This window comes from Pelophylax lessonae (assembly GCF_965119305.1).
Source record: "Pelophylax lessonae genome assembly, chromosome: 13".
Classification (NCBI taxonomy): domain Eukaryota; kingdom Metazoa; phylum Chordata; class Amphibia; order Anura; family Ranidae; genus Pelophylax; species Pelophylax lessonae.
This window is the reverse complement of record NC_138780.1, coordinates 97055130-97127218: the sequence shown is the minus strand read 5'-3', so window position 1 is coordinate 97127218 and position 72089 is coordinate 97055130. Positions and strand designations below refer to the sequence as shown.

The 72089-nt window shown below is 45.1% G+C and overlaps 1 pseudogene across 1 annotated transcript; it reads left to right on the top strand.

Annotated features, from left to right (window-relative positions):
- Positions 1-20971: 20971 nt before the first annotated feature.
- On the top strand, positions 20972-50155 carry LOC309543379 (opsin-5-like; annotated as a pseudogene). The gene is made up of 6 exons (XR_014226133.1): positions 20972-21196; positions 37103-37308; positions 37913-38012; positions 39973-40077; positions 40291-40514; positions 49682-50155. The product of XR_014226133.1 is annotated as an opsin-5-like (transcript).
- Positions 50156-72089: the final 21934 nt, after the last annotated feature.

Sequence of the window (72089 nt, the reverse complement as noted above, 5' to 3'; positions counted from 1 at the left end):
TCAGACCACTGCAAATCTACAAAGACCTGGCCGTCCCTCTAAACTTTCAGCTCATACAAGGAGAAGACTGATCAGAGATGCAGCCAAGAGGCCCATGATCACTCTGGATGAACTGCAGAGATCTACAGCTGAGGTGGGAGACTCTGTCCATAGGACAACAATCAGTTGCATACTGCACAAATATGGCCTTTATGGAAGAGTGGCAAGAAGAAAGCCATTTCTTAAAGATATCCATAAAAAGTGTTGTTTAAAGTTTGCCACAAGCCACCTGGGAGAGACACCAAACGTGGAAGAAGGTGCTCTGGTCAGATGAAACCAAAATCAAACTATTTGGCAACAATGCAAAACGTTATGTTTGGCGTAAAAGCAACACAGCTCATCACCCTGAACACACCATCCCCACTGTCAAACATGGTGGTGGCAGCATCATGGTTTGGGCCTGCTTTTCTTCAGCAGGGACAGGGAAGATGGTTAAAATTGATGGGAAGATGGATAAAGCCAAATACAGGACCATTCTGGAAGAAAACCTGATGGAGTCTGCGAAATACCTGAGACTGGGACGGAGATTTGTCTTTCAACAAGACAATGATCCAAAACATAAAGCAAAATCTACAATGGAATGGTTCACAAATAAACATATCCAGGTGTTAGAATGGCCAAGTCAAAGTCCAGACTTGAATCCGTGGAAAGAACTGAAAACTGCTGTTCACAAACGCTCTCCATCTAACCTCACTGAGCTCGAGCTGTTTTGCAAGGAGGAATGGGCAAAAATGTCAGTCTCTCGATGTGCAAAACTGATAGAGACATACCCCAATCGACTTACAACTGTAATCGCAGCAAAAGGTGGCGCTACAAAGTATTAACTTAAGGGGGCTGAATAATTTTGCACGCCCAATTTTTCAGTTTTTTATTTGTTAAAAAAGTTTGAAATATCCAAGAAATTTCGTTCCACTTCATGATTGTGTCCCACTTGTTGATTCTTCACAAAAAATTACAGTTTTATATCTTTATGTTTGAAGCCTGAAATGTGGCAAAAGGTTGAAAAGTTCAAGGGGGCCGAATACTTTCGCAATGCACTGTACATTTATGTCTGGCGCAGCACTCTTTTGCTTTTGAATATTCTTTATGTAAGTGAATAACCCTTTTGGTGTTTGCTGCCGGAATAATTTTTTATATAATCTTGAGTAGGGTTGGTGATTGATTATTTTCACTTTTTGTTTATTGAATATAGCTGCACTGATATTTTTTTGCACATTTTAGACGGTGGTGCAGGCCTATTCTATTAGGGGTCAGGTTCCTCCTTTCCCTGTTAAGGCGCATTCTACGAGGGTACTTAGTGCTTCTTGGGCCTTATGTCATCAGGCGTCAGTGGTACAGGTTTGCAAGGCGGCCACCTGGTCGTCTTTGCACACATTCACAGTTTTACAAAGTGGATGTACTAGCATCTGCGAATACTGCGTACGGCCGCAAAGTTTTGCAGGCTGCTGTTGCAGAGGCTCCTGCCTCTTGAGGGTGTATTTTTTTCCTGGTAGGTGAGCTCCAGTTGTTCCTGGTTGAAAAATCCTTCTCTCTGATGTTCATTGACGGACACAGCACTCAAACCTCTGTGAGTGGGGTTATGTATTCTTCTGACACTAGCAGCAAGTGAGAGTATACCCCCTGGGACTGCCCTATAGGCGTAGTCAATTCCTTTTCTGCCTAGTCCTACTCCTATGGAGAGCAGAAAGAAGATATGGAGCTGTGTCCGTCAACGAACATCAGAGAACAGGATTTTACGGTAAGGCAAAAATCCAGTTTTCTCTTACGTCCTCTGACAGTCGCAGCCCGTTCAGATGTCCTTCACCATTGAGTAATGGTGCCCTCTGCAGGAGCAGGCTAGGCAGTGAAAAGACTTAGCAAAAAGCTTTACACAAAGATACACCTTTAGGGGGCTATCCCTCAGACATTACCCTTAGCCATTCAGTGCTGCTCTTCAGTTTTCTTGCTACCTAGCTTCAGGAGTTGGACTAGGTTTCCCAGCTGGGACTCCTGTCTCTGTTTTTTCTTTTTCTTTGAAAAAAATGTTGGTTTTATTTTCCTCACTATCGCTAGTTAGTCAGGGGGATCCTCCTGGAGAACTACAAGCGACAGCCAGGCTGGGCTTTGCGCTGGATAATCTAGATCCTTATGGTGTCCCAGCCTGACCAGCGAGTGCATGTGCATGTTTCTGGTCCGCCCAGGCCTCGCCACGACAGTGCCCCTGTGGATAGGGACGAGCCTGCCGAGAGCCTTTCTTCGCCAGGATGTCTCAACTCTGGAACGCCCTGTGTTGTAGCGTCCCCCCTTTGGCTGACGGCACCCCCACTCAGGGTAGGAGGTGGTCCGTATCGGAGCGGAGCCCACGTCTGTGGTATGGTGAGTGATACTACCCCCTGTGTCCCTGGGACAGTCATCTGAGGGGGGTTATGTGGGCCCACTCCATGGGGATGTCAGAACATGCGGTCTCTGTAATGTCCCCCCCTGGACGGTCCCTGCCCCCTTTTGAGGCGCTCTGCGGTAAACGCTACATGGTGAGGGGTGTGGGGGCTTTTTACCTTGTCCTGGGGGTCCTCCTGGTGGATTCCCACGGTGGCCAGGTCCTGGGTTCCTGAAAAATTGGCGCTGTTTGTTTCGGCCATCATTTTGGGTGAGGGCAGCCTGGCTGACTCCCTGTGAAGGCAGCAGCCATTTTTTGCTGTGTTTGGCTCCGGTTCCGGCGCCATCTTGGATGTGGGCACCCGCCTAGTAAGGGCAGCGACCATTTTGCTGGTGCTTTTTCTCCATTGACTTCAGTGGCATCCATTTTTTCAGTGGCGCTGTATCGGCCTCTAGTCGATGAGGTCACTTCCTTTTGGCTTCATCTCTTTTCCTGCAGCAGAACGTAAGAGCGGTCTGGTAACATTACACTCTGACACTGTGGAGGCTGTTTCTTCCAGCTTGTTAGGCATTTTTCCTCAAAACTGTGTTTTTCCTGTTTATGTATCTATTTAAAGGGGGACTCTGACGGTGGTGCAGGTTTGCGGTTCTGACCGCGGAAATCACTGATTTAAATGGCCAGTGTGCAAAATATTTATTTTACATAAATATGGAGTCCCAGGATAACAAATTCCCCACAGACCTGGTTTGTGCTTCGGGAACACCTGAAGCAACTTCCATAGCCTCTTTATCTGCTGCTCTTGCGACTTTGGCGTCCAAGGTTGATCTGTTAATGTCTCAAAGTACTGTTCGATAACGGCCGATGCCCTCTCAGTCTTCTGACTCAGAGCCTGATTTGGTTGCCACAGACAATGTCCCCCCTGAGGGGTCCCAGTCCTCACACTCGGAAGGGGAGGAGGAGGAGTCCTCCTCTGCCTTCGGCGCAGGAACGCGCTCTGGTTGAAGCGCTTATTCACTCCATCAAGGAGACCGCCCAGTCAGGTAAGCGGGTTTCCTTCGGGTCCCGCAAAGCCCAGAAGTCGGGTCAGGTTTTCCCCTGCCCCAAGGAGTTTCACAAAATCGTGAATGAACAGTGGCATTGCATTAAGCACATGCTGGCGGTGCCTAAGCGCTTTCAACGCCACTATCCCTTTGCAGACCCTGTCAACAATCGCTTGACGGTGTCACCTAAGGTGGACCACCCTGTTTCCATGTTGAATAAATCCATGGTGATGCCCGTGGAGGATTCCCCGGTGTTCAGAGACCCGACAGATAGGCGCGTGGAGACGCTTTCCCGCCCCATGTATTTAGTAGTGGGTTCTCTCCTCAAGCAGGTCTTCACCTCTGTGCTGGTTTCACAGACGGTTACGGAATGGTTCAAGGTGCTTAGACACAACTTGGTGGCGGAGTCGGTCCCTCCGACTGTTCTTGACCTGGTGGACCAAATAGCCTAGGCCTTGGTATACCTGTGTGAGGCGGCCTTGGACGAGGCTCCTCTGGTCGCAAGGTTATCTGCGGTTGGGGTCGCACTTCGCAGCATGGTTTGCTTGAAGAGCTGGTTGACTGACCATGCTTTCAAAAAGACAGTTTCTGATGTCCCTTATTTGGGGGATTGGCTTTCTGGGGATCCCTTGGATGAAATGGTCAAGGGTCTCACGGGGGGTAAGAGTACTTTTTTTCCCCAAACCGCTAAAGGCAAATCACCCCGCGCTCTGCGGGGTCCTTCTTTCAAGGCTCATCAGGGGGTCCTTTTGTGCACAGGACAAAGGTAAATCCTTCAAGGCCTCCAGCGGTAACAAGAAGTCATGGTCCAGGAAGCCAAATGCCGATCGGTCCGGTGCGGCGGCCCAGTCTTCCTCAGCCTGAAGGGATGCCCTCAACCGTTTTAGGGGTGGGGGGACGTCTGCGTTGCTTTCGGGAACCCTGGTTGTCCAGATCCAGAACAGATGGGTTCACGAACTGATTCGCTCAGGGTACAAGATCGAGTTTCGATCTCGCCCGGCAGACAGGTTCTTTCCATCAAATCTCCGTCTGTATCCCGATCGTTTACGAGATCTCAAGGGGGCTGTGCAAGATCTTCTTGCCCAAGGAGTTGTTATACCATTCCCTCAGCAGGACAGGTTTCGTGGGTTCTATTCCAACCTGTTCACGGTGCCCAGAAAGGAGGGCAAGGTGCGTTCGATTCTGAACCACTTTGTGCTGGTGCAGAAGTTCCAGATGGAATCCATCTGGTCGGTGGTGGCGTCTTTAAATCAAGGAGATTTTCTGGCCTCCATCGATCTAAAAGAATGCGTATCTGTACATCCCTATCTACGAGGGTCATCAACGGTTCCTCCGTTTCACGGTGGCAGAGGACCATTTTCAATTTGTGGCATTACCCTTTGGTCTAGCTTCGGCTCCCAGGGTATTTACCAAGGTTTTGGCCCCGGTGCTGGCTTTGCTATGCAAAAGGGGGATTGCGGTCCTTGGTTATCTGGACGACCTCCTTTTGAGGGCGAGCTCGTGTGCCACTCTGTCAAGTGATCTGACGGTCATGGTTCAGATGCTCCAGGAGTTCGGGTGGACTATGAATTTCCAGAAGTCAGCACTCACCCCGTCAGTCCGCCTGTGTTACCTGGAGATGGTCCTGGACTCCACTCAGGCAAAAGTTTTTCTCCCGGAGGACAAACTTCGGACTTTACAGGGCGAGATCATTTCCCTCAGGGTCAGCGATCTCTCCTCTCTATGGGCCTGCATGAGGTCCCTGGGGCTGATGGTCTCGGCCTTCGAAGCCATACCGTTTGCTCAGTTCCACACGAGAACTCTGCAAGCAGAGATTCTGCCAAGTGGAACATGGATCCTCAGTCGTTGGACAGGAGGATATGATTGAGCCACCTCACGAGGACGGAACTTTCGTGGTGGCTCCTGTCACCCACTCTGACCCAGGGCAAGTTCTTTCTGCCTCTGTTGTGGACGGTAATCACCACGGATGCTAGCCTGACTGGCTGGGGTGAGGTTCTTGACACCCTGTGTGCCCAGGGCACGTGGTCGGCGGAAGAATCCTCCTTGCCGATAAATGTCTTGGAGCTCCAAGCAATCAAACTATGCTTGTTACATTGGTCAAATCGGCTGCACGGTCGCCTGGTTCATGTTCAGACGGACAATGCCATGGCTGTGGCTTACATCAATCACCAAGGGGGCACCAAGAGTGCTCGGGCGGGCAAGGAGGTGGTTGAGATCCTGTGTTGGGCCGAGGCACACGTTCCAGCGATTTTCTGCTGTTCACATTCCGGGAGTGGAAAACTGGCAGGCGGACTATCTAAGTCGTCAGTCCTTGGATCAGGGGGGTCCCTGCATCCAGAGGTATTTTGCGTCCTGTGTACCCGGTGGGGGACTCCGGACATGGATCTGTTCGTGTCCCTTCTCAACAAAAAGGTGGGAAAGTTCGTGGCATTGGCCAGAAATCCTCTGGCGTACACCACAGATGCGTTGGTGCTGCCCTGGCACCGGTATCGGCTGATTTATGCCTTCCCTCCGATTCAACTGTTATCCAGGTTCCTTCGCAGGTTGGTGTCAGAACAGGTGCAGGTATTTCTGATGGCTCCAGACTAGCCTCGTCGGTCTTGGTACGCGGACCTCGTGCAGATGATCATCGAGCCTCCATGGCGGCTTACGGCCAGGGCCGATCTTCCATCCTGCTTTACAGTCTCTGGCTTTAACGGCGTGCCTGTTGAAAGCCAGGTGTTGAGAGACAGGGGGTCTCTCAGATACTGTCATTCCTACCTTGCTAAAGGCTCGGAAGGCTACCTCCAGGAAGATTTACCATCATACCTGGAAGGCGTATATTGCCTGGTGTGAGTCACGAGGGTTTCATCCTCGCTCCTTTTTGATGGCGAGGATTTTGGCCTTCCTGCAGGAACGTGTGGACCAGCATTTGGTGCTGGGCACGATCAAAGGTCAGTTGTCAGCCTTGGCTGTTTTCTTCCAGCGTCCCTTGACGACTCCATCGTCTGGCTCCATAGCGGAGGGCTCCTTTGCCTCCATGGGACCTGAATTTGGGCTTGTCCGTTTTGCAACGGCCCCCCTTTGATAACATCAGAGAAATCTCTCTGCCTGGTGGCTATCACTTCTGCTCGCAGTGTGTCTGAACTGGCGGCTCTGTCCTGCCATTCGCCTTATCTGGTGGTTCATCGGGATAAAGTGGTCCTGCGACCTAATCAGTCTTTTCTCCCCGAGGTGGTGTCAGATTTCCACCTCAACGAGGATATTGTATTGCCTTCGCTTTGCGCGAAGCCCAAGCATCCCATGGAATTTGCCTTGCATTCATTGGATGTGGTCTGGGCGATCAGGGTTTACCTGTCGGCCACGGAGTCTTTGCATAAGTCTGATTCCCTGTTTGTCCTTCCTGAGGGACCTCGGAAAGGGTTCGGCTGCGTCTGCTGCAACCATTTCCAAATGGATCAGACCGACTATTAGTCAGGCCTATTTACAAAAGGGGCAGCTGCCTCCTTTCCCTGTGAGGGCACATTCTACTAGAGCTGTGAGTGCCTCTTGGGCTTTTCACCATCAGGCTTCTGTGGCTCAGGTTTGCAAAGCAGAGACCTGGTCGTCTTGTGCACACTTTCACAAAATTCTACAAGATTGACGTGATGGCATCCTCGGATGCTTCCTTTGGCCACAAAGTTTTGAGCGCAGCAGTTTGTTGAAGAGACGTGTTGTTCTGTCTCTTCTTAGGGTGGATTTTGTTCTGGGTTGGCTCCTGTTGAGATTCTGTTTCCCTGTTGGCTCAGTTTTTTCTCTGGCCTTCTTGACACGTGGCCGTTCTTTGGTTGCGTCTTTCCCACCCCTCACACCTGCACGGCTTTGGGACATCCCAATGGTGAAGGACACCTGAACGGGCTGCGACTCTCAGAGGACGTAAGCAAAAATAGAGTTTTTGTAAGAACTTACCGTAAAACTCTTTTCCTCTGACAGTCGCAGCCCCGCCCCTCTATTTTGGGGTTGATTGTCTTCCTGTACTACTTGCTACGAGACTGAAGAGCAGCACTGAGTGGCTAGCCTGCTCCTGCAGAGGGCGTCATTACCCAATGGTGAAGGACATCTGAACGGCTGCGACTGTTAGAGGACTCAGAGAAAAGAGTTTTACGGTAAGTTCTTTCAAAAACTCTATTTTTCCAAAAAAGTGTGTTGTTTGTGGATGGCCTCATCTTGGCAATGTGCCACTACCGAATTTGCTTACAATAACATAAATCACTAGCTATTGCAGGAGAATGTGAAGCTATTTCATGTTGTACAGCTGAAGATTATTAGGCTTTGGAAAAAGAATATAGCTGCCAATTCCAGGTATTGTATATAACTGCTCCTGACATCTGTTTCCCCCACATATTAACAAATACTTATTTCTTACCTGGTTAACCTCTTCCCACATGCTGGGTTTATTACATTCAGTAATGTGTTCCATGTAAAATCATGGATGCTGGTAGAAGGTAAACCCTAGACACAAGTCTAGAACTAAATATGCGTGTTAATATATCCACAAGAAAATATCATAATGGGTTGCCATTTAATCCAGGTGGACATTTAAAATAAATCATTCAACGTACTAGTGTTTTAATAGAACTAATTGAAGTACTTGAGTTTGTCTTGATATACACCTTAAACAGCAAGTATGGGAAGTACCAGCACTCTGGGGCAAGAAGCCTCTACAAAATTGCACAGTGGTGTTATTATAACACAAGGTGCTTGATGGCAGGAGATGGCGAAGCAATTAACCCACTGGAGTAGTGTTGTGCTTCATTGTCCAAGCAGCAGGCTGGGGGTGGGTAAGTGAGAAAACCATAGTGCTTAAAAATAACCCATCAGGTTATAAATATGAAGGCTGACATTGTTGGCTTGTTTTTGAATGTCTGGTCCATATTCCAGGGTTGTCATGTTTATTCCTTGGTTCACTATTGCATAATTGAGTATTCTGAAACAAGCATGTGCATACCAGGTGTTGGGATCCCTGATATGCTTTTCTTTTGGTCAGCGACCAACTAGGTAGTGAAGGAAGTAATAAGTATGCCAGCTCTGGAGTCTGCACCTTCAGAGTGTCAGCAATAATATCTCCTATATGTCTATCTTGACATTGTACCTTTACTGTATTAGAGAAAATTGAGGCCAGTAAACTGGATGTGCTGTTTGGCAGGTTGATTGGATCACAAGACTGGATAGCCACAACTACAGATCTTTTGGCAGGAGAAACAGTTTACGTATGTATTTCAGCTGTGTTTTAGCTGCTTGCTTGGAGTTCAGCTTTAATGGGTGAACTTAAATCATTTTGTCTTTTTCATCTTAATGTATAAAAATGGTTTACAGAGAGTCTTGTTTGGCTTCTGGACAACACCATAAAATAGATATACTGTATGGTGGTAAAATAAATAATCTGTGATATCAAAACACTGCCGATGACTGCTCAAAGGAATGATTTTAAGATGAACAGACTTTACAGGTAAATTGCAAACCAACATCTGCTTGTCACTTCTCACCAATGGAATACCAAGCAGAATGCAGAAATACACTCCTCTTACATATTTTGTATGTTTCCTAATCAAGCACATGAAGTTGAATCCAGCTCTGGACTGTTTATCCAGCGAGATAGGAGCAACGAACACAATATGGTACAAATTCAACATTACCGGAAATGATCATTATTGCCTTAAAGATCTTTAGATCTTAACAACATGGGAGATTTTGTTAAGCAATAGACCGCATGGATTCACAAAAGACCAACGCTGTCAAATAAATCTGATTTATTTTTATGGGAAATTAAGCAAAAACGTCAATAAAATTGTAAAACAAATGGAAGCAGCGCCAGTAATGAATACACATATAAAAATATGTGCACATAAATAATGATCCTTAAATCAAAAGGCAAAAAATTTCCAAAGTCCTTAAAAAGGAGAAGAAGGGGAGACCAGTCCAAACCATCCAAGCACTGGTGTACACAGTAGGAAAAAGATGGAATCACCCAATAGTGACAGCCAAACTGCTTACCAGAAAGTCTGACTCTCCCGCGGACCGGGCACTCGAATGTTCAGCACGCTCTCCATACCGCGGTTTTTAACTCTGCATATATGCTTTCTTTTGTTGGTTACATGTAAGTGCAATACTGTTTCAATAAATCTGCCTATTTGTACATACTACACCATTGGCCTGCTTTATCATTCTGAGGTGGTTTCATTGCTACTCGAGAACAAGAGAGCTTCAGGCTTGGTCCCATCTGCATTTGTCCCCCGTTAAAGAGCCTGGGAGCCAGATCTGGTTGGAAGACATGAGAGGGATTCTCCTTATACACTGGCTACCTTGATTTTCTTGGCTTTGTCTGACCACTCTAGCAGGAGGGTCAGATTTTCTGGTAAGCGGGTTGGCTGTCACTATTGGGTGATTCCATCTGTTTCCTACTGTGTACACCGGTGCTTGGATGGTTTGGACTGGTCTCCCCTTCTTCTCCTTTTTAAGGACTTTGGGACTTTTTTTGCCTTTTGATTTAAGGATCATTATTTATATGCATATATTTTTATATGTGTATTGATTACTGGCGCTGCTTCCATTTCTTTTATTGTTGTTATTAGGATTATAATCTGCCTATTTAGCTGGCTGCCTTTATTGTTACCTTTTCTTTGCTGTTTTTTTAGATTCTGAGCGCAGGTATCTCTCTCCCTTTTTTTGTCAATAATATTGTTCCTGTGAACATAGTACAGGTGCATTTAAAAAAATGTGACTATCATCAAAAAGTTAATTTATTTCAGTAATTCAATTAACCTCCCTGGTGGTATTCCCAAGTGTGGCTCAGGGTTAACTTTCAGTACAAAAAGCGGTAACCCCGAGATTACCGGGATTACCCCAGAATGTTACTCCCCTTCCCTGCGTTCCCCCCCCCCCTCATCCTCCCCACCGTCCTCACACTCTCTCCCCGCTCTGTGCACGGCCTATTGCTGGCACTTGCCTTCCGGGTCCCTTCCCTGCGAGTGTTGCGACGCAGGGGGGTGGAACCGCCGGAAAATTCAAAAGTGTAAATTCACAAATGACATGATACAAAGCTGTGATCCTAACGGATTACACTGTATCATGCCATTTCAACACAGGATTGCACCTGGTGACTTTTCCAGTACCCTGCCTGTGCTTTTCCAGTGCTTTGTGCCTGGAAATTTTTGAATGACCATGGCGTCCAAAAAGCGTTCTTTTTGTGCAAAAGCCCTTTTAGATGAACTGGAAACAGCGACAGCGAAACTGAGTTACTTGAAGAACTGAGCGATAGCGATTAGTTGGGAAAATTCATCATCAGGTACAGAAAGTGACGACAGCGACGATTTCAATGTCTCTTTCTGGCACATAGCTCCGTTGGAAATTCTGAAGAATCATTTCATCTACTTCCCAAATTCCACAAGCTATGTGCCAGATACTTACCCGTCATGCCATACCATCAGAGAGGTGTGTTACTGACCCCAAATGTATTCTGCAGCAGGACAATGACCCCATACATACAGCCAATGTCATTAAGAAGAACAAGGAGTCCTGGAAGTGATGGTCTGGCCCCCACAGAGCTCTGTCTCAACATCATCAGGTATGTCTGGGATTACATGAAGAGACAGAAGTATTTGAGGCAGCCTACATACACATATTATATGTTAGCTTTTTTTAGTACATAAAATCTACAAAACCCTCATACAAGATTTAAAAATAATTTTATAACATAAATAAAATCCAGTCTGTAAAGTCTTTTAACTCCTTGTGCCCACACTTTTATATAAAAAGTTTGAAATGTTTTTTTTTGCCATTTCTTTTTCATCTCATGCAGTCAGGTCCATAAATATTGGGACATTGACACAATTCTAATCTTTTTGGCTCTATATACCACCACAATGGATTTGAAATGAAGCAAACAAGATGTGCTTTAACTGCAGACTTTCAGCTTTTAATTTGAGGGTATTTACATCCAAATCAGATGAAAGATGTAGGAATGAATGTAGATGTGCCTCCCACTTTTTAAGGGACCAAAAGTAATGGGACAATTGGCTGCTCAGTTGTTCCATGACCAGGTGTGTGTTATTGCTTCATTATCCCATTTAGCAGATAAAAGGTCCAAAGTTAATTTCAAGTGTGCTATTTGCATTTGGAATCTGTTGCTGTCAACGCTCAATATGAGATCCAAAGAGCTGTCACTATCAGTGAAGCAAGCCATCATTAGGCTGAAAAAACAAAACAAACCCATCAGAGAGATAGCAAAAACATTAGGTGTGGTCAAATCAACTGTTTGGAACATCCTTAAAAAGAAAGAACACACAGTTGAGCTCAGCAACACCAAAAGACCCAGAAGACCACGGAAAACAACTGTGGTGGATGACCGAAGAATTCTTTCCCTGGTGAAAAAAACACCCTTCACAACAGTTGGCCAGATCAAGAACACCCTCCAGGAGGTAGGTGTATGTGTGTCAAAGTCAACAATCAAGAGAAGACTTCACCAGAGTGAATACAATACAGAGTGTTCACCATAAGATGTAAACCATTGGTGAGCCTCAAAAACAGGAAGGCCGGATTAGAGTTTGCCAAACAACATCTAAAAAAGCCTTCACAGTTCGGAAACAACATCCTATGGACAGATGAGACAGTCGCCGCCACCTCTAAGTCATCACTATTGGGTATTGTCTTCCCATCCGCAGGAATAGCTAGGCATATAGACTTAGTCCAAAGACAAAAGGCATTAGCATATACACACCCATGGGGGCTGTCCCATCTGGTCAATACCCCCCCTGCATCACCACTCCCAACTCAGTTTGGTAGCATAGCAGTAGGTAATAAGAACCCCAAAAGAGGGGCAGGGGCGGCGACTGTCGGAGGGCTCAGAGAAAGGAATTTTACAGGTAAGATTTTACAAAAATTAAATTTTCTCTTACGTCCTCCGACAGTCGCCGCCACCTCTAAGTCATAACTATTGGGATGTCCCAAAGCAGTATAGACATGAGGGGTGGGAGACGCAACTGTAGAAAAGGCAACGCAGTACCCACATCAGAGAAAGGAATCTTACATGCACCGTAAGAGAACCAACTGGGCAACAGAAAAAACAATGCTCAACAGGAGCAACAGCCCAGGAAAGCAAATGCCAACAGCCAGGGACCCAGAAAAAAATTCAAGGGTCCATCATGGCACTGCCGCACTGAGAACTTTGCGGCCAAAAGAAGCATCAGCTGATGCCAGAACATCTACTTTGTAGAATTTGGAAAAGGTGTGCACCGACGACTAAGTCGCCGCCTTGCACACCTAGGCCACCAAGGCCCGATGCCAATAGGCCCAGGATGCACTCAAAGACCTGGTAGAGTGCGCCCTAACAGGGAAGGGGCGGAACCCGTTCCTTCAAGGCATAAGCCTGCTCAATGGTCTGTCTGATCCATTTGGCAATAGTTGCTGCGGACGCAGCCATGCCCTTTCGAGATCCCTCAGGAAGGACAAATAGGGAATCCGTCTTCCGAAAGGATTCCGTAGACGACAGGTAAACCCTGATCGCCCTGACAACATCCAAGAAATGTAAGGCAATCTCCTTTGGATGTTTAGGCTTCGTACAAAGCGAAGGCAGGACAATGTCCTCATTAAGGTGGAATTCAGAGATCACCTTGGGAAGGAAGGATGGGGGTGGTCGCAAAACCACCTTATCCTTGTGAATTATCAAGTAAGGGGAGCGGCAAGACAACGCCGCCAGCTCCGACACTCTGCGAGCGCCACCAGAAAAGCAACCTTTTTCGACAGCAGAGGCAACAATATCTCCCTGATGTTTTCAAAGGGAGCACGCTGTAACACGGACAGAACCAATTTCAAGTCCCATGGAGGTAAAGGCTCCTTCCTGGGAGGAGCCAAATGTCGCACACCTTGAATGAAGGTGCGCACCAAGGAATGAGACGCCACAGGGCGTTGGAAAAGGACAGCCAGTGCAGACACCTGGCCCTTTATCGTGGCCAGCGCCAGGCGCTGATCCACTACAGACTGGAGGAAAGCCAACACTCTCGACACCGAGTAAGAACGAGGGGAGAACCCCCTGGACTCACACCAGGCGAAATAGACTTTCCAGGTACGGTAATAGATCTTACCCGCAGAGGAGTTCCTAGCCTTGATCAGGGTAGGGATAACCTCACTGGAGAGACCCTTGTCCTTCAAGACATGGGTCTCAACAGCCAGGCCGTTAAAGCCAGCGACTGTAAAGCAGGATGGAAGATCGGACCTAGAGACAGGAGATCTTCCCGCAGAGGCAGATGCCAAGGAGGCGCCACTGCCAGGTGAACAACGTCGGCGTACTAGGACCGGCGAGGCCAGTCCGGAGCCACCAGAATCACCATGTGCGGTTGCGAGACCAATCTGCGGAGGAACTGGGATAGTAACTGAACCGGAGAAAAGGTGTACATCAGACGATACTGATGCCAAGGGGCCACCAACGCATCCGAGGCGTCCGCCAACGAATCGCGCATTCCTGCCACGAACCTTTCCACCGTTTGATACAGCCGGGATACGAAAAGATCCACGTCCATGGATCCCCACCTCACACACAACATCTGAACAGCAGATGTGCCTCCCTGGTGGTTGAGGTAAGCCACCGCGGTAGTATTGTCCGTCTGTACGTGGACAGGCAGACCCCGGAGACGGTCCGACCACTGGAATAGACAGAGTTTGATCGCTCGTAACTCCAGTACACATATCGGGATGGAGGACCCCTCCACCGACCAAGTGCCCTGGGCAGACAGTGTGCCCAGGACTTCACCCCAGCCCGACAGGCTGGCGTCCGTGGTAACCACCGTCCACACCAACGGACGGAAGGACTTTGCTTCCACCACCGATGGGGACTGGAGCCACCACAGAAGAGTCCATCTGGTCTGACGACTCAAGGAGACATCCAGATCCAAGGACTGAGACAGTCTGTCCCACCTGTCCAGGATCTCCGCTTGGAGAGCCTGCGCATGGAACCGATCAAAGGGTATCGCCTCGAAGGCCGATACCACCAACCCCAGGCCCTGGTCCTGAGCGATGAGGACGGGTTGTCCCTGAGGGACCTTAGCTCGTCTCGCAAAGTCCGGAGCTTGTCCTCCGGCAAGAACACCGTTGCCTGAGCAGAGCCCAGAACCATTCCCAGGTAGGGAAGGCGAAGCGACGGAGACAACACCGAAGTTTGAACGGTGATGGTCCATCCGAACTCCCGGAGCGCCTGTACCCTGACGGACAGATCGCGCACAAGGTCCTGGCTGGCATGTGATCTCAGAAGCAGATCGTCCAGGTACCCAGGACCGCAATGCCCTGGGCCCTCAGCAGGCCCAGAACCGGCACAAACACTTTGGCAAACACCCTTGGTGCCGAAGCGAGACCGAAGGGTAACGCCACAAAGTGGCAGTGGTCCTCTGCGAAAGCAAACCGAAGGTACCGCTGATGACCCTCGAAGGTGGGGATGTGCAGGTACGCATCCTTCAGATCTACCGAAGCCAGGAATACTCCTGGACTCAAAGAGGCCACCACCAAACGGAGAGACTCCATTCGCAACTTCCGAACACGCACAAAGCGGTTCAGTGCTTTCAGGTCCAGAATAGGATGTACTTTGCCCTCCGTCCCGGGCACAGAGAACAGATTAGAATAAAACCCCCGAAAACTGTCCCGATGAGGCACCGGGACAAACACCCCCTGAGCAAGCAAGTCCTGCAGACGCCCCGGAAGCAGATGGAGATTGGAGGGAGAGAATCTGTCCGCCGGCCGGGAAAGGAATTCGATCTTGAAAACTGATCGAACGATGTCCTGAACCCACCTGTCCGATATCCGGAGCAGCCAGGGTTGGAGGAAACCACGCAATCGTCCCCCCACCCCTGAAATGGGTGAGGGCACCCCTTCAGGCAGAGGCGGATTGACCCGCCGAGCCGGCATTGCCGGACTCCTGCTTACCCGCCCAGAGCTTCTTCCGGGTGCCCTGGGCCTTGAAGGGCTTGCCCTTAGATTGGTTCCGAAAGGCACGAACGGACCCTTGGCAGGATCTAGGCGCAGAACCCCGCTTGCTTTGAAAAGACTTGTTCTTCAGGTTCTGGGGCAGCATAGTGCTCTTGCCCCCCGTGAAGCCTTTCACCAGGGCGTCCAATGCCTCGCCAAAAAGGCGAGAGCCAGTATAGGGAAAATCAGCAACAGATTTCCTTGAGGACTGGTCGGCCGACCAGCTCTTCAGCCAAATCAGTCGCCGGATAAGCACCGCGACACTAGAGAGGCGAGCCACTAAGGGGGCCTCAGCCAAGGCTGCATCACACAAGTACCTGACTCCTTGGTGGATCTGATCCACCATATCCAGCCATGCAGGCGGAACACCATCAGACACGAGATTGCTCCTAAGCACCTTAGTCCAATCAGTCACCGCCTGAGCCACCAGAACGGACACGAAAACGGGTTTGAGCAACGAACCCGCCACCGTATAGGACTGGCGAGCAAGAAACTCCAACCGCCGGTCCGTGGAATCCCGGAAAGCCGGGGGATCCTCAGTAGGAACTAAGGTAGCCATGTTCAACAGGGCCACAGTGTGATCTACCTGTGGAGGCACACACCATCGTGATTCCGTAGCCGGTGCAAAAGGATAAAGCAATGCGAACCGACTAGGTACCAGAAATGGACGTTTTAACGTGCGCCACTTTTCATGAACAATATCATGGAATTCCTCTGGGCAGGGAAAAACCTGTGCAGACTTGCGGATCCTGTGCGTCCCAAACGAGGACACAACGCCCGGAGGACAGGGCTCATCCTCTAAATGTAAGGTGTCCTTTACAGACACAATCAACTCATCCATGGTCGCCCGTTCTACAGGCGACCCCGGGGAGGAGGCATCAATCCCCTCCATCTCAGCCTCCCCCTCAGACCCCAGGGGGTCCAAGGATGAGCGGGACCCTGAAAAGGGCAGGCTCGCAGCAGCAGCCATATCCCCATCTGAATCAGAAGAGAGAGACAACCTGGGACTCTTTCTCGCAGCCCGTTCAGACATCAGCATTTCCATATTTGCCACAGCAGCCAGATCGGGTCGCAGCGGAGCCACAGGAGAACTGGGGCCCCCCACTAAAGCTGGAGGAAACTTGCTTTCCTGAGAATCCATGGCTCAAGTTATCAGAACAAACTACAGTGCAAAAACGATGTACTGTCCCCTTTAAGAACGCTGTGCGCAGCCCACCGCTACTGCTACAGTGTTGAAAGACCGCCAAAGGAGAAAAGAAACTGAGCCAGAAGTGATATACAGAGGGAAATTGAGAGTGATAACCTGCAGAGCCCGCAGAGCGTTGCTACCAGTGTCCTTGCTGCTGATGGAAAGGAAGTGCTGCTGGAGAGGGCTGGACTATAAGCCAGACCCCGGGAAAATGGCTGCCCCATAGGGATGCATTGGAGGCTACGCCAAAATGGCTTTTTCCCAGGGGAGGCAAAGCTGAGCGTGAAGAGGGGAGAAAAACCAGAGTGAAGTGACTGGATTTGAGCTTCGTGAGGTACAGGATTTTTAACCTTTGACTGGTGATTGCTTAGCTTGTAATATAAATATATGTGGGTATATATATATAAACAAGATAAAGATAAAAAAATATGTTTATTTTAATTACTGTGTTATATTACTGATAGTGGTAACTGTAATTCTTTTATATTGTATTATGCTTGAACATTTTTTTCTTTTTATTGTTTTCCACTTGCACATCTGCTGCAGTTTGGCCGCAGAGCAGGTGTAGTGCAGGATACCTGTGGTTTTCATGTGCGTTACATGCGGTTTCCCAAAGGCTAGTATTATGTTCCTCATTTTTGGTGTGCTTTCAAAAAATGCACTAAAAATGTAGGACATAATAGAAGTTTATGAGAAACTGCAGGTAACACACATGAAAACCACAGGTATCCTGCACTTCACCTGCTCTGCGTCCAAAGTGCAGTGAGTCAATGTGAAAGTGCCCTAATTGTAAAAAGTGTTACGTAGGTTTTTTTTTTTCCCACTTCAAGACCGCAATACGTAAATATATCTCTCCGTGCTCGTGCGCAGAAGCAAATGGATACGTAAGTTCAACATTTTTGGTTGGTGTGCCTCGAGATTCTGCCAGATTTTAAAGGGTGCCTTGGTTGAAAAAAGGTTAAAACACTGTTCTAGGGGATCTTGTACTTCCATACCTACTGGAAAGCCACCAATGTGGTTGTTTCATAGAAGATTCTAATACAGCACCCTGCAATAGAAGACTCTTAATACTTTCACATTAGTCCCTTACCTTAAGGAGCTTACAATCTTAGTTCCTACCTCATATGTGTTCATACACAGGCCAACTTACAAATTAAATAAGGGCTAACATGGTACCACATTCAAACAGAAACATGCAGACTTTAAAGGTACCATAGGGGACAACAGTTTTCTGTTAAAATTGATGTTCATTTATTAACAAAGAAAAAAAAAAAAACATGTATATGGATCCATCATGGAGTCTAAATTACCATATACATTTTCAACATTGAATAAAAATTGGATCATGAAAACAATCAGTCCCAAAAAGATAGTACATAAGCATTTTGGACATATCACATGCTTATCTACCACATATGTGCAGCAAACCTAAATTACATAAATAATAAATTATTTATGTAATCTGTTTGTTATGAATATTGCATTCCTAATTGGGCTTTTCTTATATAATTTTGTAGTTTATCATTCCAACTATCCAAGTAACGTGCCAAGGGAGCTTATCAGGGTGTCGTTGGTGTTGAGCATTTCTCTCTCTTTGGAGCTGGTTGTTTTTACAATTCATTTTATATATTTTATGTTGAAAATTTGTATGGTAGTTAAGGTTCGCCAATGGATTCATATATCTTTTTTATTTTGTTTTTGTTAATAAATGAGCATCTTCTTTAACAGAAAACTGCTGTCCCCTCTGGTACTTTTGAAGTTAGAATTTTTTTCTATTCTGTATGGAAGCACAAATTTACAAAGGAGCCAATGAATCTACCAGCTAGTCTTTGCAGTGTGGGAGAAAACCGGAATACGTGGAAGAAACTCATAAAAGCACAAAATGAACATTCAAACTCCATGTAGATAGTGTCATTAATATAGTCAGTATTTCTGCCTCTTGTTAGTTACATAAAATGTCCAAACGCAAGCATAAGATTCGTAATGAAACAAATCATCTACTACATAGATATATGTATTAGATGTGAACCCATTCAGTAAAATCTCATAAAAGCTTTAAAGTAAATTAAATAACACATTTTCTTAAGATTTGGATAGAGTGAGTCTTCATGTCTTGCTTCTTGCTGTCTTGAAATTTCCATATCACAAATGTCATGGGGAATGAACGTGAGGGTAAATCCAAATTTTAGGTTTCCACCAGAACAGGAATAAAGCAGAGATGTTCCAATGGGGACAATAGTTCCTCTGACAACTGTCTAAGAGTTCCCCGTTACATTCCATTACGTCTACAAAAAGGAAGTGAAGAAAATCTCTCTGAGACACAGATATTAAAAAAACACAGTGGTTTTTACTATCCAAAATAAAAAATACAGCGTTGGCTTTGATATACTTGGATGTTTGATAAACTAAGGTGTTGTTAGTTTTCAATATTCGTAAATCGTGTTCCCGGAGAACTATATTTGTGCTTTTTACATGAAAACAGGTGTAAACACATGTAAATGTATTATAATGGGTACAATGAAGGAATATTCTAGTCAATAGGTTACCTGCATATGCCTATAAATATAAATAATGATCAGCCCATGCAGTCTGTGCAATTTTTTATAGTTATACAGTATAGAATTTATAAAACTGGTCTGAGATTTCAGAAAAAAAGGGGGACGGAGAGCTGAAATTACACCCTGCAAAGCTCATTGAAAAGAGCTCTGATTGATGATTGGGGGAAGGGACACACCCCCTTCATACAGCACATAGGAACAGAGCTAAGGCTGTCTATCAGCTGGAGATCCCTCCTGTCACCTTTTTTCTCATGGTGTCAGAAAAACTTGACAGAAGTGATTCATGCTGATAGGAGAAGAATGAAGCGGCAGACAGAAATTACACTTAGGGCTCTTAACCACTTTACCACCGGAGGATTTTCCTGCTAAAAGACCAGGGGGTTTATTTGCGATTTTTTACTGCGTGATTTTAACGGACAATTGCGCGGTCGTGCGACGCTGTACCTAAACGAATTTCACGTCCTTTTTTTCCCACAAACAGAGCTTTCTTTTGGTGGTATTTGATCACCTGTGCGATTTTTTGATCACGCGCTTTAGACAAAAAAAGAGCGCAATTTTTGCAAAAATAACAATATTTTTCACTTTTTTTTATATGAAATTCCCCCAAAAAAAATGTAAAAATCAAAAATTTTTAACATTTTCGGCCAATTTGTTTTACGCTACCTATGTTTGGTAAAAAAAAAATCGCAAAAAGCTTATTTTGATTGGTTTGCGCAAAAGTTATCACGTTTACTAACAAAGGGAAAGATTTTTGGTGGTTTTTTTTAACGAGTAATGGCGGCGATCTGCGATTTTTTTTGCGGTACTGCGACATTGCGGCGGACAGATCGGACCCTTGACTGACATTTTTGACACTTTTGGGGGTACCAGTGACATTACTGCAGTAATCAGTGCTATATATATGCACTGTTACTGCAAAAATGACACTGGCAGGGAAGGGGTTAACAGTATTGGACAGGGAGGGGTTAAGTGTGTCCTAGGGGCGTGCTTCTAACTGTAGTGGGACATTGCTATTGGTGTAAAAACAAAGATCAACGGTTCTACATAGTAGAACAGTCTGATCTTCATTTTTACACAGGGAGAACAGACAGGCGGCTTGTTTACATAAGCCGCTCTGTCTTTCTCCCGCTGTACCAGCGATCGTAGTGTGACCGGCGGACATCAGGTCCGCCAGTCACACTCCCGCACTCCTCCGTGAACGAGCCGAGGCGGGCGCGCGCTCGCCCGCTATTGGCTATAGAAGGTGTGACAGGCGAGTGACGTAGATCTACGTCACTCTGCCTGGCCGGGGCCGACTGCCGCAGTAAATATACTGTGCGCAGTCGGCAAGTGGTTAACTGAGGCAAGTACCCACTATAGAGGGATATCCTTTGTTCATATTTGATGACTGAGATTAACAACCAATTTAAAGTGAAAAATGGATCATCCTACAGTATATATATTTATGGATTTATGGCAGTACAAGGCCATTAAAAGGAGATCACTATTTTTGACAGGCATATTTGAGAAAAAAAATGAATGTTCTTGTATATATATATTCAGTGTTTGGTTTATCACTTTTTTGAACATCTAGGTTCCATCTGTTTACTTCAGAACCTTGTCAGGAATGGCAACGTTCATTTACAGGGGAGCGAGTTGTTGGGGGTCACTTCACTAGAACCATGGTTTAGTGAATAAATTACCTTCATTCATTAGCGGGTTATGCTTTTTAGATACAGTTAGATTAGCCTTTGTGCTGAAAGTTAATTCCACAGAAGCTTTCAGAAGATTAACGTTTGGCTTAGAATGTCATTTTATGTAAGCATCGGGTCACTGTAACTGTATGTCGGGACGGCAGTACTGGGATCAGACACTGATAGTAGAGAAGAGCACTCACCTCTTCCTGCAATCCTTGAATGCAACCCACAATCACCAGTGCTGAAGGCACAAAGAAAGATCATGAATGTGGTCCTGAAAGACAGCTCCTTCCTGCAGACCAACAGTTCCAGTGGTGTCTGAGACTTTAATGATGGGGAGACAGTAATAGGTGTCTACCTGTTGCTCCTAGGTAAGAAATACAACATCATTTCTTGACTGGTCTATTTTCCTCTCTTGCAAAAAAAAAGGTAAAAACTAAATTATAAGCAAAGAGGTGTAGGATTTGAACAGAGTAACCCTATTTTATTAATGCTTGGGAAGGTAAAACCGAAATACAAATATATATACACAGATACATATACACAGATATATATATACACAGATATACACACATATACACAGATATATATACACAGTACTTCCACCTGGCAGCACTAGGGTTGTCAGTTTGTTTCCCAACCACTGCACTACCTGCCTGGAGTTTGCATGGTGTCCCTGTGCCTGCATGGGTTTTCTCTAGGTTCTCCGGTTTCCACCCACGCTCTAAAGATATGCTGGTAGGTTAATTAGATCCAGTCGAAACTTGCCCCAGTATGTGGGTGTATGTATGAATGTGAGTTAGGGACCTTAAATTGTAAGCAACTTGAGGGCAATGACTGATTTGAATGTATAATTATATATATATATATATATATATATATATATATATAAAGTGCTGCATAAATTGTTGGCGCTATATAAATACATGTAATAATTTTAGATTCTGCTGGCATTGGAAGGATTAGGTAACAACTAGCAAGTCTATATTAATTATGTATATATTCTCAGTATTCATTTTCCAGAGGAAAAGACTAATGGAGGTTGGAATTTTTCTGCACATTCCAAGCTACAGTCACTACCTGAAATCTTCAGTGCACATACTGTATATATACCGTACATATATATATATAAATGGATTTTTGTAAAATCTTACCTAAAATCCTTTTCTCTTAGCTCATTGACAGACGTAGTCCTCGGTGATACACCACCTTCGGGTTATGTTGCCTCCACAGGAGCAGGACTAGACAGGAAATTAAAAAGCTCTGGCCACACCCTAGGGGCAGTCCCAGAGGGTATATCCTCTCTCTCTCTGCCTCAGCAAATCAGTTATGTGAAAAAGCAGTCTTTAGAGATTTTAACCCAACCCAACTCAAAAACAGAGGGGCGGGGACTACGTCTGTCAATGAGCTAAGAGAAAAGGATTTTCTCTATCGCTCATTGACAGACGTAGTCTTCTTGATTCTCAAGAGCTGGGTTATGTTGTCTCCGCAGGAGTAGGACTAGGCAGAATGACAAAACGTTCTGGCTCCACCCTAGGGGGCAGTCCCTGAGGGTATATCCTCCCTCTCTCTGCTACAGGGAATCAGTTTTTTTCTGTCTAGTCAGGAGTAAGGACCTAAGCTCCTTGCTGGGATCTTTTGGTCCTGGCAAGACTTTTTTTCTTTAAGAAAAAGACATTTTTTAGGTAGTTTTCTCCAGTGTTTTTTTCCTGTGAGATCTTCAAGCAAAAATGCCGGACTGGGCGACACTTGTGGTCACCCCAGCCGGCCTACGAGCGCGTGCAGACCAGGCATTGCGCTTGGTCGGCCGCGACATATTCAAGTAAGTATTCGGGGCCGGGCGACGGGCTGGATGTGAGATCCAGTGGTCACCCCGGTTTCTGCCTAAAAGGCGCGTGCAGACCAGTGCGCTGAGTCGGCCGCGACGGAGTCCCAGTAAAGGGACTGACTTTGCGAGTTAAAGCTCGCTTGGACGCCAGGACCAGAGAGTCGAGGCGTCCACAAACCCCCACCCCGGTGGAGAGGGTATTATGAAGAGAGGGTGCCTGTCGGTTCGGTATGGTGAGTAAAACGTTCCCTTTTTTTCCTCATTTATGAGGCAGTATATATTATGGGCCCCTCCATATATGGTCAGTATATATCTGACACTTACAAGTCCCCCTTGTAATACAGCATGTGTTTGTGGGAAGTGGACTTGGTTCAAGAGCTAACACTCTACCCAGCAGACTGTAACATTACAGCAGACATAGGAGGTATAATCCTACCTTATGTGCAGTGTATCTCTGTAGATCCATATGTCACCTCTCAGGTAGAGGAGAACCAGAGTGCAGGTGGATGTGCTGGGAAGACGATATCGGCGGTCCGCCGCCATTTTGCCGTAGACCGAATACAGATATGTCCTCAGGTCACGTCGGCCGCCATGTTTTTGGAGTCTTATGTCTCTTCTATGGGGGCGGCCATGTTTTGTGAGCCCAGCTTCCTCGTGGAGGGCTGGGAACGCCGGAAGGCGTACACAGGGGGCGGAGCCACGCCTTCTGCCCGGGAAAAAGCAAACAGCTCCTTCCAGTCTGTGTAAGACAGACGCTGGCTGCAGTTTGTTGGAAACTGCACTGCATCGGTTGGTGAGCCTTGGGGGTCCCTCTCTCTCTCTCTGGGATCGAGAAGCAGGTACTCTGAGGGGCGCTATTGCGCTAGGGGGAGACACACACAAAAAAAAAGTTTTTTTGTTTATTGCTGGCAAAGTGTCCTGTATTAACATGGACCCTGCCACTCATGTATCTCCTCCGGATCCCCTCGAGGGGTCTGCGGGTTCCTCCAGCACCCCATTGACAATTGAATCTTTGTCAGCTATTATGGAAACTTTTGTGTCCCGGGTGGAAGTGGCTTGTCAGGGACAGGGCGCAAGAAAGCGACCCCCGCCTAACCCCTTATTATCTGAAACCTCGGATTCAGACTCTGAGCCTATTTCTGCAGTTGCAGGTACTTCATCTGGTATTGGTGTCTCGGGTCCTGTCTCTTCAGACAGTGAGGAGGATGTTTCGGCATCTGCCATAGCCCGAGAGGAAGCGTTGGTAAACGCACTCATTGTATCTGTTCAAGAGACTTTAAGGTTACAGGGTATTCCATCAGAAATAGCTGAAACTGAGATCCCTTTTGGGACTAAAAAGCGCATCAAAGTGGCAAAGGTTTTTCCATTGCCCAAATGTTTTGGCAATCCAATCGATGAAGAATGGCGTCTGCCAAAACGCACTTTTAATATTTCCAAACGCATTGACAGGCGTTATCCGTTTGAGGAAACCCTTATTAAGAAATGGACAGAACCACCTGTGGTGGATTCACCTATTGCTAGATTGAATAAAGCCACGGTTATTCCTTTAGAAGACGCTCCGTCTTTTAAAGATCCAGTGGATCGCAAGATAGAAGCTATGTCTCGCACCATGTTTTCCTTGATTGGATCAGCTTTCAGGCCAATAATTGCTATTGGTCTGGTTTCGCAGGCTGTAACTGAATGGACCAAGTGGTTACGCCGGGACTTAGAAGAAGTCCCTCAGGCGGTATCAGATTTGTTGGAACAAATGATACAGGGGTTACAGTTTGTATGTGATGCGGCGTTAGACGCCACTCCATTAATGGCGCGAGCATCAGTCTCAGCAGTGGTTCTCAGGCGTACACTGTGGCTAAAAGGTTGGATAGCCGACCAAGGTTCCAAAAAAGCATTGGCTAATATCCCCTTTTCAGGAGAGTGTCTATTTGGAGCCAACTTAGATGAGATCATTAAGGATCTCACCGGTGGAAAAAGCACCTTTTTACCGCAAAATTTTAAAGGTAAAGGAACTCGTCAAAGACGAGGGCCTTCTTTTTCTGCTCACAAGAGGTTTTTTCGTCCAGCGGGTGAAAAAACTAAGTCCTCCAAAGCTCCTGCAGGAGGCGTCAGGGGTCGGTGGTCGGGCAAGCAAAAGCCCGCCCCCTCCAGACCCGAAGATAAACCATCCAAAGCCTGAAGGTGCGCCCCCACCCATAACTGGGGTGGGGGGACGTCTTCGCCGGTTCCCGGATCCATGGCTTTCCAGAATCCCGGACAAATGGGTTTGCGAAGTCATAAGGTCAGGGTACAAGATCGAGTTTCGATCTCTCCCACCGGCGCGATTCTTCCCTTCCAATATCCGTCTATCCGCAGATCGTTTAGAAGATCTGCGGAGAGCAGTCACAGATTTACTACAACAAGGAGTGGTAGTCCACGTTCCTTGGACAGAACGGTTTCAAGGGTTTTATTCAAACCTGTTTACAATACCCAGGAAAGAGGGCTAAGTGCGTCCAATTCTGGACTTAAGAGCACTCAATTCTTTCGTCAACATAAGAAGATTCAGAATGGAGTCCATTCGCACGGTAGCAGCCTTCCTGCATCCAGGGGATGTCCTAGCGTCCATAGACATCAAGGACGCCTATCTTCACATTCCCATTTTCGCAGGACATCAGCGCTTTCTACGCTTTTCCGTAGAGGAGAACCACTATCAGTTTGTGGCGTTACCTTTCGGTCTCGCCACGGCTCCGCGGGTCTTCACAAAGGTGTTGGCCCCAATGTTGGCACTTCTGCGCCAAAGAGGTATATCGATTCTAGGTTACTTAGACGATCTTCTGCTTCATGCAGAATCTCCTCAGACCTTGCTACAAAACATAGAAATTACTATGATTTCTTTACAGGAATTCGGGTGGCTGGTGAACCAGCAAAAGTCATTTCTGGTTCCCACCCAGAGGCTCGAATATCTGGGTCTAATTCTAGACACAGTCAGGACGAGAGTTTTCCTTCCGGTAGGGAAACTTCGAAAGATTCAATCAGCAGTCCAGTTGTTACTGTCCAACAGCTGGTCTTCCCTTCGGACGTGCATGAGGGTTCTGGGGTTGATGGTGGCTTCATTCGAAGCAGTCCCATTTGCCCAGTCCCATACCCGAATTCTTCAGCAAGAGATTCTTCTCAGATGGAATCGGAATCCGGAATCCCTGGACAATCAGATACGATTGAGCAAACAGACCAGAGAGTCTCTGGTTTGGTGGCTTCGGTCTCCAATGCTCAGCCAGGGAAAGTCATTTCTGCCAATATATTGGACGATAGTGACCACGGATGCCAGTCTATCCGGATGGGGAGGAATTCTTGGTCAGTTATCTTAATAGAATAAGCCTGTACCACCGTTTGTCTAATCCATTTGGCAATGGTCGCGGCAGATGCAGGCAAACCCTTTCTGGGGCCATCCGTGATCACAAAAAGTGAATCCGTCTTACGGAATGATTCCGTAGCTTTCAGGTATACCCTGATTGCCCGAACCACATCTAAGGAATGCAACGCATGTTCCCGATGATGCTTGGGCTGAGGACACAAGGAAGGTAGTACAATATCTTCATTCAGATGAAAATCTGAAACCACCTTAGGAAGAAAAGATGGCTTAGGATGAAGTACTACCTCATCCCTATGAATCACGAGGTATGGGGACTGGCATGATAATGCAGCCAGTTCTGACACCCTGCGAGCAGAAGTAATAGCCACCTTCTGGGATAAAGTAAGCAAGGGAATCTCCCTGATGTTTTCAAAGGGAGGTTTCTGTAGAACCGACAAAACCAAATTAAGATTCCAGGGCGGTAAGGGCGCGCGGACTGGAGGAGCCAGGTGCCGCACCCCCTGGATGAAATTCCGCACCAAGGACTTGGTAGCTAAAGGTTTCTGAAAGAAGATTGCTAATGCTGAAACTTGACCCTTGATGGTGCTCAAGGCTAGCTTCTGCTCAACCCCTTGTTGCAAAAAGGCCAATATTCGAGTCACCGAATAGGTACGTGGAGGAAATCCTAAAGATTCGCACCACGCAATATAAGTCTTCCATGTGTGATAATAGACCTTGCTGGAAGTCGCTTTCCTTGCTTTAATAAGGGTAGGAATGACTGAAGTAGACAAACCTCTGTCCTTCAGTACTTGGGTCTCAATGGCCAGGCCATTAAACCCAGCGACTGTAAAGCATGATGGTAAATTGGTCCTTGAGACCACAGACACTCCCTGAGACGAAGTTCCTACGGAACGTCTGCGACTAGCATGTCCAAGTCGGCCAGGCCGGCTTGAGGAGGCCAGCCTAGAATTTCTAGGACCACTGGCGCTGATAGAATCTGAACCAGGCGTCCCTAGAGGTATCTGGCCCCGACCATCCGAGAAAGTCTGGTCGTTTTCTGTTCCCACACATTTATCAGATACCTGATTGTTATCAGGAAGGGTGATCTTTTCTGGTTGAACCTCAGGGACCGAAGTCACCCGACTAGAGGCTACTTGGCCTATCTGGTCAACCAGATCCGATTCCTGTGAGGTATAGGGACTAATCTTAGGAAAAGGTAAAGGAAAAGATCTATTCAGGGAACGGTAACTACCGCTTCCTGTAGTACTTAAATGTTGGAAGGGAAGAATCGCACCGGTAGTAGGGGTTGAAGCTCGATCTAATGTCCTGAATACCGGTGAAAACGTCCCCCCACCCTGAAACCGGGTGGGGGCGCACCTTCAGGCTGTGTACTCCTTTGCTTCGGGTTTGGCTGGGTTGGTCCTCTGCTTGTCCGACCAGCCCTTCTTGAACCCTCCTGGAGGAGTCTTGCCTTTCCCGCTAGTACCAGCCGGGCGCCCTTTATGGGCGGTAAAGAAAGGTCCTCGCTTGTTGCGAGGTCCCTTAGCTTTAGCAGCCTGTGGCAAAAAAGTGCTCTTGCCCCCAGTGGCATCCTTGATGATTTCATCTAGGTTGGCCCCAAATAGACGATTCCCCTGAAAAGGGAGATTTGTCAAGGTCTTTTTGGAACCTAGGTCAGCTGACCAGCATTTTAACCACAGCACACGTCTGAGGATCACCGCTGACATAGATGCATGCCCTAATAAGGGAGTAGTGTCCAAGGCTGCGTCACAGATAAACTGTAGCCCTTGTATAATCTGTTCCATCAAATCAGATGTCTCCTGGGGAATATCTTTTCCCCTAAGGTCTTGGCGTACCATTTTCGCCCATTCCGTAAGTGTCTGGGAAACTAGACCAATAACAATTACTGGTCTAAATGCTGACCCTATCAGAGAGAAGATGGTGCGGGACTCTGCTTCCATCTTTCGATCCACCGGATCCTTAAAGGACAAAGTGTCCTCCACTGGGATAACCGTGGCTTTATTCAGCCTGGAAATAGGTGGATCCACCACTGGTGGTACCGTCCATTTCTTAATGATGGATTCCTCAAACGGATAGCGTCTAGCAATACGCTTGGAAATAGTAAAGGTACGTTTAGAATGCTCCCATTCTCCTTTAATCTGATTACCGAAACATTTGGGTACAGGAAAAACCTTCACCGTTTTGATGGGCTTATTAGTACCAAAAGGAATCTCTGTTTCAGTTGCCTCTGCCGGTAAAGCCTCAAGTTTTAAGGTTTCCTGCACTGCCACAACTAGTGCGTCCACCAATGCTTCTTCCTGAATTATAGCAGGAGAAGAAGCGTCCTCCTCACTGTCTGAGGGGGCTTTACCTGGGATAACAGCCTTTGCAGAGGAACCTGCAACTGCAGTGACCATCTCTGAATCAGAGTCAGAGGTGTCAGATAGTATAGGGGTAGGCGGGGGTCGCTTCCTTGACCCCCGTCCCTGACAGGCCGCCTCCACCCGAGCCACCATAGACTCCAAAATTGCTGTAAATGACTCTACACTCTGTGCACCGGCGGGTCCCGTGGCCCCCTCGAGGGAAACAGGTGGGGGAATATGTGTGGCAGGGTCCATGATAATTCCAGTCACTTCCTGGATAATATAATTCAAAAATAAAAAACTTTTTTTTTTTTTTTTTTTTTTTCAGACCCCCAGCGCCACAAAAAAAGCCCCTTAGTGTTACCTGCTAGGGATCCCTATCGATCGAGAGAGAGATAGACCCCCAGGCTCACCACTTGATGCTCAGAGTTTAACTGCAACAGGTTACAGCGCTGTCTTGACAAACAGGAAGTCTTTTGGCTGGCTGCCCAGGAAGAAAGGAGGCGGCTCCGCCCCTCTGCACGCCTTCCGGCGCCTCCCCTAGCTCCACGAGGTGTTTGGATCACCTCAAACATGGCCGCCCCCATGCTGGAGACACGAGGCTACGCCAAAATGGCGGCTCGTGCGATCCAGCAAAAAAAATGGCGGCGGCCTGTACTGAATAACAGTGTGCTGCAGGGCACACAACACTCTCTCTGCATGGGGATTTGGCGTGGTTGGCGGTACCGGCCCTGGCGGACCGCATGGCCATTCGGGAGGCCTGCTAATAGCTGGAGATCTGATTAGGAAGGCAGTCTACATGTCCGTGGCTTCTGACTGGTAGGTAGCTTATTCTTATCACCGTAAGATTCCCAGAATGCCACAGATTATAATCTTTTTAACATGTATACAATTAGATTGTTAGCTCCCAAACCAAGCCTCCTGGCTTTTTGCACATAAAATCACACTCAAAGTAGGAGGATCTGTGTCATTTATAGGATAGAGAGGGACTCTATCTTACCATACAGAGAGGGGCCCGCGTTCACCACAAGACCCGTCAGGGGAAAAGGGGGAACATACTACTCACCATACCGGAACCAGGCGGGCACCAACTCCTGACAGTACCCCTCTCCACCGGGGCGGGAGGGCTGTCGACTGATATGGACGCCGTGACTCATGGTCTTTGGCGTTTCAGCGAGACGTTTAACTCGCGGGGTCAGTCCTTTAATGGGACTTTGTCGCGGCCGACCCAGCGCGGAGCTATGGCCTGCACGCGCTCGTAGGCTGAACTGGGGTGACCACCGGATCTCAACATCCAGCCCGTCGCCCAGTTCAGCTTTCTTGCTTGAAGATCTCACAGGAACACTGGAGAAAAAAATCTGTCTAAAAAATCCTTTAAGAAAAAAATCTTGCCAGGACCTAAGATCCCAGCAAGGTATCTAGGTCCTTACTCCTAACTAGACAGAAAATAACTGATTTGCTGAGGCAGAGAGAGAGAGGATATACCCTCTGGGACTGCCCCTAGGGTGTGGCCAGAGCTTTTTAATTTCCTGTCTAGTCCTGCTCCTGTGGAGGCAACATAACCCGAAGGTGGTGTATCACCGAGGACTACGTCTGTCAATGAGCGCTAGAGAAATATATATATACACACGAGTATACTGTATGTGTTTTGAGATCAGTTGACAGTTTCTTGATGTCTGCCCATAGACCAAATGTGTGTGCTTTTACAAAAGTAACACATCAATTTGTAAGCTACATCTAGGTAGGAAGATGTTACACAGATTCCACCTACAAACAGACAGAATCCGGGAGATAACTAATAAGAAGCAATATTGTATTTTTTTTTTTTATATAACTATTGAGAAATAATGTGCCTGGCAGGGGCCAATAATGGAGTGCAACTCGTTATTGATGAGTGATTGTTGAAAAAATTGAATCGGCTATTAAAATTGTTTTTTAGATTGTTGGGTTATTGTGAAATTTCAAATCAGGTGTTGTTAATAAATAGTTATTAAAAGAGATATTACAGCCATGTATTAGAAATTAATGTTTGTTATTTATTTAATACTCCACAGTACAGCAAGTCAAGTGACCAATGCATTTTGTGCAAAAGTTTTAGGCATGTGTAAAAAAAATGCTATAAAATTGAGAATTCAGAAATTGAAGTGTTAATAGTTTATTTTTTAATCAATTAACAAAATTAAAAGTAAATGAACACAAGAGAAATTTATATTCAAATCAGTATTTGGTGTGACCACCCTTTGCCTTCAAAACATTTTTTTTTTTTTCATTTTGGATGGAGTAAGGGAGGGCTGAAACCTTTGTTGGTTATTCTTTGTCATCTGTGCCCCATTGGGGAGATTTACCTTTTACTTCCTGTCCCATAGCCAAAACAGGAAGTGAGAGGAAATCCCTGCACATTAAGAGAATGCCTTGGAGACCCCCATGCAATCAGAACTACTTTCCTCATTGGAAGCTTTCCTCACTATTACTTTTCTGGGGACAACCCAAAATTTAGGATTTTCTTTTACTTTCACTTTCAAGTCCAATGTGGTGCCTAGTGCCTATATATAAAAAGGGATCTAAGTCTTTACCAAGTAACTATAGACCTATTAGTTTCATTTCTATAGCTGAGAAGATACTGGAGAGTTTATTAAAAGACCACATAGATGAGTTCCTGCTGGAAAAAATATTTTAAGCAACAGACAGCATGGATTCATGAAAGACCGAAGTTATCAGACAAATCTGATTTCTTTTTATGAGGAGGTAAGTAAAACCTTGGACAGAGGGGTGGCTCAGTTCCCCACACACTGCTAATGTGTAAGGTAAAGTCTACAGGCTTGGAAAGATCAGTTTATAAATGGTCAGAAAACTGGCTTAAAGACCGTATTCACAGAGTAGTGGTTAATAATTTTTACTGTGATTGGTCTAAGGTTATTAGTGGTGTACCTCAAGGTTCAGTGTGGGGACCCTTACTTTTTAATATATATATTTTTTGATGATATAGGGTCTGGGATTAAAAGTACCATTTCAATTTTTGCAGATGACACCAAGCTATGCAGGGGAAAAACATCCTTACAGGATGTCTCCAACTTACAAGCTAACCTCAATGCACTGTTTAATTGGGCAACTAAGTGAGATGAGGTTTAATGTTGATAAATGTAAAGTTCTGCACCTGGGGGCTAAAAATTTGCATGCATTATACATACTAGGGGAAGTATATACTCCAGAGAGAGAGATATCATTTTCCCCTGTACAAATTAGTAATGCCTCATCTGGAATATGCAGTTCAGTTTTAGGCACCAGTTCACAAAAAAGGATATTGGGGAACTGGAGAAGGTGCAGAGAAGGGCAACCAAACTGATAAGAGGCATGGAGGAGCTCAGCTATGAGGAAAGATTAGAGGAACTTTGAGAAGTAGGAGATTAGGGGGGAATATGATCAACATTTATAAATACATAAGTGGTCCATATAGTGAACTTGGTGTTGAGTTATTCACTTTAAGGTCATCACACTTAAAATGTGGGGGGAACTCTTTACGTCTGGAGGAAAAAAGATTTCATCTCCAAATATGGAGAGATTTTTTCACAGTAAGAGCTGTGAAAATGTGGAATAGATTCCCTCAAGAGCTAGTTCCGGCCAGCTCAGTAGATTGCTTTAACCACTTAGTGACTTTAACGGACAATTGCGCTACGCTGTACCCAAATTAAATTGACGTCTTTTTTTCCCACAAACAGAGCTTTCTTTTGGTGGTATTTGATCACCTGTGCGATTTTTTTGATCATGCGCTATAAACAAAAAAAGAGCGTCAATTTTGCAAAAATAAAAATATTTTTCAAATTTTTTAATATGAAATTCCCCAAAAAAAATGTAAAAATCTAAATTTTTTAACATTTTAGGCCAATTTGTTTTCTGCTACATATGTTTGGTAAAAAAAAATTGCAAAAAGCGTATTTTGATTGGTTTGCACAAAAGTTATTGCGTTTACTAACTAAGGGAAAGATTTTTGTAATTTTTGTGCGTAATGGCAGCGATGTGCGATTTTTTTTTGCGGGACTGCGACATTGCGGCGGACAGATCGGACCCTTGACTGACATTTTTGACACTTTTGGGGTTACCAGTGACATTACTACAGTAATCAGTGCTATACATATGCACTGTTACTGTAAAATGACACTGGCAGTGAAGGGGTTAACTTTTTTTGAGAGGGAGGGGTTAAGTGTGTCCCTAGGGGTGTGATTCTAACTGTGATTGGCTGTGGCTTGAGGTGTAAGAACAGTGATCAACGGTCCTACATAGTAGAACTGTATGATCACTATTCTTACACAGGGGAGAATGACAGGCGGCTTGTTTACATTAGCCGCCTGCCTTTCTCCCGGTGTAACGGACGATCGCGAGTGCCAGGCCGACATCGGGGGGCAGGGGGGCCGTGAGCGAGCGGAGCGTGCGAGCGGAGCGTGCATCCGGCGGCGCGTGCTCGCTCCCCAGAGCCTCACAGGCTAGTGACGTACCGATACGTCACTTTGCCTGCTGACCGCCACAGTATATGTACTTGCGGTGGTCGGCAAGTGGTTAAGGTCATCACACTTAAAATGTGGGGGCACTCTTTACGTCTGGAGGAAAAAAGATTTAATCTCCAAATATGGAAAGATTTTTTCACAGTAAGAGCTGTAAAAATGTGGAATAGACTCCCTCAAGAGCTAGTTCTGGCCAACTCAGTAGATTGCTTTAAAAAAGGCCTGGATTACTCCCTAAATATACATTATATAACTGGATACTAACATTTATATGTAAGTTGATTGAGGAAATATTGGATTGCCTCTTGGGGGATCAGGGTGGATTTTTTTCCTGGAGTAAACTGGATCATGCTTTGCTGGGGTTTTTGCCACCTCCTGGATCAACTGTGGGTATAGGATTGTGTATATGGGATTGTATGGGGTTTTTTTCCTTCTTTTATTGGTTGAACTAGATGGACTTGTATTTTTTTTTCAACAAGATTAACTATGTACTGTAACTATGTAAGTAATGGTAAACAGAACAAATAGAGAGGGTGAATCTCTCTAATGGAGGCAAGGACAGCTAAAAAAAACAGTGTTCTAATCCCCCTCCAAAACTAAAGAAAACGTTTTGCCTTTAGTTATACTTTAACCACTTTAATACAGGGCACTTCCCTCCCTTCCCGCCCAGGCCAATTTTCCCCTTTTAGCGCTGTTGCATTTTGAATGACAATTGCGCGGTCATGCAACACTGTACCTTCACCAAATTTATGTCATTTTCCCCCCACAAATAGAGCTTTCTTTTGGTGGTATTTGATCACCTCTGCGATTTTTACTTTTTGCTAAACAAATAAAAAAAGACCGAAAAGTTTAAAAAAAAAAAAAAAAAAATTTTGTTTATGTTATACAATTTTGTAAATAAATAATTTTTTTCCTGCACTGATGAGCACTGATGAGACTGCACTGACAGGCACTGATGAGGAGGCACTGATGGGGTGGCACTGATGGGGTGGCACTGATGGGGTGGCACTGATAGGTGGCACTGATAGGCGGCACTGATATGCGGCACTGATAGGCACTGATATGTGGCACTGATAGGTAGCACAGATATGCAGCATTGGTGGGCACTGATAGGCGGCACTGCTGGGCACTGATAGGCGGCATTGATGGACACTGATAGGTGGCACTGACGGGCATTGATAGGTGGCACTGACGGGCACTAATGGGCACTGATAGGCGGCACTGGTGGGCACTGATGGGCACTGATGGGCGGCACTGATCGGCACTGACAGGCGGCACTGATGGGCACTAATGGGCACTGATAGGCGGCACTGGTGGGCAATAATGGGCACTGGTGGGCGACACTAAAGGATGGCAGTGATGGGCACTTGTGGGCAGCACTGATAGGGAGGACACTGGTGGGCATCACTGATGGGGAGGGCAATGGGGGGCTCCCTGAGCCCTGATTGCCATCCCTGGTGGCCATAGTGGGCATCCCTGGGGTCATAGTGGGCATCCCTGGGGTCATAGTGGGCATCCCTGGTGGATCTAGTGGCATCCCCCCCCCGAGGGTCTGCACTGGTAATCAATGATCTGATTACCAGTGCCGACCCCCCCCCCCTGTCAGGGGAGCCGCCGATCGGCGCTCCTTTACTCGTGCCTGTCAGGCACGAACTAAGGAAAGCCGATCAACGGCTGTTCCTATTTACTATGTGACCAGCCGTGATTGGACACGGCTGATCACATGGTAAAGAGCCTCCGTCAGAGGCTCTTTACCGAGATCGGAGATGCAGGGTGTCAGACTGACACCTCGCATCACCGATCGCCGCTCTGCGCGCCCCCGGGGGGCGCCCAGAGCGGAGTTATCCTGCCGCCGTCATATGACGTCCGGTCAGGATAACTCAACCACATTCCCGCCGTCAATCTGTAATAGGGCGGGCGGGAAGTGGTTAAGTTTCCTTGGCTGCCCACTGCATCTACAGTCCTCAACATTGCCCATATCTTTCTGCTTCTTCAAAACAGCTAGAACAGCCCATCTTGAAACCCCAGTCTGCCTTGAAATTTTAGCTTGGGAGAGACCGTGCTGATGCAGTTTAACTACCTCATGCCTTGTTGCAGTGCTCAGTCTTGCCATGGTGTGTGAACTGTGACATGAAACTGTCTTCCACAACCTTAACTTCGTAGCAGAGTCTGGCTGTTCCTCCCCCAGTTTTAAGCCGCCTACACAGCTGTTTCTGTTTCAGTTAATGACTGTGGGGTTGATTTACTAAAACTGGAAAGTGCAAAATCTGGTGCACCTCTGCATAGAAACCAATCAGATTCCAGGTTTTTTTGTTAAAGCTTAATTGAACAAGCTGGAGATAGAAACTGATTGGCTACCATGCACAGCTGCATCAGATTTTGCACTTTCCGGTTTTATTAAATCAATCCCTAGGTTTCAACCTACATATGAAATTGATGGTCATTAGCACCTGCTTGGTATAACTGTTAGATCATACACCTGACTCTAATCCTACAAAATATCTGACTGCAACTGTACAAAATATTCAAGTGTAACAATTGATGCTGGTTTGAAGCCAAAGGGTAGTCACACCAAATATTGATTTGATATTGATTTTTTCTTCTGTTTGCTCAATTTTTCAACATATTTTTTAAAGAATTCTTAATTTACAGCATTTCCTCACACCCGCATAAACCGCTGGCAACAAAAGTGAGTATACCCCTAAGTGAAAATGTCCAAATTGGGCCCAATTAGCCATTTTCCCTCCCCTGTGTCATGTTATTCATTAGTGTTACAAGGTCTCAGATGTAAATGGGGAGCAGGCGTGTTAAATTTGATGTTCTCGCTCTCTCATACTGGTCACTGGAAGTTCAACATGGCATCTCATGGCAAAGAACTGTCTGAAAATCTGAAAAAAAGAATTGTTGCTCTACATAAAGATGACCTAGGCTATAAAAAGATTGCCAAGACCCTGAAACGGAGCTGCAGCGCGGTGGTCAAGACCATACAGCGGTTTAACAGGTTAGGTTCCACTCAGAACAGGCCTTGCCATGGTCGACCAAAGAAGCTGAGTGCACGTGCTCAGCGTCATAATCATAGGTTGTCTTTGGGAAATAGACGTATGAGTACTGTCAGCATTGCTGCAGAGGTTGAAGGGGTGGGGTAGCCAGCCTGTCAGTGCTCGAGCCATACGCCGCACACTGCATCAAATTGGTCTGCATGGCTGTCATACCAGAAGGAAGCCTCTTCTAAAGATGATGCACAAGAAGTCTGCAAACAGTTTGCTGAAGACAAGCAGACTAAGGACATGGATTACTGGAACCATGTCCTATGGTCTGATGAGACCAAGATAAACTTAATTGGTTCAGATAGTGTCAAGCGTGTGTGGCAGCGACCAGGTGAGGAGTACAAAGGAAAGTGTGTCTTGCCTACACTCAAGCATGGTGGTGAGAGTGTCATGGTCTGGGGCTGCATGAGTGCTGCCGGCACTAGGGAGCTACAGTTCATTGAGAAAACCATGAATGCCAACATGTACTGTGACATACTGAAGCAGAGCATGATACCCTCCTTTCGGAAGCTGGGTCCCAGGGCAGTATTCCAACATTATAACAACCCCAAACACACCTCCAAGACGACCACTGCCTTGCTAAAGATGCTGAGGGTAAAGGTGATGGACTTGCCAAGCATGTCTCCAGACCTAAACCCTATTGAGTATCTGTGGGGCATGTTTAAATGGAAGGTGGAGGAGCACAAGGTCTCCAACATTCCCCAGATCCGCAATGTCATCATGGAGGAGTGGAAGAGGACTCCAGTGGCAACCTGTGAAGCTCTGGGGAACTCCATGCCAAAGAGGGTTAAGGCAGTGCTGGAAAATAATGGTGGCCACACAAAATATTGACATTTTGGGCCCAATTTGGAAATTTTCACTTAGGAGTGTACTCCCTTTTGTCGCCAGTGGTTTAGACATTAATGGCTGTGTGTTGAGTTATTTGGACAGGACAGAAGATTTACCCTGCTATACAAGCTATACGCTCACTACTTTACATTGTAGCAAAGTGAGATACTATATATGTATATATATATATATATATATATATATATACACACACACACATATATATATATATATATATATATATACATACACACACACACACACATATATATATTATATATATATATATATAGTAAAGAAAAAAGAACAAAATAAAGAGCACACTACAAAAAATGATATGCCATAATGTCTGTATAACCATACTTTCCTGGGTGTCTTTTCTGCTGTTTCTAGGTTGGCTGTCATGGCTGGGAAATGGAGCGGTAATCTGCCTAATGTGTAGACGCAGACAAAACTTTGATTCTCAAGATCTGCTGACATTGAACCTTGCTGTGTCAGATGCAGGAATCTCCATTTTTGGCTACAGCCGAGGAATAATGGAACTGTTCCAAGGGTTAAGCAAAGATGGATTCTTGATAAGCACACTCTGGACTTGCAATGTAAGGGACTTATAAGATCGGTTTTCTGACCCTTGTACTTTTTATTTTTATTTGAAACCCAAATCCAGTTTTAACCTTTTGGGGGTTTTTTTCCGTAAGGAAGGATTAGTGCCTCTGCCAGTTTTGTATTGCCATCTGTGTACCTGTTAGAACAGAAAATGATTCCAAATTTCTCCAGTCAGGATACATAAAAAAACAGTTCTCATGTCCCAGTCCAGTGACAACTGCACCCTCAATTTCTTGTAGGTTCTCATTATTATCTAATGAATTTATCATTTTAATAATTTTTTTTTGGGGGGGGTTGGATTATTTTTCCTTTTTATTACAGTCTTTAATTTGTAAGTTTACAGTTATATAGGTCTGCCTATTAAATAAAAAATAACACACATTTCCTACCTGTAGGATATTTAAATGGATTATACATAGAAGGACCATAGATCTGAAGTGGAACTTAATTACACTGCCTCTGACATCTGCCTTTCAGTTTTCCTTTTCCCTTTATTAGTAAAACAAGTGAATGTAGTCCAACAGAAATCCAAACCTTGTAAACTGCTTTGTTTGAATCCTCATCAAATCTGTCCTTTTATCTGTCCCGCATTATTAGGTTGATGGCTTTCTAATCCTACTCTTTGGTTTGATTAGCATTAGCACTCTTACAGCAATCAGCCTTCTACGTTATGTGAAGGGATGTCTACCGCACAGAGGTATGTTACCACTTTCACTGCCAAACCACTTAACTGTATTTCATCAGATGCACTTTGAAGTTCTTGGATTATCTTGTTTAGTATCTACTATAGATCTGAATGACTGAATCCAGCACAAAACCTGGTATTCTACTAAAGCTAGCGGCCTGGTTAGGATATAGCATAAGTAAAGCTAAACTCCAGCATTATCTTCATTCTTGTACAGTTGTACAGGCTCCTCTCCTCTACTGAAATTGCTTTCTCTGATTTCATTTTACACTCTAGTGTACAGGAGACTAATACCAACATTCTTTTGGTATCAGCCTCCTATACAGTAGAACTTGAAAGAGGGAGGGGGAGAATTAGGAGCCATACAGGCTCTGCTGTATGCACATATGCTCACAAGAACCATGCTTAAAGGAAGGTGTAGTATGGCCTTCCTGCGCAGGTAGCGCTGTAAAAGCCGCTGCCATGCAGAAAGAGTGGAAGACAGGAGGAACTTTTTTTCCTCCTAGGCCTCTGTAGGTGTAATCAAGAGAGCAGCTGTTCAATTGGAGGCTGCTGCCCAGGATGATCCCGGTGGCCATCTTTAGTGTGAACAGTGCTAATAAAGAGCACTGTCCCTCAGCAGCTGGCATGCATTTACAAAGTGGCTGGGTCAGGGACAGGAAACCACTGTTTATGAACAGTCTGCTTAGCATAGAGAAAGATTCCAGTGGAGGAGGGACAGAGTAGGGAAAGCATGCCTGTGTCACCAGCCAGGAGCTCTTGCCATCTCCAAACATCTTCTTTCCGGACTGCTTTCTAGCCACCTCCTTTGTCAGATGTTGCCTGGCATCATAGGCTATTTGGAGTATCTTCTGAAGTACTAAGACTGTGTTACAATACCTTTTGTACTGCTAATACACAGTGCTGCATTCATTGGTCTTTGTGTGCCTTCTCTCCATGTCAAGTACCAATTGTCTGACTCCGCCTACATGCTTACAGTTGGAAGAAAAGAGACAGAGGACTTCATCAGTCCTGTGCAGCTCCTTCACTATCCATTTGCAGGCTAGGGATAGGGAGGTGACCTAACTGCATTTGTTAACTGCATTCTAGGAAAAGTTAGGTCAGCGTTTCTCAATGGGGTGCTGCAAAAAACTGCCCCAAACCTGTACAGTACATCTGAGCGTGCTCTGGATTAATTCCTTTATACAGACAGGAAGAAGAGAGCACAGCCTTTACCTCCCTCTCTGCTGCTAGCTCTACTCCTGTTGACATCCCAGAATGCTCTACTGATCACCTGCCCGTGTCCTACCAGTTATTGATATCAATCGGTTTCTAAAGACACGTCAGGGACCCACACAGTGTTCTGGGTTGCAGACAGGAGTAGAAATAGCAGCAGAGAGGAGGAGAGAGTTGGGAGGAGGTGCAAACTATGCACTCTCCCTCCTGTCTGTATACAGGAGTTAACACGGCCTCTCAAATCAGACTGTATACAGTTTTATTGCTGCTCACCATTCTCCTCCACACACTACTCCTGTTCCGACAGCAGAAGTTGTGGTAAGGGGACAGTAATCAAACTCTGTACAGTCCCTATCGGAGAGAGTTCTGTGTAATTTTCTGTATACAGACAGGAAGGAGAAGAGCTGGAGGAGGGTGGAAAGAGAACAAAGCCCCCCCCCCCCCCTTTCCTGTGTGTGCCTTCTTTCCTGTTCGCTTAAAAGCATGGTACCACATGTTTCGGTGTGGCGTGATTTTAAAAATCATGACAACACCTATTTTGCATGTTTCTTAGACTGGTGTGCCCTGAGATTGTACACATTTCTAAAAGGTGCCTTGACTGAAAAAACTTTTGAGAAACAATGAGTTAGGTCACAAACCTGTGTAGAAAAACCTTTTATGAGGTACAGCTCACATATATTTTGTATAACTATGAATTTAGCTTTTTGCCTGCAGTTCACCTCCAAGTAGGATGAGTGCAATGTCTTTTTTTTCTCAGTGCATATAGCAGACAAACATTGTGCCTTGATGACAATCCTTATCATATGGATCTCAGCTATAATCTGGTCTGGAGCTCCACTTCTAGGCTGGGGTAGCTTTACAGGTAAGTGGACTGATGTTAATGAAGTTGGTGTCCAAGTTCATGAACCTCAAAGAATGTAAATGTTATTGATTTTAATTATATCAAAGGCATCAAGCTGATTTATTACATCTGTCTTATTACAAATTGATGAAAATTACACAGTTATCTATAGGGAGGGACTATATGACTTGAACATCATAGGTTCTACATTCTATAATGTATTCCTCCTTGCAGAACGCAAGTACGGCACATGTGAAATAGACTGGTCCCTAGCTACAAGCTCCATCTCATACAAATGTTATGTCATTGGCGTTTTTCTGTGGGGATTCTTCATTCCAGTGGCCATCATGGTCTTCTGCTATGTAGCAATCATCAGAGTTGTTCACGCCAGTCACAGGAACTCCAAGGGAGGGGAAATCAGTCAACGGCAACATACCATGGAAAGAGACATCACACGGGTGAGAACATTAACCTATTCTATAAGGTGTTTTAGATGGGGGAATTTATCACAGTTTCTAAGTGTAGCCCTTCTTTGGTCATTGAAAAGTTGCACAAATTATTCCAATCATTATGCATATATAGTACTTTGGGTTTGGGTTAAACAAACCTGAACTCAAGTCCTCTGCAGTTCTTAAAGTGGTGAACTAATGCGGTTGTTCATCGTTAAAACAACCAGTTACTAGTAATGCACTTCTTGGCCTCTAACCTTCGATCAGGTGTCTTTAAAAAAAGAAAATTAGGTTTTATTCTTTTTTAGCTGCCATTATAAAAGTCAGGGTTACCAGCACAATTTTGTTAGTGTGTGTTGAGGACTTGGAGTAGATGGGGAGAGCTGACAGTGTTTGCAGGGAGAGATAATTACTGCTATTATACAGTTCTGCTGAAAAAAGCTATATACACTGCAGTGGTGCTGTACACAGCGTGTGTTGGAGAGAGCTGGAGTAGATAGGCAGAGTTGACAGGGTGTTTCCAGGTAGAGAAAATTGTTGCAATACTATGCAGTGCTGCTGAAAAGTCCCCAGTGCTGCGCTGTCAAGTTACAGTGAATTGCAGTGTTGTGGGCTACATAGTGTGTATGATGTAAGGATGTGTAAATTGGGTGGGAAGCCTTATGACAGGCCACTGTGAGGTGGGTGGTAGGGGGAGGCAATTGGGCTGGCAAGTGCTTTGACGGGGGGTGGGAGGGATGAAATGAGTGGGTAACTTTGTGATCAGGGGGGTGATTGGCACTATGAGGAGGGCACCTTGACATGGTGTAGGGAGGTGCTGGTGTTATGGAATAGAAGGCGGTGGGGTGGGTAGGGGGCACTGTGTTGGTATGAATTAGACTGCAGAGGCTTTGACCAGGGGGGTGAAGTGGTTGGGAGGTACTTTGACAGAGTTTGACATGGTGATGGGGATGTGCTTTAGGTGGGAGGCACTGTGGTAATGGGTGAGGTTCGGGCCATTGCTTTGAAATGGGTGGGATGTGCTGTGACTGAGGGGATACGATGGGTGGGTGAGGGGCAGTAGTGGCGAAAAAGTTGTGAGGGGTTGGAGGCACTGTGAGCTAGGAGGAGAGGTGAATGTGAAGTGCTGTCAGGGGGTGGGTGTGATGAGCTGGGGGAGGAAATAATGTCAGTGGCAGAGGGGGGTAAGGTACCTGGCAGGTGCTTTGATCATTGAAGTGAAGTCTGTAAGAGGTTCTGTGAGGGGGGCGGGGAACTAGAGTTGCTGTGGCAAAGCAGGGGGTCGACATGGGTGAGTGACTGGCTCTTTGACTGGGGGAAGGGGATGGATGAAGTGGGTGCGAGTTGTTTTGATGGGAAGGAGCCTGGGACCAGTGCACACTGCAGCATGCATGTATGGGAAGCTACCACCAGCAATCAAGGAAAGAGCCGCCATCACTATGCTGCTTCTGTTCATCCACCTAATGGTAAAGAGCCAGGTTCCAACAGCGTGTGAGAAGAGAAAGTGTGGTACCACGTTTGTGCAGTAAGGTAAGCCAGCAGGATTTGGGTGGGGGGTTTGGTAAGCTTACAAAAAGGGTTGGAAGAAGGACTGAATGTGCAGGGGGAAGGGGGAAATGAGCTTAGTGTCCAAATTGTGATTTGCCACTGGGAGAACAGAAACAAGTAAAGTATTACATGTGCCATTGTTTCTGTTCCATCTATGGCAAAATAAAAATAGCTTTTTTTTATTATTATCATTTCTGAGTCAGCAATGTGAACTTGTTCCTAAAACATACACAGTTGCCCTTTTGCAGCAGATACTTGTGCAGTATACTTTAGTACACCAAACCACCACAACCTGCTAATAAAGCTAGTCTATACCCTATAGTCATAAAGTCAGACAGGCAAGGGAGAAGCAGAGGTTCTGCATGTTCAGCTAGTAGGGGGTGAGCCGGTTCTGCAAATGAAAAAATGTAAACAATACAGTTCACACTTCAAAATGAAGACCCAATGGACCATTGGGTGTCTAGGCTGAATCACTGGCTTGATATTGCACGTTATACCCTTTTTTTTCACAATAAAACCTGCCTGGTGTCTCCTTTTCTGAAACAGCTGCTTACTAAAGCTGTTAAATAGTGTGCATTGACTGTACACCCTCTCTACAGCACAGCTGCAGATATTTTTTGTTTTTACCCAGTGTCATAGACATGTGACATTTCTCAAAACATGACACCTAGTCCCTACTCAGGCAAAAAGTTACTATGCTTCCCAAAGCTCGTAAACCCTCTGTACATCGCAACTGCAGCCCTATTGCCTGTAACCCTCTGCATCCAGCACCAAGCCTGCGTTGTACCCATGGCTATGTTTTCACTTTGCCCACAGCCTAGTCTCTACTGCACCTGCAATCTCCCCTGCATCCATGTTCTCCGCTGCCCCTCTGCTATATCTACAGTCTCTGCTGCCTCCACAACCTCCACAATCAGCTCTGTAAGGCTAGTTTCTGAGCAGGGGGCCTTATCTTGCAAGGAAACCATTGTAAACATTTTTACATAGGGGTAGGTGGTGCTCAGAGCAGCAGAGATGGTCATACAATGAAAATACTGTATTTATTTTCTTACAAAATACACTAATAAAATAAACTATTACCTCTGCATGCAGAACTTATGGCTCTGGCAGATCTTTATTTTTTAATAATGAGATTTTTAAAAATGTTATGGTAGCTAAGGCAAATCGAAAAAAAAAATAGAAGGTGCTTTGGTGCACTCACTGTTGCGCACAAGTATGCAGTGCAGTGCTGCCCCAAAAAGGGCCACTTTGCTTGTTTCAGGAACAAGTTTTAAACCAACGCCTCCTCCTTGTATGATGGAAACCAACTGTACCTCCAGCGAGGTAAAATCAGACTGTAGATTTAATACATGTACTCTAAAAACTTTTTATTGGTGTAAAGTACAAAAAGTAAGGATATTAAAGTGATATCCACTGTCTATTTAAGGGGCTCATTTTTTGGGGTCAGCTTGAGTCATTCCCTTGATAACGTGCATGGCATGAAACTCATCGGGAAGGGCCTATTTGCTAACCTCTCCCATGCGTTTGGAATGGCGGCTAACAATGTAAGTGCACTTAATTAATGTTTAACTTTGTTTTAATACTGCTGAAAAAGGTAAAGTCCGTAAATACTACACTATATAAATCTTCTTGGGCTTCTGGTTGGTGAGCTTTTCTACCTAGTGCAGTGTTCTGCATACTTACCCCACAACCTTTGGCATTTGCCAAAGAGGATTGAGTCCTAACTAACGCTTAATTCCTTTATTTGGTAAGTGCATTGTTTGGGTGAAGGCTCACATGTGGAGTTGTCCTAATGCACGGATGTTATGCTATATGTTAAAATCTTCTACTTCTGGTGAACTGATAGTACTACTGTATATTGGAAGAATTTCTCTCTTTATGGACCCCAATCTCCTTGTTTTCCTCCTCTGCCTCATGACATTACACATGTTGGTGGAGAGCAAGAAGATGTTGGGTATGGAGGTTGTTTAAATACATTTTTGTCTTCTGCTTCTGCAGCAGTGGAGCATAGGTCTCTAGACTGGCCTGGGCATGAGCAGACATTTTTGTCTTGCACAGAAATGCTCTGATGCTGCCAGGAGGGAAGTGAGGGGTGAAAGAAGCACAGCCCACTCCATGAGCACAGCGGCATTAAGGAGAGAAGCCAGCTGAAGGACACAAAGCTTGACACTCCTCACACATAGTATTACACTGGCAGGGGAGGAAGTGAAAGGAGAGATGCACACGCAGCTGGCAGCACACCTAGTTACCCTCTCCTCTTCTTCTCGAGTCCCCTGCCAACCCCCTTGGCTCCTCCTCTTCGCAGTTTGCCACCATAGAAAGCTGCATCCTATGGGGTCGCACCTGCAGGCTCGCTCCTGAGCCAAGCTGTATGTGTCTATTGACACCCACAGCGCCGCACCCCCACTCTCTGCTCACAGAATTTGATTGACAGCAGCAGGAGGCAATGGCTCCCACTGCTGTCTCTGTAAACAGAGAGAGAGGAGAGAGTCATTGAAGACGAGCACAGGTCTAGATCACGATCGGGCTCAGGTAAGTACACAGGTGGGTGAGGGGGCGATACAAATATGGGGACATTTTTTTACCTTAATGCAGGGAATATATTGAAGTAAAAGACGTCCAGCCTTACTCGCAAAAAGAATGCAATAGCAGGTCTAAAATAAATGGCTTCAATGCACCCTTGAAGAGGAAGAGGAAAAGGGTGAATTAGCAAGCCAAAGAACGTGGCGCTCTGTGCTTTAGCAGAAGACGAAGCAGCTATATTAGGAGCCCATAGAAATGGGTTATATGCAGGCTTAGACGGTAGTTTGTTGGCCACTTAAATAACTTCTGTGTCATTTACCAATGGCCGAGTAATAAAAACAGGGAAGATAGACTATGGCCATGGGATTGCACACTTCATTCTCTACAAGGGTCCATGTTTCCAGCCCACGGAGACCCACGAAGCAAATTGTGATCTTTTGTTGACATATGCGAACAAAGATCAAAACTTTCCGGTGAGTTTGCATTTCTCCTATTGCTTGGCGGTGTTTGGAGGGTGCCACCATCACGGTTTACACAATTTTAAGTCATACCATTTGGTTGCTATCCTTATGGGCACTTCGCACATGGGATTAATTTCTGGAGTATATATTGTTTCTGGATATTTGTGAACATTTTCCCAGGATTTTCCCATTATTTATTTTCACATTATTTTTGTTTTTTGCACTGTAGCACTTTTTTGCACAGCAGCACTTTGCACTGTTAACACTTGCCATGATTTATTTATGGATCTAGCGATCTATTGTTTTATTCTACTATACACCATTTACCTATTTTTCACCTTTTGCACATATGGTTTTTGATACATTTGTGGAATGACATTACCACTGTTTAATCTATAAGTGTATTTATTTATTGATAGTCACAGTAAAGCACTAACACTTTGAATATTTACTTCTTTGAGGATTTAGCGCTGCTATTTGCATATTTTTCTGGTCTATTACCCTTAGGCCCCTTTCACAGTAGCGGACCGCTCAGATCCGCCTGTCAGTTTTTAAGGTGGATCTGAACAGATGCTCCATACATCTCTATGGGGCATCGGATGTCAGTGGAGACATGTCTGCTGACATCCGATCCGGTCCGTCAAATCTGGACGGATGGAAACCCTATTTTCCAGGGGATCGGATCGGATGGGATTGGAAGAGAACGGACAAGCGGTCCATTCTCATCCGATTCCCCCATAGAGAACAGCAGGGACCTGACAGCTCTGTCTCCACAAACAGCGTGGAGACAGAGCTGCCATCCGCCTGCTCAGTGGGGGATCGGTGGATGGATCCCCCGCTGAGAAAAATGGAGTCCGCCGACAGACTCCCATGTGTGAAAGGGGCCTTAGGGTCTTGAGGCAGCAGCAATTTCCTCTCCTAACTTTATATTAATTTTTTTGTGGCGCAAGTCTTTTTTCCTTTTAATTCTGATAAAACTATATGCTAAAATTCTTGCCGCTAGATTAAAGGGATTGATGGCAGATTGGTCACATACGGATCAAGTTGGGTTTGTCCTGGGGAGGGAAGGCAGAGACAATGGGGTTAGAACACTATTACTTGTACAAAAAGAGAAAAAAGATAGATCCCCAGCTCACCTCCTGCCAGTAGACGCCGAAAAAGCGTTTGACATTGTGGATTGGGGTTTCATGACAGCGACATTGGAAGAACTAGGGATTGGCCCAGGAAAGATCCGATGGATCAAAATGTTAAATAAACAACCTACAGCAGCAATTATGATAAACGGTACATTGTCCAAAGCTTTTGAATTGTACAATGGAACGAGACAGGGATGCCACCTGTCACCCCTACTGTTCATATTAACATTAGAACCGTTACTTACAACCATTAGAAATTGTGTAGATAAAAGGAGTAAGAATAGGAGGAGGAGAACATAAAGTGGCAGCCTATGCGGATGATATTCTGTTTTATGTTTCCAGCCCTATGTAGAACCTTCCTAGGTAGGTGCTAGGTAAATGCATTGATTGTTCCTTCTGCTTATCAGGGGAGCCTGATCTATTAGGTTGCCTGTTACATGTTTCCAGGTGGGATTCACTGGGTCTGAGGGAGGGAGCTTGTTGGACAGTGGAGAAAAACCAGCCAGTGGCACATTAGCTTTTATGGGAGTCCCAGTGGGAGGGCATTCTTGAAATGCATCCTGGGATTGCCCATAAAAGCTGGGGAGGACATGTGGCAAGGCGTATTTGGCGGGAAGCAGCGTCCCAGGAGGAGGCAGATGGCTGTCTCTCCTCCTGCTGTGTATGAGGAAGGTGGTCTTAGGGGGTTGACCTAGTGAACCAGGTGTGGAGCTGAGCTGCAGAGGATCCAGTGTAGCTGACGGTGAAGCTGCTGGCAGAGTCTCTTGGGAAAACAAGTGTCTGTGAGTACATCTTTGGCTCCGAATCAGGTGGGAATTCAGGCAGAAACTTAGACCTGATTCAAACCTCAATCAGTGGACAGGGATGCACTAGACCCCCTGCTGTGAGCCGCAGCCGCAGTATCTGTGAACACAGCTTAAGTGCATCTAAAGCCAAAACTTTCATTTTGAATAGAGTAGAAAATGATTAAATTTTCTGTCTATAATTTCTACTGACAAAAACGATGGGACACTATTCTTCCCACTGACACAAACAATGGATGCTGTTCCTCCCACTGACAACGATGAGGCATGGCCGCACACACTTCAAGTTTCCCCATCCAATAAGAGCAGCTTTCCTTCTCTGACCAGCTTACCTAAACTAGGTGCAGCTTCCAGCTTGCTGCCTAAGCACTACTTTCACAAGCTGGCTCTATTGCCCCTAGTGTTTTATATTTATTTGATTCCTGTGTACTGACTCTGGCTTGTATCTTGGTTATCTATGTCCGCTGTGCCCCCCAGGCCTCAGGCTTATATCCCAGTTATACTCCCTGGCTGCCCTGACCTCTCGATCTTGTATCCTAGTTATTTGTAATCACTGCCTGCCCTGACGTTTTGCTTGTACCATGGTTATTCACGTCTGCTTCCTGTCCTGACCTCCGGCTTGTATCCTAGTGACTCACTCTGCTCCAGTATAAGCCACAGTTCACTCATCTGCTCGAGACCAACCTACTTTCTGATGTCTTCCTCATCCACAGGGTAAATGTGGGTTCAGCACATGGTTGGGAGCATCTGAGCTATTCTACCAGATCATCATCAGCAAGACTTTGTACAGAACTTCTTTATACACCTGAAACCTCTGGGCTTATATTCCTACAGTTTCCTTCTTTTAGCATCATATGCTGCTTATGCTATACATAATGATGCTCTCTCTTTTTTATTAACAGATGCTTTACATTTTCTGTCTATTCTTTATATTGATTGAATGTAGTTTTATACATTTTTAAAGGGTGACTTTCAAGTGCACATATCTATTATTCATTTTTTTATTTTCTTTCAAATACTAAAGCGACTAAGATAAAGCCAGAACTGCTCTGTGTGCCGGTAACAATAACATGCATGCTTATAGTGCATTCGGAAGGTATTCACAGCGCTTAACTTTTTCCACATTTTGTTATGTTACAGCCTTATTCCAAAATGGATTAAATATTAATTTTCCTCAAAATTTTACAAACAATATCCCATGATGACAATGTGAAAGAAGTTTGTTTAAAATCTTTGCAAACTTATTAAAAATAAAAAAGGAAAAAAAAAGAATCACATATACATACGTATTCACAGCCTTTGCCATGACACTCAAATTTGAGCTCAGGTGCATCCTGTTTCCACTTATCATCTTTGAGATGTTTCTACAACTCGATTGGAGACCACCTGTGGTAAATTCAGTTGATTGGACATGATTTAGAAAGGCACACACCTGTCTATATAAAGTCCTAAAGTTTCCAGTGCATGTCAGAGCACAAGCCAAGCCATGAAGTCCAAGGAATAGTCTGTAGACCTCCGAGACAGTATTGTATCAAGGCACAGATCTGGGGAAGGGAACTGAAAAATTTCTGCAGTATTGAAGGTCCCAATGAGCACAGTGGCCTCCATCACCTGTAAATGGAAGAAGTTTGGAACCACCAGGACTCTTCCTAGAGCGGGCCTCCCGGCCAAACTGAGCGATCGGGGGAGAAGGGCCTTAGTCAGGGAGGTGACCAAAAACCCCACGGTCACACTGACAGCACTCCAGCGTTTCTCTGTGGAGAGAGGAGAACCTTCCAGAAGAACAACCATTTCTGCAGCACTCCGCCAATCAGACCTCTATGGTAGAGTGGCCAGACAGAAGCCACTCCTTAGTAATAGGCACATGACAGCCTACCTGGAGTTTGCCAAAAGGTACCTGAAGGACTCTCAGACCATGACAAACAAAATTCTCTGGTCTGAAAAAACAAAGGTGGACACTTTAGCCTTAATTTGCAAGTGTCATGTCTGGAGGAAACCAGGCACTGCTCATTACCTGGCAAATACCATACCAACAGTGAAGCATGGTGGTGGCAGCATCATGCTGTAAAGATGTTTTTCAGAGGCAGGAACTGGCACACTAGTCAGGATCGAGGGAAAGATGAATGCAGCAATGTAGAGAGACATCTTTGATGAACACCTGCTTCAGAGCACTCTGGCCCTCAGACTGGGGCGAAGGTTCATCTTCCAACAGGACAACGACCCTAAGCATACAGCCAAGATAACAAAGGAATGGCTTTGGGAGAAACTGCCCAAAAATAGGTACGCCAAGCTTGTAGGCTGTAGTTGGTGCCAAAGGCGCTTCAACAAAATATTGAGCAAAGGCTATGAATACTTATGTACTGTACATGGGATTATTTTTTTGATTTTTTAATAAATTTGCAAACATTTCAAACAAACTTTTTTCCCCGTTGTCATAAAGCGGTATTATTTGTAGAATTTTTAGGAAAATAATGAATTTAATCAATTTCGCAAAAAGGCTCTAACATAACAAAATGTGGAAAAAGTAAAGCGCAGTGAATACTTTCCGGATGCACTGTAGAATAAAAACATGCAAAATTAATGCTTTCAGTTAGGGCAAATTTGTTTTAGCTCAATATTGTTAATTAATGTTATACATTTTTCTAAAACCTTTGATCTGAATTATCACTAAAACTAACTTTTGCTGTATTGCCTTTGCTCCTTAGATATCCTTTGTTATTTGCACAGCGTTCCTACTAGCCTGGTCTCCTTATGCGGTTATTTCTATGTGGTCAGCTTGTGGTTATCAGGTACCAGCACTTACCAGTGTAGCGGCCACGCTGCTTGCAAAGTCAGCAAGCTTCTACAATCCCATAATATACCTAGGCTTGAGCTCCAAGTTTCGACAAGATCTACGGACCATGATGTGCTGTTTTCAGCCAGAGAAAGATTTACCTACAAAGTGTGAAAAAGCAGCAGTTATGTATGAACTAAAGAAGATGCAACCAGAGGATCACAATCAGAATTCTAAAAGAATAGAGAAAAATACACTGCTGACAAATGATTCTTCATCACAAAGGAGAGATGATACGGGAGAATCCCCTGATGTCTCTGAAATTGGACGAACAAAGGATATAATTTCCAATGTCAATAAGGACATTACATTTGACTTAGAGACAGGACAAAAAATACGGATGTAGATCATATCTGGTTCATCCATATCAGATGAGTGTATGATTTAGATGTAGATGGCACATAAATTAATTTTCTTTTGGTGAGTGATACTGTAAGTGGCCATGACCTAGCAGCTTCTAGAAATTACATCATTGGTCTGTTTGATCTATTTCTCCTTGCTCTTTGATGCTTAGCTAAGTCAACCTTGTTAAAATCCATATGTAGAAACAATGGGAACATTTCTGGAAAGAGGAGTGAATTATATTATTTTAACCACAATTTTCATGTTCTAAATAGGATTATCTTTACATCTAAAATAAAACGTATAAAATTTCCTTTAAATAAATGGCTAAAAATTATCTTGATTTTAACCACTTGCCGACCGCCGCACGACTATCTACGTCGGCGGTCAGCCCCTCACAGGCAAAGTGACGTAGGGCTACGTCACTAGCTTGTGAGGGTCTAGGGAGCGAGCGCGCGCCCCCGGAGGCGCGCTCCCGCTCCCGAGTGGTCACGGACCCCCCCGCGCGTGTGACCGGCGGACCCGATGTCCGCCGGCCACTCTGCGATCGGCGGGGGAGAGGGAGAAAGTCAGGCAGCTTGTGTAAACAAGCTGCCTGTCATTCTCCTCGCTGTATGAGAGCTGATCACATGGATCTACTATGTAGATCCGTTGATCACTCTGCATACAGCTGAAGCCCCAGCCAATCACAGTTAGAATCACGCCCCTAGGGACACACACAGCCCCTCCCTCTCAAATAAAGTTAACCCCTTCACTACCAGTGTATTTTTACAGTAACAGTGCATATGTATAGCACTGATTACTGTAGAAATGTCACTGGTAACCCCAAAAGTGTAAAAAATGTCAGTCAAGGGTCCGATCTGTCCGCCGCAATGTCGCAGTACCGCAAACAAAATCGCAGATCGCCGCCATTACGCGTTAAAAAAAAAAACAACAAAAATGACAAAAATCTTTCCCTTAGTTAGTAAACGCAATAACTTTTGCACAAACCAATCAAAATACGCTTTTTGCGATTTTTTTTACCAAACATAGGTAGCATAAAACAAATTGGCCGAAAATTTTAAAAAATTTTGATTTTTACATTTTTTTTGGGGGGAATTTCATATAAAAAAAAGGGAAAAATATTGCTATTTTTGCAAAATGGACGCTCTTTTTTTGTTTATAGCTCGTGATCAAAAAATCGCACAGGTGATCAAATACCGCCAAAAGAAAGCTCTGTTTGTGGAAAAAAAAGGACGCCAAATTCGTTTAGGTACAGCGTCGCACGACCGCGCAATTCTCCGTTAAAGTCACGCAGTGCCGAATCGCAAAATACCCCCTGGTCGGAATGGGGGTAAAATCTTCCGGGGCTTAAGTGGTTAAAGAGTTGTCCTGTTCAATAGGACTGTAGTTTTCCAGTCAACTAAAATGTTCTTACATTTACCTGTAATTACCGGTTTATAACTTTATCTAAAGCCTAGTAGACACCGATAGTTTTTTTTCGTTCATCCCAGTCAGTTGGACAAAAAAAAAACTGACAGCTCCAACCTGATGTTTGTACAACGATCTCCCCAGCTGTCTATTGTGTTCTGACATGGGGATGGCCTCATCTGATATTCCTGGCTTATGGTCAATAGAAATGTACAGCAGGTCATTATACAATGCAGTATTGAGGAGATGCAATAATAATAAAAAATTCTAAAAAAAAGTGCTTTGTACTAGGCTGATTCCTATTACAACAACTGGGGTGAATTTATCATTCATTGATTCAGCTCAGCTGTAGCAATGTAGCATACATATCCACTTTAATGTGGAGAAGATGCACCTGGTACATATTGGAAGCATTATGTAGCTTGCGGGTGGTCAGGAATAAAACAACGGAACCAAGTAAAGCAATTTTCAAGACCTGCTGCAAGAGCAATCATAACTAATAAGGGTATAAAAGATTTCTTGCTGACACTATTTACTAAACTTGTATACATATATTGCATATAGAAAACTATACAAATAAGCAACCCGTGTGCTTCTGTATATGCTTCTATATACAAACTGGGTTTTTCTGAAAGTAAAGGATTACTTTAATGAGCAATGCATCTATAACATAACAATATGTTCTTTCTGTAACAATAAAACATGTCAAATAAAGTATCCAATGGCATTCCCCTCTTCAATTTTTTATTTTTTTAAATGGAAGACAATTGAAAAATGGAAGGCCATTGCAGATTAGGATGAACTGAAATAAATCTGTAGGAGACTGTCATGGTGACAGAGGTTTTAGTTGCATAAACATTTGCAAACATCTGGGGTGTATTAATTAAGCATGGGTCGAGGGTAAAAAAAGGAGAGGGTAAAAAGAATAGAAACATTATTTACATCCTTACATGAGATGGAGAGTGTGCATAAAAAAAACCCGACATCAAAAAGTGAGACAGAAATGATGGGCATAAGAAAACAGATTACCGACCTGTTAGGTTATAGAGCAAAAGCCTCATTACAGAAAAGCTGCAAAATAGGTTACGAATCAGGAGATAAATGTGGGAAATTGCTAGCTAACGCGGTAAAAGAGATGAAATTGACTACATACATCCCCCAAATATTCTCACCTAAAGGCAGTAAGATATCGCTACCCAGACAGATTGCTCAGGCATTTGGAGATTATTATTCTGCCCTATATAATTTAACAGATAATTCAACAACTTTAACAGAGATGGAGGAATATGTGGCCTCAGCTCAAATGCCAAAATTATCGGAGGAAGCCTGCAGGGAATTGGACTCGCCTATAGAATTGACAGAAATACAACAAGCCTTGAATATGATGAAGACTGGAAGGGCGCCGGGGCCGGATGGCTTTACCCTCCAGTACTATAAAGGTGTTTTTCCCGATAGTAGGTCCGTATTTATTAAAATTATTTAACTGGGTTGGGCGGGGATCAATTTTCTGCAGGGACACGCTGAGAGCACATATTACGGTTCTTCCTAAAGAAGATAAAGATTTAATGTTATGTGGGAGCTATAGGCCGATATCGCTCCTTAACACAGATTTAAAAATCTTCACGAAGATATTAGCAACCCGTCTGAATCAACACTTACAATCATTGATTCACCTGGATCAGGTGGGTTTCATAAATAATAGAGAGGGGAGAGATAATACTACTAAAGTATTGGATTTGCTGTTGGAAATTGATAGATCTCAAATACCATGTGTTTTTTTAGGTACCGACGCAGAAAAAGCGTTCGATCGCGTGAATTGGAAATTTATGATATCAACACTCAAACATATTGGACTGGGGGAGATTATGATACATAGAATTCCTTCTATATATGCTGATCCAACAGCTCAAGTGAAAGTAAATAGGATCCTATCGGACCCTTTTAATATTGAAAACGGCACGAGACAGGGATGTCCCCTATCCTTTTTATACTGTCCCTGGAACCATTCTTCTAAATATTCAAGGTGTCCGGATGGGAAAGGAACAGTATAAAATCTCGGCGTACGCAGATTTGATATTTACAATAACAAATCCGGTAATATCATTACCCAACTTAATTAGGGAATTTGAACAATATGAGGCCATGTCAAACTTAAAGATAAATTTTAATAAGTCAGAGGCTATGGGGATAAGACTGTCTAGCAATTCTCTTCAAACGTTAAATTAAAATTTTAAATTTAAATGGGCAGAGAAAGCAATAAAATATTTGGGTACGTATATAATCGGCCAATCCTGACCTAGTATATGAATTGAACTTTAAACCTCTCTTGACCACAATTCGTTATAAACTGGAAAAATGGAAGACGGGCTTATTCTCTTGGCTAGGGACTGGTGTAACCTTATCAAGATGTCTATACTACCCAAATTTTTATATCTACTTCAGACATTACCTGTAAGGATCCCAATATGGTACTTTAAACAGATAAATTCAATATTTATAAAATTCATATGGGCAAATAAGAAGCCGAGGATATCAAGACAGTTACTTACATTTCCAAAAAAATATGGAGGAGCAGCAATACCAGATATCCGTAAATATTATTACGCCTCACATGTTAGGAGGCAAATAGATTGGTGTCGCCATGGGGAAACAAAGTTATGGGTGAAAATAGAACAAACTAATACAAAGGTACCACTAACTAGAGCACTTTGGTGCTATGAGAGCTTACCGGCAGAATTAAAATCACATCAATTAATAGGGACAACTCTAAGAATATGCTCACAAATTTGTTTTCAAAACGACCTCACTACGTATGATTCACCATTATATCCCATAATAGGGAATCCAAGATTTACCATGGGAATGGAAGCACAACCTTTCAGGAATTTAGACAAATCAGGATGTTTCCAAGCATCCCATTTTTTGAGAAACAAATGGCCGACATTGGAGATACTAATGGATGAGGGAGGGGAATTTAGACTTCCCTTCTGGAATGCACTTCAACTTTCTCATTTTTTAAGATCCATTCCTAACCCACAGAAGTATAACCGTCAGCTTACAATGCTGGAAGAATATTGTAGTGAGTCAGGGAACATATCCCATATGTTGGCAAAAATATACTCCCTGATAAATACTCCTAAAGTAGGATACCAATTATCTTATATTGATAAATGGGAAAGGGAATTATCCTGTGCCTTCCCCACTGAGCAGAGACAACAGATGATTAATCTTGCTTTCAAATAGTCTATATGTACTAAATTTCAGGAATTAAACTTTAAAATCTTGACAAGGTGGTATTATACACCATATAAGTTACATAAAATAGCGACAAATAACTCGGATAGATGCTGGCGATGCTCAGTGGAAGAGGGCACATATATACACATTTTCTGGTCGTGCCCTAAATTATCAGACTATTCGGGAAAAGTTAGAGAGATAATGCAAAAAATTTCAGAATTTGAGATTCCGGAAGACCCGGGGTTGTTCCTTTTACAATTGAGTGGGATACCAGGGAAGAAATATAGGAGATCCATATTATGCCATATGGCAAACGCAGCCAGAGCCTGTATCCCTCTTAAGTGGAAAAAACAGCAACCCCCAACAATCAATTGCTGGATAGGTAAAATAGAAGAAATAAATAGAATGGAGGATCTGGTCCTGACAGGCCAACAATATTTAGAAACATGGGGAGCTTGGAACAGGTTTCTAGTATTGAATCAGGGGATTGATAGGTTGGAGGAAGACATTAAATTCTGGAGGAATATAATAAATAAAAAGACAACATGGAAGGGAGGGGAGGAGGAAATTTATAATTTATATTAATTTTATATATATATATATATATTTTTTTTTTTTTTCTTCTTTGCGGTTGGTTTCATTTTTTGGGGTTGATTTGAGTTATAAAATAAAGAATGAAGGGAGGGGGGAGTATTGCTAGAATTAGTAGTAGAATAAATAGAAGATGTAGGAACCAAGAGTTTGAGGGATATGCAGTTTAAATTGTTTTGATGTTCTTATGTCTTCTCGTTTTGTTGGAATGTGTTATCCCACCCGAAAAACTTAAATAAAAATTATATTTGAAAAAAAAAAAAAAAAAAAAACACGGAATTTTTGTAAAATCTTACCTGTAAAATTCCTTTCTCTGAGTCCTCCGACAGTCGCCGCCTCTTCATATTCGTCACAATGGGGTATTAGACTTTGCTCCGTAGGAGTAGCTAGGCAACAGAAGATGTCAATATTAAAGCTTTTAACATATCCCACCCCCAGGGGGTGGTCCCCTCAGTCTATACCCTCCTGCTTCCTGTTCCATACCTCAGTTTCAGTAGAATAGCAGTAGAGTACATACACAAACCCCAAAAGAGGGGCGGGGGCGGCGACTGTCGGAGGACTCAGAGAAAGGAATTTTACAGGTAAGATTTTACAAAAATTCCGTTTTCTCTTACGTCCTCCGACAGTCGCCGCCTCTTCATATTCGTCACAATGGGGACGTCCCAAAGCAGTGCAAACATGAGGGGTGGGAAACGCAGCCGCGCCAAAGGCAACGCAGTCTCCACATCAGAGAAAGTAACCTTACCAAGGGAAGGAAACCAACTGGGCAACATGAAAAAAAGCTTGCTCAACAGTAGCAACAACCCAGCAAGAACAAATAAACTAGGGATAAAAAACATCCCAAACAGCCAAGGGCCCAAAAAAACAAGGGACCTTAAGGTACTGCCGCACTAAGAACCTTGCGGCCAAAGGAAGCATCTGCCGATGCCTGAACATCCACTTTGTAGAACTTTGAGAAAGTGTGAACGGACAACCAAGTCGCCGCCTTACACACCTGGGCCACAGAGGCCCGATGATGACAGGCCCAAGACGTACTCAGAGATCTGGTAGAGTGCACCTTCACAGGCATAGGAGGAACCTTCCCCTTCAAAGCATATGCCTACTCAATGGTCTGTCTGATCCATTTGGCGATGGTAGAAGCCGACGCCGCCATGCCCTTCCGAGGTCCCTCAGGAAGGACAAAAAGAGAATCCGTCTTGCGAAAGGATTTTGTCGAATTCAGGTAAACCCTGATCGCCCTGACAACATCCAAGGAATGCAAAGCCACCTCCTTCGGATGCTTAGGCTTCGCGCAAAGCGAAGGCAAGACAATGTCCTCATTGAGGTGAAATTCCGAAATCCTTTTCGGAAGAAAAAAAGGATTAGGACGCAAGACCACCTTATCCAAGTGGAGTACCAGATACAGAGACCTGCACGACAAAGCTGCCAGCTCCGAAACTCTGCGAGCCGAAGTGATCGCCACCAAAAAGGCGACCTTTTTGGACAACATAGGTAACGAGATCTCCCTGATCTTTTCTAAGGGAGCATGTTGCAACACGGACAGAACAAGGTTCAAGTCCCATGGAGGCAAAGGCTCCCTCCGAGGAGGGACCAGGTGCCGCACCCCTTGAACAAAGGTGCTAACCAGAGAATTAGATGCCACAGGGTGCTGAAAAAGAACGGCCAGAGCAGAAATCTGACCCTTAATCGTGGCCAACGCCAAACGCTGGTCCACGCCCGTTTGAAAGAAAGCCAACACTCTCGAAACCGAATATGAGCGAGGAGAGTACCCCCTGGACTCACACCAGGTAAAGTAGGCCTTCCAAGTATGGTAGTATATCTTCCCCGAAGAGGCCTTTCTAGCATTGATCAAAGTATGAATGACCTCCGGAGAGAGACCCCTATCCTTCAGGACCTCGGTCTCAACAGCCAGGCCGTCAAAGCCAGCGACTGTAAAGCAGGATGGAATATCGGTCCTTGAGACAGAAGATCTTCCCGAAGAGGCAGACGCCATGGAGCGTCGACCGCCAGATTCACGAGGTCTGTGTACCAAGACTGGCGGGGCCAGTCCGGCGCCACCAGAATTACCGTTCTTGGTTCCGAGGACAACCTGCGAAGGAACCGGGACAGCAACTGAATAGGTGGGAATGCATACATCAGCCGATACTGATGCCACTGAGCCACTAACGCGTCTGCCCGAGGATCGTGCGTCCTTGCCACGAACCTTCCCACCTTGCTGTTCAGACGAGACGCGAACAGGTCCACATCCGGAAGACCCCACTTCGCGCACAACATCTGGAAAACCTCTGGGTGGAGCGACCATTCCCCCTGGTCCAGAGTCTGACGGCTCAGATAATCCGCCTGCCAGTTCTCCACCCCCGGAATGTGAACTGCCGTTATCGCCGGGACGTGTGTCTCGGCCCAAGACAGAATGTCGGCCACTTCCCGAGCCGCTCGGGCACTCCTGGTGCCCCCCTGGTGGTTGATGTAGGCCACCGCTGTGGCATTGTCCGTCTGAACCCGAACCGGACAGCCCTGTAGCCTGTCCGTCCAATGTTGAAGGCAAAGATTTATCGCCCGCAATTCCAGAATGTTGATCGGAAGGGAGGATTCCTCCTCCGACCAAGTACCCTGGGCGGACAGAACGCCCAGAACACCACCCCAGCCCGACAGGCTGGCATCCGTGGTGATCACCGTGCACGAAAACGGACGAAAAGACTTGCCCCCCGACACCGCCGGGGACTGCAGCCACCATAGAAGATTCCTTCTCGTACGAAGACTCAACGAGATCTGAAGATCCAGAGATTGTGGTCGCCCGTCCCACCTGGACAGGATCTCCGCCTGGAGATCCCTCGTGTGAAACTGGGCGAAGGGAATCGCCTCGAAAGCCGAGACCATCAAACCCAAACACCTCATGCCCGTCCGGAGGGACGAGCACGGAACGTCCCGAAGGGACCTGACTTCGTCCTGAAGCGTCTTGAGCTTGTCTTCCGGGAGGAAGACTTTTGCCTGAACCGAATCCAGAATCATACCCAGATAGGGAAGACGAACCGACGGGCACAGCGTCGATTTTGGGAAGTTTATCGTCCAACCAAACTCCTGCAGAGTTTGCATCGTGACGGACAGGTCCGTCATCAGACCCTGACTGGTCGCAGACCGGACCAGAATATCGTCCAGATACCCCAGGATTGAGATACCCTGGGCTCTCAATAAGGCCAGAACCGGCGCAAGCACCTTGGTGAAAACCCGCGGAGCCGAAGCGAGACCGAAGGGTAACGCCACAAATTGATAATGATCCTCCGCAATGGCAAATCGAAGGTACTTTTGGTGACCCTCGAAAATGGGGATGTGTAGGTACGCATCCTTCAATTCGATGGAGGCCATGAATTCTCCTGGAACCAGGGCAGCCACCACCGAGCGCAGGGATTCCATGCGGAACTTGCGAACCCGCACAAAGCGGTTCAGAGCTTTTAAGTCCAGAATTGGACGAACCTTGCCCTCCTTTCTGGGCACAGTGAACAGATTTGAATAAAATCCCCGAAATCTGTCCCGATGAGGCACCGGAACCACCACTCCCTGAGCCCGCAGGTCCTGCACCGCCAGCTGCAGATCCCGCAAATGCTCCGGAGACAGTTGAAGGTTTGAGGTAAAAAACCTGTTCGCCGGCCGAGAGAGGAACTCGATCTTGTATCCAGACCGAACAATCTCCTGAACCCACCTGTCCCGAACGCGGGCCAGCCAGGGTTAAAGAAAACCGAGCAAACGTCCCCCCACCCCAGAACTGGGTGAGGGCGTCCCTTCAGGCCGCGTTGTTATGGGCAGCGGATCCGGACTGGCCGGACTTCTGCTTACCTGCCCACGGTTTCTTTTGGGAGCCTTGACCCTTGAAGGGCTTGCCCTTATAGTGCGACCGAAAGGACCCCTGCGGGGGCCTAAATGAAGCGTGCTTCTTACCTTGAGCGCCCTTAGCCTTGTGAGATTGGGGCAAGAGCGTGCTCTTACCCCCAGAGATCCCCTTAATCAGCGTATCCAGGGAGTCACCAAAAAGGCGAGATCCTGAATAGGGCAAATTAGCCAAGGTCTTGCGAGACGATTGGTCCACAGACCAACATTTCAGCCAAATCAAACGGCGTGTCAACACTGCCACGCTGTGCACACGTGCAGCCAAAGGAATTACATCCAATTCCGCATCACACAAATACATGACACCCTGATGGATCTGATCCACCATAGCCAACGTCGTTGGTGGGGCAGAATCAGCCACCAGGACGCACCTGAGTACCTGCGTCCAATCCGCAACAGCCTGAGCTGCCATAAGGGAAGCAAAAATAGCTTTCAACATGGAACCGGTAACCGAGTAAGTATGACGGGTGAGAGACTCCAGTCTCCTGTCCGTAGCGTCCCGGAACACCGGGGTATCCTCTGCCGGAATAGCAGTGGATTTATTCAAAACCGCCACCGCGTGATCCACCGGAGGTGGTACACACCAACGTTCATCAGTGGCGGGTGTGAAGGGATAACGCAGCTTGAACCTACTTGGCACAGCAAAAGGCTTTTTGAGATTGCGCCATTGTTCACTAACAGCGCGCTGAAAATCCTCAGTGCAAGGAAAAACCTGTGATGTTTTGCGCCTCCGCTGTGTCCCATAAGAAGCCAGAACGGCAGGTGAACATGGTTCATCCTGTAAATGCGTTTGTTTGATAGAAGCAACCAATTCATCCATGATTGCAAGCTCTTCAGACGAGCCAGGGGGAGAATCATCAACCCCCTCAACCTCTGCATCCCCCTCTGACCCTGCAAAGTCCAGGGACGAACGGGACCCCGATAAAGGGACCCCAGCCATAGCAGCCCCATCACCTTCGCCCTCTGAATCAGAGGAGATTGAAACTCTGGGCCTTTTAGTGGATTGAGCAGCCACAAGCATCTGCACCTGAGCAGCCAGGTTAGCCACAAGGGTGGCCAAATCGCCCCCCTCAGGGGAAACAGCAGCAGCCCCTTGTCCACCCAGTAAGGTGGGAGGAAATTTGCTTTCCTGAGAATCCATGCCCCCAGAAGTGTGCAGGAGAAAAAAAGGGTAACTGACCCTTTAAAAGGGTAACTGACCCACCGCACACACACACCAGCACAATGCGACCCCCACAGGGAAAACTACAAACACATCAAGGAAAACAGGACTAAGGAGGATAAAAACCTGGAGAGAACACTGCTGCTGCTGTATCGATCGGTGTGCTCAGGGAAAAGGAAGTGATGCAATAGAAGCCGCTCCTATAAAGCCTATGGAAGGCTACAAAAAAATGGCCGCCGGGGAGGAGGTAAATACAGTGCTACATGAGGTCGGAGCGATCGCCGCCAAAATGGCGGCGCTTTGCGCCAAAAACACCGCTCCCCGCTATAGAAGAAGCCCTCATTGCCTGTAGTCATCATTAAAATGGCGGACCGCAGCAGCGGCCGCCGCATGTTGCACAAAACATGATCCACAGCATGTCCTACAACACATAGCATGTCACACAGAGAAATCACACACTTATGCACACAGAACAGTGTATCACAGCCCCCCTCCTTGCAGCCCACAGCAGCATCCAGACAGGGAGACCCATAGTGTGAACAGACATGCAGGGTTACACAGTCCCAGACTGACACCCACTAAACAGACAGGTCCCCACACAGAGTACACTTACCTGCTGAGTGGCGTGGGGAACCCGCACAAGCGATCAAGCCACTGCACATGAGACAGGGAGAGATTCGCAGCCAGGACACAGGAGGACTGCGGTGCGAAACCGCATGGCGACCAGTGAGGTAGCCACCTCACCATAGCATCCCTGCAGCGAACAGGGATGGGTCGTTCGATGGCAGGCTGGGAAGCCACTGGCCTACAACCTGCGACCAGGGGGGCCAGCCCGAGACCCAGCCCGCACAATCCTCTTCATCAGAAGAACTAATGCTGACAAAAGTAACAGCTAAGTAAAGAAAGAGAAAAAAACTCAAATAAAATCAAAAAGAAGATAAAGGCTGAGACAAAATGCCCCAGCACAGAAACAGCCAGCTAACTCCTGAAAGCTAGACATTGAAACTGAGGTATGGAACAGGAAGCAGGAGGGTATAGACTGAGGGGACCACCCCCTGGGGGTGGGATATGTTAAAAGCTTTAATATTGACATATTCTGTTGCCTAGCTACTCCTACGGAGCAAAGTCTAATACCCCATTGTGACGAATATGAAGAGGCGGCGACTGTCGGAGGACGTAAGAGAAAAAACATTTGCAAACATATGTGGAAGCTGCACTGTATCGTCAAGGTCCTCCTTGTATAGTGCTTTCCTAACTCTAGTCTATGAAAGGAAAGCCTCCATGCCATGGCATATGTAACCTTACGCAACTTAAGGTTAAACTGCTTTTCCTCCAATCTTATTGTGTTGCCACTTGTCCTCTTACACCCCGAGACTGAATAGTTTCCTACCTACACTGGGATCACCATTGAGATATTTGTATATCGCTATCATATACAGAATATCACAAAAGTGAGTACACCCCTCACATGTTTGTAAATATTTTATTATATCTTTTCATGTGACAACACTGAAGAAATTACACTATACTACTAAGTAAAGTTGTAAGTGTACAGCTTGTATAAGCGTGTAAATTTGCTGTCCCCTCAAAATAACTCAACACACAGCCATTAATGTCTAAACCACTGCCAACAAAAGTGAGTACACCCCTAAGTTAAAATGTCTAAATTGGGCCCAAAGTGTCAATATTTAGTGTGGCCACTATTATGTTCCAGCACTGCCTTCACCCTCTTGGGCATGGAGTTCACCAGAGCTTCACAGGTTGCCACTGAAGACCTCTTCCACTCCTCCATGATGACATCACAGAGCTGGTGGATTTTAGAGACCTTGCGATCCTCCACCCTCCACTTGAGGATACCCCACAGATGCTCAATATGTTTTCGGTCTGGAGACATGCTTGGCCAGTCCATCACCTTTACCCTCAGCTTCTTTAGCAAAGGCAGTGCTCGCCTTGGAGGTGTGTTTGGAGTCGTTATCATGTTGGAATACTGCCCTGCGGCCCAGTCTCTGAAGGAAGGGGGATCATGCTCTGCTTCAGTATGTCACAATACATGTTGGCATTCATGGTTCTCTCAATGGACTGTAGCTCCCCAGTGCCGGCAGCACTCATGTAGCCCCAGACCATGACACTCCCACCACCATGCTTAACTGTAGGCAACACACACTTGTGTTGCCTTTGTACTCCTCACCTGGGTGCTGCCACACACGCTTGACACCATCAAATAAGTTTATCTTGGTCTCATCAGACCACAGGACATGGACCCCCCCCCCCCCACCCCTTCAACCTCTTTAGCATTGCTGGCAGCACTCATACGCCTATTTCCCAAAGACAACCTCTGGATATGACGCTGAGCACGTGCACTCAACTTCTTTGGTCAAACAGGGCAAGGCCTGTTCTGAGTGGAACCTGTCCTGTTAAATCGCTGTATGGTCTTGGCTACCGTGCTGCAGCTCAGTTTCAGGGTCTTGGCAATCTTCTTATAGCCTAGGCCATCTTTATGTAGAGCAACAATTCTTTTTTCAGATCCTCAGAGAGTTCCTTGCCATGAGATGCCATGCTGAACTTCCAGTGACCAGTATGAGAGAGTGAGAGCGATAACACCAAATTTAACACACCTACTCCCCGTTCACAGCTGAGACCTTGTAACACTAATGAGTCATATGACACTTGGGAGGGAAAATGGCTAATTGGGCCCAATTTTGATCCTTTTAATTTAGGGTGTACTAACTTTTGTTGCCAGCGGTTTAGACATTAATGGCTGTGTGTTGAGTTATTTTGAGGGGACAGCAAATGCACACTGTTATACAAGCTGTACACTCACTACTTTACATTGTAGCAACGTGTCATTTCTTTAGCGTTGTCACATGAAAAGATATAATAAAATATTTACAAAAATGTGAGGGGCTGTACTTACTTTTGTGAGATACTGTATCGCTCCTCTCAAGCGTCTCTTCTCCAGGGAGAATACATTTAGCTCTTGTAGTCATTCCTCATAATTTGGTCCTCCAGTCCCCTATTCATTTTGTTGCCCTTCTCTGAACTCTCTCCAGTTCAAGCACATCCTTTCTGAGGATTCTTGACCAGAATTGGACAGAATACTCCAGATGTGGCCGAACCAGAGTTTTATAAATTGGTAGAATTATCATTTTATCTCTGAAGTAAATCCCTTTTTTTAATGCATGCTAATATTCTGCTGGCTTTGCTTGACACGGCTTGTCATTGCATGCTATTGCTAATTCTCGGACCCCCAGATCCTTCTCCATCCTGGAATCCCCCAGAGCTTTTCCCTCTAGTGAGTAACTTATGGAATCCCCCAGAGCTTTTCGCCCCAGTGAGTAACTTGAGTTTATATTTTTAACCCCCAAGTGCATTACTTTACATTTTTCAATGTTAAACCTCATTTGCCATCTAATTGCCCACTCCATTAATTTATTTATGTCCTCTTGTTACGTTTCTATATCCTGCTGTGATGTTATTGCTCTACTCCTCCTTTTTGTGTCATCAGCAAAAACTTAGATTGAGCCATTTATCCCATCCTCAATATCATTTATAAATACAGAATTGGTCCCTGGACAGAGCCTTGGGGTACCCCACTTACCCCTCTAGACCATTCTGAGTACACGTTATTTAACACTACCCTTTGGACGCGCCCCACTAGCCAGTTTTCTATCCATCCATTCATCCATGTCGACCGGTTTCTATTGAACTGGCTAATACCGCCTGATATTCGGCCTGTGTGTACCAGCCTTAATAGCAAAAGAAAACAACGTTCACAATAAATTGCGGGCAATGTTCTAATGTTTGCATCACTTATTCCAAACCTATTTAACATACTCATTCAACTGAATTTTTAGCCAGCAAATAGTGCCAGGTTAGTAGCATAAATCTACTTCCAGATTGTACCCATGTACATCAAATAACTGGATCACTCCTTTTTGTTCGCACATTCAAGGATTAATTTAAAGTGGACCTGATCTCAAAGTATATATTTTCTACATTATAGGGAACATCTAGAAGTGTTAACTATGCCTAAGTTGGCCCTTTAGTCCTTGATTTTCTCCTGCAAAATATCAGTGTACTACCTTTTTCTGGGTACTCCTGTGCCTACAGCCTTCAACCTAAATATATACACGACTGTGCAAAAGTTTTAGGCAGGTGTGAAAAATGCAGTCAATTCAGAATGCTTTCAGAAATAGAAGTGTTTTTAGTGTATTTTTGTCAATTAACAAAATGGAAAGTAAATGAACAGAAGATAAAATCTATTCTAAATCAAATCATTACTTGGTGTGACCACCCTTTGCCTTCAAAACAGCATCAATTCTTCTGGGTACACTTGCACACTGTATTTGAAGAAACTCGGCAGGTAAGTTTTTGTCTTGCTGCAGAATACATTTGGGGCCCCCCTTCCTGATGATATGGCATGATGGATATGTACCTGCCTGTATTTCTCAGCATTATTAGGGACACCATTCATCCTGACTAAATCTCTAACTCCATTTGGAAAAATGCAGCACAAAGCTTGCAAGGAACCTCCACCAAGCTTCACTGTGGCCTGCAGACACTCAGTATCGTACAGCCCTTTGGCGAACAAACTGCCTCCTGTTGAAGCCAAATGGTTCAAATTTTGACTCAAAAGTTCAGAGTACCTCCTGCCATTTTTCTGCACCAAAGTTCCTATATTTTTTCATTCATGATTGAGTTGCATAGGCTTGTTTCATTGTCGGAGGTATGGCTTTTTGGCTGCAATACTTCAATGAAGACCACTTCTGGTCAGACTTCTCCAGACAGTAGATGGGTATACCTGGGTCCTGCTGTCAAAGGGAAGGAAGTATGATGTGTTCGGGGCCAGGACAAGGGGTGGGCAGGAGGGACGACTGCTCTGGGTGCAGTAGTTTTGTGCAGGGATGGGGGCGCCCTGACCCTAAGGGAAGGAGGGGGGAGCAGTTTGGTATCTTTGCTCTGGGCACTGGATGACCTTGTCCTGGCACTGGATGTGTATTTCATCTGCTGCATTAAGTTACCTTGGCTGACCACTTCATCTATGGTCCTCAGTGTTGCCCATTTCTTTGTGCTTCTTTAAAAAAGCTTGAACAGCCCATCTTGAAACCCCAGTCTCACTTTGAAATCTTTGCCTAGGATAGACCTTGCTGATGCAGTATAACTACCTTGTTTGCTCAGTTTTGGCTTGGTGTATGACCTTTAACATAAATGTCTTCCACAACCTCACTTTAGTAGCAGAATTTGACTGTTTCTCACCCAGGTTTAAGCCTCGTACACAGCTGTTTCAGTTAAGGACTGTGTTTCAACCTACACATGAAATTGATTATCATAAGCACCTGCTTGGTAAAATTGGTTAATCATACACCTGACTCTTATCCTACAAAATTTCTGTAAATTGTACATTGTGTGTATATATATATATATATATATATATATATATATATATATATATATATATATATTTATCATACACATACACACATATACATATTTTTTACACATACACACATATACATATTTTTTAAAGCATTTTTACTTTTCAGCATTTCTTCACACATGCCTAAAACTTTTACACAGTAATGTATCTGTAGTGTGAGATATAAGGACAGTGCTTCTGACTCGTATTCTCACAGGATTTACTGCGCTCCTCACTTTGCATTGCAAAGATCTTTCTTCTTCTGCTTCATTCATTCTGTGGATCAGTGATTTCTGCACCTCTCCTGTCAGTTCTACAATATCCCCTTCAGTTAGGAGATCACTGGCAGGGTAGGTCTGACCTGAAGAAGTAAAGCGTTATTTCTCAGTGGAGATGGCCATCGGAGTCTAGAACAAAGTATGAGTCAGTAATGGGGAAAAGATCAGCTGCAGGGAGCCTATAGGGAATACTGGTGTCTAAACACTGGGCACAGCTTTCGCAGCTCAGGTTCTCATTAAAGAGTGGTAGCTTTATTTATGATGGTCACAATGTTTCTCTCAACCCCAAGACTGCCTCATCACTTTTAACCTTAAAAAAGCTTACTGCACACTGCCCAGTTTTATCCTGTGTTTTCTACGCCATGGTTCCAGCCTGTGCTACACCATAGTACATCATCTTCCCCTAAAATGTCTGTGTACTGCTGGTCCAATGGAAGCAATTGTACGCCAATCTGTAATCCGCCGCTGATGATACCACAACAAAACCAGGAACAAGAGGGGAAAGGAACGAAGAAACCTCACAGGGACATTGATCCCCCCACAATACAACAAATAATATCTGCTAAACATCACCAGATGCATGTTCTTTGTAATTGAAAGGAGAAAACCAAATAATCAAACTACGTCATCCAGGATTACCTCCTCTCTTTGGATTGGATATCAACAACACAACTCCCAATCTGTCTGGTACAAACCCTTTTTGGTCTAAACCACCAACAGATAAAGAAATACCTACTAAATCACCATATCCCCTACCTTCGGATCTTCAGTACAACAGACACACCTTACACTCCCCTATCATAGGTGTTTAAGACAGTTGCCACAAGACGTCAGTGTGACCTTCCCTTAGGCATCCTCGCTGGGGCCACACACGGGAGGACCCACAGCTTCAGGGACCCAGTGGCGTCTACATCGGCATCTGGCAGGCGGAATCCTTCTGTATCTTTTCCTTTAACAGTTGTGACTCTCTTGTCACACCCTCAGTAGCTCTCAGGAAATCACAAACCTCCCCACTTCAGACCCCTGAAGAAAGGCCTGCGTGCCTGAAACGTGTCGGGTGGGAGGATTTCCCTCAAGATGTCAACATGTACCTTTGAGTATATGAATCACAATCTCTCTTGAATAATACACCCATACACACCATTTGTACAATATATGTGACCTATCCGATCTATGTAAGATCGATTTTAATTTTAATTGTTGTTTAATAAAATGATATAACTTTTAGCTATTTGTGGAAGTGTGTTTGCCGTTAAAGTCCCACACCCTAGGGGGACCCCCCATTCTGTAGTCCAGTTTATAGGGATGTTGGCAAACCACTCCTAAGCTTTCACATAGCTGGGGTACTCAGTTTCTAGACCAATCTGTAATAAATGCATGAAATTGATCTGTTATTTCCTATGCAGGTACAGTGCATAGGGGTATGTTTTAGAGGAAGTTGCTGGAATATGAAGGAGAAGTGGCTTGAGAATAGGACCAGAAAGTTATTTTATTAGTAAATATATATCAATCTGCACTGGACTGCTGATTGTCAACAGCAGAGTACTGGAACTTAGGAATCTGTTCAAATATTCATCAAGGCTTCCTAAAAGAAACGTCATATCCAAGAAATATAGTCAAGAGTCTGAAATTATATTCAATATGTGGAAAAGGCCACACCAGAAGATCAGGCTAGACGATAGTAAAGATATAGAAACAAAACACTGTAGCTAAGTGGCTAGCACTACCGCCTGGCAGAACTAGTCAATGGTTTGAATCCCAACCATGGCACTAGTGCCTGAAGTTTACATGTTCTCCCTTTGCCTGTGTGGATTTCCTCTCACACTCCAAAGACATTCTAGCAAGTTAATTTGCTCCTGTCTGAATTGGCCCTGATATGTATATGCATGAATGTGGAGTTAGGGACCTTAAAGTGGAGTTCCACTTAAAACAAAAAAAAAATACATAAAAATACCCCCGGGACAGTCAGGGCTAGTGCATTCCACAATGGCTAGCCTCTGAACTGTCCCGGGTTGCACTTACCTTTTAGAAGAAATACTTACCTTGAAAATGTATTGTCCAGCGCTGCCATCTCAGGTGTGGGCAGCTGAAGCCAGCGCGATCCTCTTCTGCGTCCTCTTCGGTCCCATGATGCACTGCACCGGCCCCGCCGTCACTTCCGGGGCTGCAGTGTCATCCCTGCACAGCTTCTGGGCATGCCCAGAAGCTGTTTAGCAAGGTATGACGTGCCTGCACCGAAACTGACATTGGGGCCGGTGCAGGCGCATTGATTCCTGGGAGCGATGACGTTCAGCTCCCAGAAATCATTGCAAGCCAGGAAGTGACAACTCGCCGTGGCCGCCGAGGGAGGAAGAGGAAGTAAGGTAAGTATATTATCTTCTACAAGTAAAAAAAAAAAAAAATTGCGGCGATTATCCATTTGTTTTTCAGGTGACCCGGAGCAAGAAGATGGAACGAAGATACATTTTAGGGTGGAACTCCACTTTAAATTGTAAGCTCCTTGATAGCAGGGACTAATATGAATGTATAATATATGTAAAAGGCTGTGTAAATTGCCAGTGCTATAAGTATCTGTAAAAAATAAAATAGGAAAAAAAGAGCCTGTACATATAGAGTTACCCCAAGAGGGGCCACTGAATTGTCCTGTGATTTCTTTGCACACCTGGAGATGCCACAGTTCACTCACCCAGCACTTACTGACACACCTTGATATATTTAAAAGAATGTATTAGGGTAAACATAGCCTAAATTAAGAAAGCATCAGCAAGTGCACTTGTACAAATAATCAATAAGACAATTGTGCTGCCACGCAGCTTTAACTGTCTAGCAGTTGTTATTACATGTTATGTTATGCTATGTTATTCGTATCTTCCTTGCACCCCTGCTGTTTCTGGCTAGTTGGTTGCTCCCACCCTTCATTTCCTGCTGTAACTCCATTTTGTTTAGTTGTTGTGAAGTGGCTGCAGAGTGTGGGAGCTGTGTAACTTCATTGGAAATTTACCTATGGAAAAGTTTATGCCTTTGCTAACTTGAAGCATAAAGAAGCATTGGAGAACAACTCTGGAGTCTTTATTCATTGAGTAAACTGTTAAAGTCATCAATCAACCTGCTGCACACACTTTCAGACTGAGTCTACAAGAAGGTCACAGGTACAATCGATGCTGAGACAGAACAGTAAATTTCCAATAATCCATCACATGGTTATCTCTGCAGCTTCAGAAAGTAAATTTCCAGAAGCATCCATCACAGGTATCTGCAGCTTCAGAAACGTGAGTAAACACTAGCCTGTGTGTCACCAGAAGCATTACTCTGCATATGAAACCAGCCACCTACTGAATGCTTCATTACTGTTACAGCCTTCTGAGATGAGCTATCCAGTCTGAACCAGTTTCAACACTAGCTAGCTATTGTAACAACAAATACCCAGCTCCTCAGCTCAGCCTGCTTACTAACAGAAGTCACTACTTACAGAGCTGAGCTCTGGCAGATTTCTAACAAGACACCAGAAATACAGTACTTATTATGTCTGACAGAGATCTCACAGAGTTACCTGCATTTAGTCAAGATAAAGCAGACTCCTTACTTCATTCTCCTCGTCCTGTTAGAGCCCCTCGTCCATCCTTGAAGGCAAGGGAGGTTTATGAAGCAAGTAAGGAAGAAACATCTAGTAACCTGACTGCATTATGCGAAAAGACTTTAAGTTGTATAACAGCCACTAATGAAACTAGCAACAATTCTGAGCAATTGAACACTGCTCTCTCAAGGGCTAAGAAGGCATTTGAGAATTATAAAAAAGACTTTCTGAGAAGTACTATTCCCTATGGTCACATTCCAAAATAGAGGAAGCTGCATTGGAATTAAAGGACTTTAATTCTACTGACCAGCAGAGGCATAGCACATATCTTGAGGCAAAGGCACAGATAGAATGTAGATTAGCACAGCTACATGAAACTACATCCTGCAACTCTGCTTCTTCCAGACACTCAGGAAAATCATCAAGGTCTGCCCGCTCATATCATAAATCTTCTTCTAAGTCATTACAGTCCTGCTCTATAAGGTCAATATTGAGCGACCAAATACTCAAAGTTCGCCAAAAGGTTGCAGTAGCCCAGGTTCAAGCCGCCTGCTCTGAAAAAGAAGCAGCCTTCAAGGCAGAAGCTAAATGCAAGGAAGCAGAGGCTAAACGCATTCAAGCAAGAATACAAGCAGAAACAGAGGCTCAGCTAGAAATTCTTCAGAAGAATAGAGAAAAGGAAGTAGCTTTAGCAGAGTTATCTGTCTTGGAACAAGCCCTATTGGAAGAAGAAGGAGCAGCTTGTACCATCTTGGCTGCTTGTCAAGACCCTGTTGAAAGGACCCTACAGTTTGTCTTAACTCAGAACCACAACAATACAGTCCCACCTACAGTTGGAGATTCTTCTCATAATCCTCCAGCAAGTGGATCAGAAGGCAATGTGTCGCCAAAGCAAGCTGGTCAACTAGACACACCTACTAACAGAGACCCTCCACAACTACCACACGTCACAAAATCAAGTGAATCAACCTACGCAGCTCATGTGCCACCACAACCCTATGTGCATAGAGATTACAAGGGCACAGCAGAAGACTACAGAATGAACTCTATACCCCCTTTGATACAGCTCTCTAACTTCAAATGCTCAGAGACCTTCAGACGACAGACCCTTACCTAGATTAAACCCATCTGCAACACCTTTCTCTCTACCTACCAGCCAACATCATATACCAACCATGGTCCAAGATGGCGCACCATCAGTACCCCCTGTGGCTATAAAAACTGAAAGCACTGACACTGCAGAGTTCAGCAAGTATATGATTCGGCGAGAGTTGATTACAACTGGACTGTCTAGATTTCATGACCGCCCAGAGAACTACAGGAGTTGGAGATCTACATTTAAGGCGGTAACCAAGAACTTGGACATTAAACCTCAAGCAGAACTTGACTTACTAATAAAGTGGTTGGGGCGTCAATCTTCAGAACAAGTAAAGAGACTTAAATCTGTCTACATTTATAACTTTAAAGCAGGCCTTGATGCTGCCTGGGAACGTCTAGAACAAGACTATGGGAGCCCCGAAGTCATTGAATCTGCCTTATTCCAGAGACTAAACGACTTTCCTAAAATCTCTGTTAAGGACAATCATAAGCTTAGAGAGTTAGGTGACCTCCTTCATGAACTTGAAATTGCTAAGTTAGATCCTAGTTTACCAGGTCTTAGCTATTTAGACACTGCTCAGGGCGTAAATCCTATTGTAGCAAAGTTGCCTAGTTATCTTCAGGGAAAGTGGACTAGTGTAGGATCAAAGTATAAGTATGAACATCATGTTTCCTTCCCTCCCTTTTCTTATTTAGCAGAGTTCGTGCGGAAGGTTGCAAGATCCAAGAATGACCCAAGCTTCCTCTATCCAGATACAACCACCATTCCTTTAAGTACTTCAAGGGGTATTGCCACCAACAGTAAATTCAAGGATTTAAGGCATCCTATTGCCGTGAGGAAGACCGCGATAGCATCCAACGTCTTCGCTACAGACATTAAAGCTAGCAATGTCCTATTCATAATGCGCCACACTCTCTCTCCAAATGTCGTGCATTTAAGGACAAGCCTATTGAAGAACGCAAGTCATTTCTCAAAGAGCATAATATCTGTTTTAAGTGTTGTGCATCCTCCGATCATTTAGCTAGAGACTGTAAGATCGCCATCAGATTTTCTCTCTGTAACAGTGCCAAACATGTGGACGCTCTTCATTCAGACCTGTTCAAAAGGAAACCTTCACCCGGCAGCAACCCCAAGACTACATCAGATGATGGCGGGGAGAGAACTGAGCAATATGCCAACCCCATAACCACAAGGTGTACAGAGGTATGTGGAGAAGGGCTTCATAGCAAGTCTTGTAGCAAGATATGTCTTGTAAGGGTTTTTCCTGAAGGATGTCCACAAAATTCCAT